This window comes from Delphinapterus leucas, chromosome 5 (assembly GCF_059928025.1).
Source record: "Delphinapterus leucas isolate spDelLeu-1000000601 "Yukka" chromosome 5, BTC_Dleu_Yukka2, whole genome shotgun sequence".
In the NCBI taxonomy this organism is placed as follows: domain Eukaryota; kingdom Metazoa; phylum Chordata; class Mammalia; order Artiodactyla; family Monodontidae; genus Delphinapterus; species Delphinapterus leucas.
The window spans coordinates 108,220,285-108,292,373 of NC_143133.1; positions in this window are offsets into that span (position 1 = coordinate 108,220,285).

Consider the following 72,089-nt stretch of genomic DNA (forward strand, 5'->3'; position numbering starts at 1 on the left):
ATTTTTGTGTAACAAAAAAAGCAAATTCCATTCTTGGAGAAAACTATTATTAAACTCTTGATAAAACATTTCCACTCTGTTCAATTTAATAGATATGCCGTTGGCAAGAGAATCAGAGAGAATCATTGCCTTGTGAGTTCTAATTGGGGCAAAATGGCTGTAGGACATTGAGTAAGGAACATCTTTGGGCCTGTTTCCTCATGTATAGAGTATTTATGTATTCCTAAAGTGGGAAGGGACCATAAACAATGTCTAACGAGTCACAGAATCACTTTTATGTACACCTGAAACTAATATAATATTGTAAATCAACTATACTTCAATTAAAAAAAATAAAACATACAAAAAAATATACAAATCCCGTGTCCCGACTCTTGAAGGCATAGAAATAAAAGTAAACCCACATTAAACAGAAGGTGGCAGTGTTGTTGAAGAAAAGGCCTGGATTTTAATTCCAGCAAAGGCAGGTGGGTTACTTTGATAAAATTAGTGCTGCAGCAAATTAGTGACAAACCACTAATTTAGCAAGATTAAGATATCCTGTTACAACAGTTACAAGTTTTTTTCTGAGGTTGATAACATCATTACACATGACATTGCTTTACTGTGAAATGAGACAGAATCAAATGTGATCACCTAACGCTCACACAAATATAGGAGTCATGCTAAGCTCAGGGCTTTCAAGTGAATAGTAATTATTGTTACATTGGTTTCAGGTATTTTGAAAGCATTTGCCTGGCTATTATTGACAACTTCCCCATACATATTTGCAATTTGTCATGGATATTTTTAGTGAGGCAAAGTTTTTGTTTTTCCAACTTTTTGAAATGAAGGGGCATTCAAGCATATATATTTTAATGGGCTTTAGCAGCTTATCTTTAACACTAATGGAATTTAATAATTTGGTGTTTGTTCTCTGTCTTAAAATTATTTAATACGAGTTCAATGCCTATAGTGGGATTAAAATATGACATTTATGATTGATTTTTTATCAGAATATACTGGAAGAACAGTGTTCTCTTTACAACTTTGTCAAGCCATTTGTCAAATCAAGGTTTTGTTTAGACTGTTTTAATATATCAATATTTTACTTGGGTCAGGTACAGCTCTCCCCCAGGGTCCCTTAGTTTCCTAGATTAGGTATACTGCTTTTTATTGGAATACCCCTTCTCCCCTCAGCCTTTCTGGGATTGTCTACTATATGAAATAGACAAAGTTACAACCCAAACTGTCATTCTGTCCCTTTGCAAAAATTGTTGGGAAATATTAAACTATCAGAGCAAACAGCACCAGCCATGCCAGAGATGAAGTATGCAGATTACATGTTAACGCTAACACTCACAGAACCCTGTTTTGTTTGGGTTTCTGTCATTTCCACAGGGCTCACAGGCAGTAGTGAGAAACCCATGTGGGAGGGTGGGAAGGCCTCTCCAGGCATGGAAATCAAAGCCTCCAGCCTTTGCAGTGCTGGGCCACCACCTCCTGTGGTTGTTGACTTCTCCCCCGTTGCAGTGACCCTTCCAGGAGGAAGGCTGGAGTCTCGTTTTGTGTGATGCCCTCTTTCTTCCTTCATGAGGCCAGCTCCTCTCTTTGGCTATTATTTTCCCAAAAGAGTCACTCCATATCGTTATACCTTGGTTTCTCCACCCCCAATCCCACCAGCCTAAACCACTTATTCCCCTCTCTGTGGTGACTTGTTGCACTGTGCCAGGAGCAACCCTCCCGCTGCCTCAAATCTCCCTGCAGCAGCAGTCACAGTGACCTCTCTGCCCTTCCTCAATTACCTGTTCCCATCTCAGGATTATTTTTTCTTTTCATAAAATGAAGTGTAGTTGATTTACAATGTTTCAGGTGTACAACAAAGTGATTCAGATATGTGTGTGTGTGTATATATATATATATATATGTATTCTTTTTCAGATTCTTTTCCATTATAAGTTATGACAAGATATTGAATATGGTTCCTTGTGCTATACAGTAGGTCCTTGTTAATTATCTATTTTATATATAGTAGTGTGTGTCTGTTAATCCCAAACTCCTAATTTATCCCTCTCTGCCCCCCCGCTTCCACATTAGTAACCATAAATTTGTTTTCTATGTCTGTGAGTCTATTTCTGTTTTGTAAATAAGTTAATTTGTATCTTTTTTAGATTCCACATATAAGCGATATCACATGATATTTGTCTTTCTCTGTCTGACTTACTTCACTTAGAGATTACCATACGAAGTCCATCTATGTTGCTGCAAATGGCATTATTTCATTCTTTTTAATGGCTGAGTAATATTCCATTGTATATATGTACCACATCTTCTTTATCCATTCCTCTGTTGATGGACATTTAGGTTGCTTCCATGTCTTGGCTATTATAAACAGTGCTGCAATGAACATTGGGGTGCATGTATCCTTTTGGACCATGTTTTACTCTGGATGTATGTCCAGGGGTGGGATTGCAGGATCATATGGTAGCTCTATTTTTAGTTTTTTAAGGAAACTCCATACTGTTTTCCATAGTGGCTGCACCAATTTACATTCCCACCAACAGTGTAGGAAGGTTCCCTTCTCTCCACACCCTTTAAATATTTTTTACTCTTTTTTTAAAAAAATAAATTTATTTTATTTATTTTTGGCTGCATTGGGTCTTCATTGCTGCGTGTGGACTTTCTCTAGTTGTGGTGAGTGAGGACTACTCTTCGTTGCAGTGCGTGAGCTTCTCATTGCAGTGTCTTCTCTTGTTGCAGAGCACAGGCTCTAGGCGCACAGGCTTCAGTAGTTGTGGCACACGGGCTTAGTAGTTGTGGCTCATGGGCTTAGTTGCTCCACGATATTTGGGATCTTCCTGGACCAGGGCTTGAACCCGTGTCCCCTGCATTGGCAGGCAGATTCTTAACCTCTGCGCCACCAGGGAAGCCCCATAAATCTCTTTTATTCTTATGTTGCTTTCTCTCTGAGGATGTCCCTGATCATCCTATTTGGAATTGGTATTCCCTCCATTCCCACTCTGCTTGTCTCCAGCCCCACTCCCCATTTCCCATTTTATTTTTCACCATAGCACATACCACCTTCTAATAACTACATACCTTATTAATTTTGTTTATTTCTTGTCTCCCTACACTAGAATGTGAGCCCCATGAGAGCAAGAATTTTTTGTTTGTTTTGTTCATTGCTGCATTTCGAGAGCCTAGAAAAAGTGTGTGGCAGAAAGGAAGCATGCAATAAATAGTTGTTGAATGAAGATATGATCAAATTTCCTCAATCGAATTTTCCATGTGATTAGAAGATTTTTCTTCTTTTTTCATTTTCTTTGACATAATAGAAGGAACACAAATGCAGTGAGGCAGCATACATGATTTTAAAGCGTGGTAGATGTTTAAAAATACTTTATAAAAATCTTTGTATTCATAATGTAACCAAAGGCAACTTACAGGAAAATATGTAGCAATATAAAAATTAAACTCATATTCTGCTGTATAGGCTTAATAATTGAATCATTTTTAGGTACAGATTAAGGCCAGCTTGCATCTTTTTGCATCGTCTCATAGATAAGCTTATTATTCTTTGCTCAGTGTTTTCTCTAGGAGGCTACAGTGATTCTTTGGCTGCCAGGCCACTAGGTAACATCGCCAGAAGTTGCTGGCCATTTTTATTCCCTTCCTTTCCTTCCCCTCGCCAACCTTGAAAAGCACAAGAAGCATAACATAGTCTACAGATCGCTAGTCAAAGTGTGCTTCCTCTGAGGTGCTTGCCCAAGTTTTGTGCTTAAGAGATATGCAAGTTAAAAATTTGTACTTAAAGAAAAGATATTCTGATAGCACTTTATCAGACACTCTGAACTCTAACCAAACTGGAAAGCCCTCTTTTCTTCATAAATACCATTTATAAGTTAGCCTTATTCCAAGATCCTCCCCCCCATTCTCATGAGCAGAACTTTTCTGGCTTCATACGTTCACATTTTCCTCATTCTTTAAGGCTCAATTCAAATGTTACCCCTTCTTTATTATTGTCTCTGACTTTCTCAGATGGAAAGTGATATCTAACTTCTTTCCACACAAAGCACTTTGACTAGATCTGCATAAATGTTAATCTTGCATTTCAAGGAGTTTACAGGCCAGCAGAAGAGGGAGACATGCATGCTAATAACTCTGACACAAGGTAGAGGCTGATCAGTATATTTTCAGGTAATCAGATAAAGTCGTATGAGTATATAGAGAGGCAGATCAGTGACTTCTGACTGGTTCATGGTGGAGGGGTAGTAAGCCCTTAGGAATGGATACACTTTGGGAGGCAGAGAAGAGGAATGAAAAACTTGCCATGGTAAGTGATAGACAGAGGCATGGGAGCAGGAGTCTTCCAAGAAATAGTAACTGGCTCAATGAATACAGTCCAACAAAGTTTATCAAAGGATGTTTAATGGGATGTAGGACTGGAAAAGTGGGACTGGGCCAAATTATGAAGGGCTTTGAGCACCAGGCCAAGGAATTTAGATTTCTGCTGGGAATGGAGAACCATTGATGTTTTCAACAGAGGAGTGACATGGACAGAGATGTACTTAAGGAATATTAAATAAACCAATGTGTACATAGGATGGCTTAGAGTGGGAAGAGACTGCAGACAAAGAGGTCATTGCAACAGTCAAGTGGAGAGATGACCAAAGCTTGAACGTAATAGCAGCATCGAGAAAAGAAAGACAGGGCTGGTGCATTGGCATGGCTGAGCTAGGAGTGACAGGACCAGGCAACTGACTGGTTGAGTAAAGGGCAGAGGTGTTGTATTTAGGCTGTAGGGAGGAATATATTCATTAACCAAAATAAGTATGTAGGTGTTCGTGTATGCTGAAGGAGAGGCCGGTTTTCCTAGGAAAAGGAAGATGTGTTGAGTCTGAGGTGCTTCCGGGAGGTCATCAAGGAATGAGAATCTAGTAGCCAGTTTGTCTGACCTCATGAACATATTATGGAAGCCACTTAATGTGAAGAACAGTGTCTGAAATCTTTCATTCTCACTTTTCATCTCTCCCAAACCCTAGTACAGTACTGAGCACATTGTAGGTGTGTTTAGGGGTAGATGGTACTGGCCTAACTCTAAAATTGCTGATGAAAAATGCCAAGCCTCTAAAATTTCCTTCCTTGAAATTCCCTACCCTGGAATCCCTGGAGCTACTGCATTGTAGCTGGATATTAACATGTAATTAATGTGTGGGTGGTTGTAATACACTAAGGCATTAAGCCATTATCAGTTCCTTAGAAGATATTGGAGTCCTCAGGGAATAAGAGAAAGGACAGGTATTTTTTGAGGGGAGGAAATGAGAAGGGAAATTGTGAAGTAAGTGTCAATGGTCAGTCCAGTAAAAATGGTGAATTTGGGGCAGATGTGAAGCAGAGGCTGGAGGGAAGGTGGGGAAGACTAGTATTGGGCAGGCAAACACAACAGACGCTTACCATGCTGAATGAATGGGATAATTTAATTCACAGTGTCATCTGTCTTCTGTTAAAAAAATTGAAATTGCAATGTTACAGAGACTACAAGTCTGGGAGTCAGGAGACCTAGCTGCCCTCTCTTAACTGGTTACATCACCTGGGATAATCTTTTAACCTTCCAGTACCTCTTTGTGGAAAGAGTCTCTGGATCCAGAAAAAATATGAATTAAATCTTGGCTTTTTCATTTACTAGCTGTGTGCCATTAGAAAATGTAGTTAACCTTGCTGATCCTTAGTTTTCATCTTTGTAAAATGGAGATATCATTACTTCATACTTTTTAAAAGGATAAATGAAATGACAAATATAAAGTAATTGGCAAATACTGGGATGGAAGTAAATATTATCCTGTTACTCCTCTTTTCTTCATTTTCCAAATCTGTGAAATGATAGAACTGGGCAAGGTATACTGTGCCTCCCCCTCCTCCTGCTTCTTCTTTTTAATGATTCTATGAATTCTTGAAATCCTTCCTCCCACTTTCCTGCCAAAAGTTTCCAAGAATCATAAATTAATCCTGCCAGGAAAATGAGTCAAATAAATGACTTCCTTCTTTTCTCCCCCTCTGGCATGCTGGTGGTCCCCCTGTGACCCTTCTTTTCTTTATCTTCTCTCTCCAGAAGGCTGCATGTTAGGCCTTCCAAAGGGAGACTGCAACTGGGTCTTTCAAAATGGTACTAAATGGTCATCTGTGAAGACAAGGCTACTATTTTTTGTATTGGTCAACAGGCTAACACAGATGTTAGCAGGAGAAAAGAAAACTACGATTGCTTTGGTGATGGTGATTCAGGATTCATGTACTGTTTGCTGGGAAAAAAAATACCTTTGACATACCCTGAGGGGGCAAGGAAATGAGTCCTTAGAGTAATCCACACAGATACAGATGGCTGGGAGCTGCCATCTTGTGGGGACAGTTTCCAAGCAGAGGTGCTCAGAGATTGCCTAGTGCAGTGAATATAAGGCGAGATCTTCACAAGGTTTCTGAGGCCAGACTTTGTTCTTCCAGTATGCCTATCTAAAAAAAAGATGGGGTTTTCTCACTGTCTGATTCTGACTCTTGAATCCCAGCTGTTGGATCCTGGGTTGGAGGTCCCCAGCTCCCCTCCTGACATTTGTTTTCTATTGATCCTGACAAGTTTGCTTCTGGCTCTGATCTTAATTAAGCTTCCCATGTTTTGTTCCTGAAGTATTCTGTAGTGGGTGCTTGTTCTCTTTATTATTCCTTATTCTTACTCTTTGGCTTATTCTGTTCTTATCTGAACAGAATCACAAATGTACTAACTGTCTTTGACTTTCGGTTCACCTCGAGGAAGGCTCTGATGTGTTTCCCTTTTCCAGATGGGAAGGGTTCTGCCCTGCCTTTCGCTCCAAGACTTGCCCATTGGCAATGTTCAGGATTCCTCACCTGGAGCCCAGCTTGGCCTACTCTGTGTTGGATGAAGTTGGTAATGGATCTTTCTTAAAAATTTATTTCTGGGCTTCCCTGGTGGCGCAGTGGTTGAGAGTCCGCCTGCCGATGCAGGGGACACGGGTTCGTGCCCCGGTCCGGGAAGATCCCACATGCCGCAGAGCGGCTGGGCCTGTGAGCCATGGCCGCTGAGCCTGCGCGTCTGGAGCCTGTGCTCCGCAACGGGAGAGGCCACAACAGTGAGAGGCCCGAGTACCGCAAAAAAAAAAAAAATAATAAAAAAAAATTTATTTCTTATTGAACTATAGTAGAGTTACAATGTTGTGTTAATTTACTGCTGTACAGCAAAGTGACTCAGTTATACATATATATACATTCTTTTTCATATTATTTTTCCATTATGGTTTATCATAAGATATTGAATATAGTTCCCTGTGCCGTACAGTAGGAGATTGTTGTTGGTAATGGATCTTAACAAAAGAAAAATACCACTCCATATAAGAGAAAGTAAGCCAGTCTTCCTTCTCTATACGTTAATTTGCTATTTTATTCAAAGAAGAATGCTTTTCAGGTTCATACCACAGAATCAAAAATATGTAACTTTCTGCAGAAACTCATCCAAAAAGGCAGGTAAACTGGATTTAGCTTGATGAGATTTTACATTGGCTGGCTGGAAAGAGAGCCATAAGATCATGCCCCACCTCTCCTACAATCCTGATTCTGGACTCAAACTTTTCATTGAGCAAGACAAAGCTTTTCCTGGACGAAGAAATCATCTGTGCCAAGATTTCCACCAAAAGCTCTAACTCTTGTGGCAGCATCAGAGAATATTTTGAGTATCATACATTTTATTAGTTTGTCATGGAGCAGAATGACATATATTGCTATTATAAGCTATTTTCATGAAATTTAATGGACTTATTTCTGAGAGCAGAACTGATAAGGGTGATTACCCCCAGGGAATAGGAGTAAAGAATTCATATATTAGGATTATTGTTTTTTTGTGTGACTGGTTATTTTAACTAGCGCAATTTCAGTGGAGTGTTGAGGCAGTGAATTGAGTAATGTCCTTGTACTGAGAAGAAGTGGTTAGTAAGGATACAGCAAGCAGCAGATATTAAGGATAGAACTTGCCTTTGAGAAGTTTGGTGATAAAATAGGTGTATGGGGCTTCCCTAGTGGCGCAGTGGTTGAGAGTCTGCCTGCCGATGCAGGGGACACGGGTTCGTGCCCCGGTCCGGGAGGATCCCACATGCCGCCGAGCGGCTGTGCCGTGAGCCATGGCCGCTGAGCCTGCGCGTCCGGAGCCTGTGCTCCGCAACGGGAGAGGCCACAACAGTGAGAGGCCCATGTACCGTAAAAAATTAAAAAAAAAAAGGTGTATGGCAGTAGACAAAGTGAAATGACTGATGAAAGTCATTGCTGGATTCAAGTACCTAAAAAGCCTTAACTATTTCAAAGGGCTGTGAGAGAGTTCGGTAAAGGTAGTCATAGTGAAAATCCACAGGGGACGTGAATTTGATCCTCAGAATGTCTAAATCCATTCATCAGCAAGGTGTATTTTAAAGCAACGCTGCTGTATATTATTTTAAAGAATTAAACATCGTTGTTTTGTTTCCCTTATCCAACTGCAAACATTTCCTTGTTCAATGCAGAGCTGGTCTGTGATGATGGCTCATGACTACACCAGGCACAGGTTTTGAGACCCCCACTTCCAACAGGCTGTTTCCTGGCTCCTTGAGACCCTCTGAGGGTGGGTTTCTCTGCACATGAGGGGTTGACATCTTTAATCCCTTTGGTTGCTCATTTCCTTGACACAGATAGACCCACGGCCTTCTGTGGAATCCCTGCCCTGATCTCTTTAATGAGTGACATGTTAGCTATGACTATGTTCAAGTTATTGTTTTAATAGACCTTTACCATCAGGCTCAAATAAATCATGACTACTTCACACTGGTTGGAAGACAGATTTAGACTTAATGGGAGAGCACAACTAAATCACAGTATAACACATGGAAAATTTCCCTCCTTTTAATGTCATATTTCTTTCTAAATGGCTCTGATGAGTGGGTTTTTTTTAGAAGGCTTATGAAAGTAGTAGAGTATTTTTAAAAGTTAAGACTTTATGACAGGCTTCAAAAATATCTGAAAGTCAGTATATATGCTCAAGCTTAATAGTTTCATATCATAATACCCATAATAGATTTTAAAAACCTTTCTTGGCAATTAAAAAATTAACTAATGTTAAAGAGATATTTAAGAAAACTCATAAAATCAAATGAAATGTGTCAAGATTATTAGGTAGAAGATGAAAATGAATATGTGGGTTGGAGAAGAAGGGCAGACTTTTAATTTAAAGCTATGTAGAGTTTAGACAATGAAATTTTTTTTTTTACTTTTTTTTTAAACATCTTTATTGGAGTATAATTGCTTTACAATGGTGTGTTCGTTTCTGCTTTATAACAGAGTGAATCAGCTATACATATACATATGTTCCCATATCCCCTCCCTCTTGCGTCTCCCTCCCACCCTCCCTAACCCACACCCCTAGGTGGACACAAAGCACCGAGCTGATCTCCCTGTGCTATGCAGCTGCTTCCCACTAGCCATCCATTTTACATTTGGTAGTGTATATATGTCCATGCCACTCTCTCACTTCGTCCCAACTTACTCTTCCCCCTCCCTGTGTTCTCAAGTCCATTCTCTACGTCTGCATCTTTATTCCTGTCCTGACCCCAGGTTCATCAGAACCATTTTTTTAAAATTCCATATATATGTGTTCGTATACAGTATTTGTTTTTCTCTTTCTGACTTACTTCACTCTGTATGACAGACTCTAGGTCCATCCACCTCACTACAAATCACTCAATTTCGTTTCTTTTTAGGGCTGAGTAATATTCCATTAGACAATGAAATTATTAATCAGGATAATTCTCTCCTTCTGCAGCCAAAGGAAATAATTCTTCTCCCAATGGTTAGGGATCTGCCTCCTTGAGTTTATGATAATGTGCATGGGGATAACACTGAATAAAATTTTGGACCAGGTAAAATTTTGTTTTCAGTACTTTCAGGCCCTCCTTTTTGTCCCCTTCTTCAGGGCTCCATCGGATTCTTTCTGGCAGCTTGCCCTGCTCAAACCTCTTTTCAGAAAAGGGTCAGGTAAGGGTAATTTCCAGCTTCAATGGGAATTGTCCATGTTTTACCTCTTTTAAAGGAATTTACATTTAAATTTTTATTTATTGTATGAAAGAATGGCTTTGTTTTCTGTCAGATTTTCAGGTATTATTAGTCAATTGCTGAACAGGTCCTTCCGGGAAAAAAGGAGCTTCCTGGCATCTTTAATATCATACCACACAGATAGCAGCTTACTCTACTCAGGACCAGCATGGATTTAACAAATGGGCTGAAATTGGGACTGTGCTTGCACCGTGTGTAAGATAAGATGCACGTGTATTAGTTTAGAGAGAGCTGAGTCTGCTTACTCACACTTGCTTCAGTTCCTATTTAATCTTCCGCCCACAAAACCCAACTTCTTCCACTCTCCGCTCGCCTCAAAGTCACTAATAGCTCCTTAGCTATCACATCCGGTAGACAGTTTTTTGCCTGTTTTTTTTTTTTTCACATCCTGGCGGTGACACTTGGTACTGGCAACCACTTGCTTCTCCTTGTCTGGTCTCTGACCTTGAGCCTCTCCCTGGGAATTCTACTGCCACCTTCTTGGCCCCTTCTCCTTTCATCTCTACACTCTAGCTGAGCAAACTTATTCGCGCCCATCACTTCTGTTCGCATCACATCCGAAGCTCTGTCTTTAGCCCAAATCTCTCTCCTGACCTCCAGCTCCAACATCTGCACCTGGAAATTCCACAGACAACTCACGTGTCCTCACCTGAAGTCATTAACCTTCTCTTCCTGCCCTCATCTCTCACCTGTTTTAATCAAGATAGAAACTTTGCAGTTATTCTTGTTTCCTGCCTCTTTCTCATGCCTAAATCTAATCAATGATAAATTCTCTAAATTCGTTCCCCTAAATATCTATTTCAGCATGCCCCCATTTCTGTTTACTATGACTCCTGCTTTATTTTAGGTACCCACCATTTCCAGCCTGGGATTCTTGCTCTGCCTCGCTTCTGAACTGGGCTTTGTTCTGTGGCTAGAGTGACCTTTCCAAACTTGAAATCAGTTAGTATTGGTCCCATTTGCAATGCTTCTTTCTGCATCACCTATAAAGTCTGAATTCTGCAGCCAGGTATGATTCGTCTGTGTCCTACCACCCACTCTAGTTTTCTCACCCAGCTCTGACTCTCCATCCATATTTCACCTTTTAGCAATATCAATCTCTTTGCAGCACATCAAACAGGCTCTTTTATGCCTCCAAGTTTGGACAAATGCCATTCCCTTGGCCTGGAGTGCCCACAGATCCTTTCCAGGCTGAGAAAAAATTTTCATTCTTTTCCTTTGTAAATTTTTGCCTGGCACTTCTAGGCAGACACTGGTCGTCTTTCCGTCACACTCCCATTGGACCCCTTACACTTCTAAGATTTCTCGTCATACTGCATTGTAATTGTTGGTTTACATGATTGTCTTCCTATGAAACTATAAGCTCCTTGAGAAGGGACTGTGTATTTACTTATATGTCTATGGTTTCTACAACAGTGCTTAACATTTCCATTAGATATTTATTCAATGAATGGATGTGTGAGTTATGCATTTGAAATGCATAAAATGTGTTTTTCTTTTTTTTCTAAAAGTGTTGGACCCTTCAAAAGAGGCTCAGGCTCTAGGTTCTTTACCCTAATCCCCCTATAACATTCTTAATAAAGACCTCTTCTTTAATAATCATTTGCAGGACCTACCCATTTTATGCTCTTTTAAATCACTCTGGTAGTTTCACAGTTATGGACACTCAGAAAAGAGATAGAAACCACAAAGGATAGAGTGATAAGGAAGAAAAGCAAATCACAAATATGGCTTTGCCTGTTACTGGAAGTGGGGGTTTGTCTATTTGCCCCCCAAAAGCCAATAAAGAGGCAAGCTTAGTGGAAAGGAAAGTTTGCTTTACTTCGGTGGCTGGCAACCTGGGAGGTAGGGTGGACTCCTATCCAAAGGCCGACTTCCCCCTCTGACAGTCAGTGGGCAAGAGCTTTTATAAACAGAGAGAGGGGGCTACATGCGGAAACAGCACAGTCAGCTCTGACAGTCATCTTGAAATTAGTCACACGGTGGTCTGATCAGTGTCATTTTGATTGTTTTAAGTACAGTTAGTCTTTACTTCCAGGGTTGGTTTGTTCACATTTCTTTGAGGCCAGTTCTTGGAATTGTGGCAGCTTGTGTCATGGCTACAGTCAGGTCATCATGTAGTTAACTTCTTTCACCTGGTGGGGATTTCAGTCTCTACAAAACAGCTCCAAGGAAATGGCTCAGAATATTATCTATAGCCCTTGAGGAGGAACTAAAGGTCCTTGACTTTGCTTAATGACTAAACTATTATTATTTGGTCTCCTTTAACTGCTTTCCTTTGTTTCTGCATTTTCTCACTTCTCTGATTAAACTTATTCTTTGGCTACAGGTTTTCTAAGACAAAAGGCAGGCTGAGGATATGGGGGGCAAGGACCATAGGGCCCTATTCTCTTTCGTGACTACCTTTTTTCCTAAAGAAAATAACATTTGATTTTTGTTTACGGCTATAATTGTGATCAGAAGGTACTGATTAAACAATAGCTGATGAACACTCTAATTTATTTGGTCTTTCCAATATGATAGCACAAAATACTTATAAATACTTTTAAAGCAACATTTCATCAGAATTATTTCCTTTTTGGCTCTAATATTTATTTCTTAAGGAAAGCCAACAGAGCACATGTGCACAGTTTTCATATGGTCACAGGTCAGGGAGCTGGGAGGTACTTTAAAGTCTTCTCTTGATGAACATAGAGAATGTTTATTGAGCAGTTACTACAGACAAGTACTGTTTTATCTGCTTTCATGTATTAATTCATTTTTTGAGGTATGCACTGTTAACATCCTTCATTTTACAGGTGAGGAAACTAAGGCATAGGGAAGTTAAATACTTTGTTCAAGATTCTAGAAATTAAATGGAGAGCTAGGATTTGAACCTATCTAGTTCTTTCTGTTCATTTGACATATGGGAAAACTAAGACCCATCAAGGGCACGTGCTTAATTACAAGGGATCCATTCCTACAATTTTGGCTTCGGGCTGTTCATCAGTGCTTTCTGGTTTATTCAGTGTATGTGTTACAAATTGGTAGCAAACTGTTGGAAATGGTGTTTTTCCATAACCAGTGTTAGCCTCCTTCAGTGGCTGTTTATAGCAACAACATAATTTTCTTTTGAAAATTCTCTTCAGTTCAGAATCAGAAAAAAAAAAATCCCAAATAAAACACCTACACACATAAACACACATGCACCCTCTTGCAATGATCATTCTTAATCAGTGAGTCTCTTTGATCATTGTGTGGGTATAGAACAGGCCAGACTATTCTAAGAACACCCATATGAACAGTATAACAAGATGCAGGGGTATGTATGATTGTTACTTAAGATTTGCTCTTAGAATTTCTGAAATTTCACCCTGATACAAAACTATTCCATGTCCACTTTTTCTCTAGTTCTGATGTAAGAGCTTGAATCCCCAAGTTCCTGGCCTCATTCTGAGAAGCAGTCAACCCATATGGAACCGCATGTGTTAAGTTGCTATCATTGTGATTTGCAAGGCTCATGAAGAAAGCGATTTCACTGTTTTCTGTGGGGATTACAGAAATAATTGTCACCCTGGTTTTTGTAAGTTTAAATTAGCAGTTCTTTGCAGTGGCGGGCCATTCTTTTAGCAGCATGTTTCTGCTTATTGAAAAGCTTTGCTGAACACAATATACCCACTTTAGTATGTAAATAAAGACATTATTGTTGGAATAATGAAGTTCATGGGATGCCTCTTCTGGTAGGCCTATCTGTCAATCTGCATTTAGTTGACTTTCTCAGCTAGCCCATAGTAATTACTGCTTTTCAATTTCCTAGAATGGGGATCTGGGAAGGGGATTTGTTACAACTGAGTTATTTAAATGGAATTTTCCAAATATACAGTATCTCCTCCTCAGATCACAAATTCACTCCCCCGTTTTTTCCCACTTGCTTTAGAAGCTCTTGGCAGGCTATTATTATGAACTGAAGGGCAGGTTTCAAGCACCCTCTATTTATGAAATGGTGAGGGCCGGTCGGTAAACTTCATGCTTTGGGGATTATTACTCTTTATTCTAATTTCATTTTCACTTCTGCTGAATTCGACTGTATGAATTCTTTCAGGAAGTAAATTCATAAATGCTGAATATCAGATATGCCGTCAGTCATCTGGCTACGTTAGTGATTAAAATTTGTGCTGACATTTGATTTAATATAAATTATTTGGTGGATGCCCTATTCTAAATATTTTGTGTCTTCAGATAACTTTATATAGCATCTATTTTTTTGGGAAAAGATGTTAACATGTTAAATTAAAAGATGTTAGGATGTTAAAAATGTTAAAATGTTAAATTAAAATATTAAATTGAAAAATTACCTTGAAAGGTGGCTGACCTGTGACATTATTTACGTTGTTTAATAAGGTGATAGGTATCTTTGCAATATCCCTGCCCTTGCCCTCTTGGCCAGTGAGTGACTCAGAATCAGATATCCAAAGGGTACAAGTAACTGCAATATGATCTATGTCACAACAGTACAGATTTCTGTACATATCTTCTTGGATATGGCAGCCTACTGTCTCCTACTGTGACTTATTTATAAAGGAAACACTGGAGGCAAATTTTCTGCTTTATAAAATGGATGGTTCTTTTCTATTAGCTCTCTTCTAAAATGCTGCAAACTTGACATAGCTCATAATCCCTTTAAGTAACCGTCTTATCCTAATATTTTCCTTTCACAGTCTTCCTTTCTCTACCATACTTCTTAAAATCTATTACAGCCTGCAGTTTGCATCACCCACTCATATTGTCAGTTCCTTGTAGACTGGCTTCCATCCCTACACCCCTCTCTGAGTCACTGATGGTCTCCTCATTGGCAAATCCAGTGAACATTTCTCTGTAGGCATGTCTTTTAATGTCTACATCATTTCATGTGATTGATCATTCCCCATGGCCTTTGTATTTCTTTGTAGGAAAAATAATATTAAGATGATTAACAAAATTATTATTAATAATAAATATAATTATAAATTATATAATGTATACTTTATAATATTTATTAGTATTTTAATTCTTAGTGCTGCCAAGTTCTGGTCTTCCTAACTTTCAAGTCAATTTCCTGCATCTTTTTATTTTTTATTATTTATTTATTTATTTATTTTTGCGGTACGCGGGCCTCCCACCGCTGTGGCCTCTCCTGCTGTGGCGCACAGGCTCCGGACGCGCAGGCTCAGCGGCCATGGCTCACGGGCCCAGCCGCTCCGCGGCACGTGGGATCTTCCCAGACCAGGGCACGAACCCGTGTCCCCTGCATTGTCAGGTGGACTCTCAACCACTGCGCCACCAGGGAAGCCCTTATTTTTTATTTTTATTTTTAAAAGGTGTACCCAGTTTATTAATTAAATTAAATTAATTAATTTATTTTTTGTCCCCACTGCACTGCATGGCATGTGGTATCTTAGTTCCCCGACCAGGGATTGAACCTGTGCCCCCTGCAGTGGAAGTGTGGAGTCTTAACCACTGGATCACCAGGGAAATCCCTCCTGCATCTTTTTAAAGGACTCTACTTTTTTCTATAACCTATTCTCAGTAGGCATTTTCCAATTTAATTAGCCTGGAAATTTTAGAGTTACTTTGACTCCTTACTCTCTCTCTTCCTCTCATGATTAGTCAGTTAACAAATCTTTTGAATCTTCCTGTGTGGTGTCTTTCACACTCACCCTTTCCTTCTTGTTACCACCCTCTAATCTATGCGTTCATCACCTCACTTCCAGAGGATAGAGATCATCTTTTTCTCCCAGTAGTGCAATTAGAACTCTTCATTCAAACAAACTCTTAACTGGTTGCCCATATGTAAGGCAGATAAAAATAGAACTGCTCACATGGAAGACCAGCTGTTTGACCTCCCGCTCATCCCACTCCATCTCTGGCCAGTAGGCAAACCATAATACTGCACTGCACATGGTAGGGAAGGAGTAGGGGTGGGGGAAAAGGGGGAGGAGATTATTGAGCATCTCTTTTGTGCTAGGCACACACAGGTTTAGGCACTTTTCATGAATGATTTATTATTATAATGATCCTGGGGAAGATAATTGGAATCAGTAATTTCTCTTTTCTAACATGTTAAAAATTATTGCCAGGCAAATGCTTCCAAAAGCATTTAAAAATCCTCCATTCTACTTGGAACTGGCCTATATGCTTCCAAATCACAAATAAATAAACAAACATAGAGATGTGAAACCTCTCAAACAAAACTGGTTGCTAGAAAATTTTGACCACAGGAATGTAGCATACTGGCGTATGCTTTTCAGAAAATTTCTCCTGAAAATACAGATGTTCCAGGTAACTATTGGTGATAACCCCTATGAAGGATTATTTTGCCAGATTCTTTTAACACAACTGTCAAATTCATTCTATCTCTCTCTTTTTTATTTTTAAGGGCCAAAAATGACATATCATAAATGGTTCTGAGCTATGTGTTTTGCTTAATTTTCAAAAAAATGTGTTTTTTTTGCTTGATCTCTCTAGAGGACTTTGAAAACTAAACAACATTGAGAAATTTGTTTGGCAACTTTCGATAAGTGAGCTGTTTATCATCCTGGTATATATTAAAAATTTAACAAACTTTTGTGGGGTATACTAATAAAAATCTGTATTATGCTTAGAGTAGTACTATAATTTACTTGGCTTTGCATTGCTTTGCTTCATCAGAATGCAGTAGAAAAGTTTTAAAATGAAAATTCCTCAAAGAATTAGACTCACTTCATGTGTTAAGTTTTTTTAAGAATTATAATTTTAAGTCCTCTCTTTAAATGAATTAATTTGCTTTATAGTTTGTCTCTCCTTTGTGAATGGTTACTTAGTCTTTTATGGATTTCTTTATAAAAATTGTGTTTATAATTTTTATCAGAACAATATATTATGTCTTTGTAAGATTTTATGATGTAAAATAAGTCATAAACAGAGCTTCATTGTAAATATACTTCATGCTTAGAGACTACAATGCATATAAATTGATGTACAGGTACCTAGTTAAAGATTTAGATTTTTTTTTTTTTTTTTTTTTTTTTTTGCGGTACGCGGGCCTCTCACTGCTGTGGCCTCTCCCGCTGCAGAGCACAGGCTCCGGATGCACAGGCTCAGCGGCCATGGCTCACGGGCCCAGCCGCTCTGCACCATGTGGGATCTTCCCGGACCGGGGCATGAACCTGTGTCGCCTGCATCGGCAGACGGACTCCCAACCACTGCGCCACCAGGGAAGCCCAAAGATTTAGATTTTAAATTTCTAAATTAACATTTCAAAATGCAGCTTTTAGAATTTCCATATCTGAAGAAATGCCCTTCTTCTGTGCGAGGCAGAAGTGAATTTTTCATATGAAAATTTAATTATTCACATCTTGATGGATGTTTTGGAAATAACATCTTTTCCATAGTAAAAAAATACAAATTATAAGCCCACAATGGTACATACAATAGCTTTAGGGCTATCTAATCAGAGCAGCCAAGGACCTTGGAATTTTTTTCTTCCCAGTGAGATAGTTAATGGACTGCTTTTGCTGTCTTCATCGCTAGGTTGATTGTGGACTGAATTAGGAAGACTTTTGAGCTTTCACCATTTAATTTAATGAGATAATGATTTTCTAGTCAGGAGTTCCCTGGAGATAGCAAATTTATTGACACTGTAAATCAATCTCTAGATGCGATTTCATGATGTTCATTTCGTTGTTGGTGGACAGAGAGGCCACACAGAGTATGGAACAAATCTTAATTTTGCCAAATATTAAGTCCTTAGGGGTCTAAGCCTATCTTGAAAAAAATGGTGAAAAGTTTGGGATAGGAGGCCAAATGCATGATGTCGTGCTAAGGATCAAGACTATTCAGACATTTGCTAAACACGGACAAAGAATGCCCTGCATTTCATATATTTAAATATGTTAAGATAGTGGATAGCCAGAACTTTCTCAGTCCAAACTACAGTTCTAGAAATAAGAGTATTTGTACCTGGAAGATAATGGGTTACAGTAATTTTCCCCTTTGGTGTTGGAATTTAGTGTTTCTCACCCATATGGTGACTTGTGAAGTCTAATCTGGGCTTTGCTCCTTTGTATCTTTGGAAATCTTTTTAGATATTGACACCACAAAGCTAAGAGTAGTTCTCTTTTCAGTGTTTTCAAACATTTTTTTAACATCAGAACCTTCTTTTCACTTAAAAAATTTCAAAGAACATCAATATATAAAAGTTATTTTATTAGAAAACATTTCTTTTTTGAGTTCAAATTTAAGGATGTTTACTTATAAAAGAATTCAGTGAGAATGATGAGGCTACATTGACAAATTTTTATTTATTTATTTATTTATTCTTCCACTTGTATTGAGTTATAATTGACGTATAGCACTGTACAAGTTTAAGGTGTACAGCATAATGATTTGACATAGATACACCATGAACTGATTATTAGGGAACATCCGTCATCTCATATAGACACAAAATTAAAGAAATAGAATTTTTTTTGTGGTGAGAATTCTTAAGATTTACTCTCTTAACAATTTTCATATATAACATAGAGCAGTGCTAGTTATATTTATCATGTTGTACATGACATCCTTACTACTTATTTTTCTTATAACTGGAAGTTTGTAGCACCTTTTGACTGCTTTCATTCCCCCACCCCCTGTCTCTGGTAACCATAAATCTGATATCTTTTTTTAGGAGGACAAACAGAAAATTTTAAGTTGGACATTATAGACAAAAGCTACAGTTTATCAGCAACAAATTAATTTCTGTTTTTTCATTGCACAGTACTGAGAAAATAATGGCACACAAAGAAGTAGTTACAAATAATAAAATGGTAAGTACTCATTTTGCTTTAAGCACTTGTCTTACAATCTCTGAATATTCTTCATCCAGGAGAACCAGATATTTGAAAGAGAACAATAGAGACTATCATTTGTAGCAGCAAAAGAGTAACTGGACAAAATATATGAAACAATGGTTTTCAGACATTGGACATGAGGCAGTTTAGGACAGTGATCCCTGAGAGACAAGAAACACCCATGATAAGACTACAATTAACCCAGTTTACTGTCTGGAGAGAATTTCCAAGCTTCCACGTTCTGGGAAGGGGGAATCCATAAGGCGTCCAGCAGTCTTTGAGTTGACATAGCTGAGAGTCAGAAAAAGCCATCAAGGCTTTACAGAATACAGAGTTTTCTGAATACAGAGTAACCTCAGAAAACAGAATATAGAGAGCTGCACTGAGAGATAGCTTCAGAGATATTCAGTGGGCCTCCCTGAGCCTTCAGCTGAGTGCTATCAGAATATGCCTGTGAGAAAACCATGCAAGGCCAGGGAAAGAACAAGCCAAAACGAGCAGAGAAAACAACCTGAACGTATTGTACAGCCAGGAATAGTTCATACCAGCCAGGATAGAAGACCTTGCAATTCTTGTAATTCATTAGCATATTGCCTCAAGAATGGAGTCTGATTATCCCTAGACTAGGGACTGGCAAACTTTTTCTACAAAAAGCCAGATAGTTAATATTTTAGACTTTATATATGACATATGTCTTCTGTTGATTCTCCTTCCTCCTCTTCCTCCTGCTCTTCTTCCTCCTCCTCCATGTTTTTTTCTTCCTTTCACAACCCTTTAAAAACTGTTCTCAGATCATGGGTCATACAAAACATCCTGTGGGCTGAATTTGTCCTAAGGGCCATAATCTGCCAACTCCTGTTCTAGAGTAATGTCTATTATGGTCCTCCTTAATAAAACTTAAAATCAAGCCTTGAAGAATCAGTTCCCCATCAATTCAACTGCATTCTAAACAAAACTCATGTTTATTTAAAGGAATGCAAAAATATACAGCATCCAAGATGGTAAAATTCACAATGTCTGTTACCCAGTTTAAAATTTCTAGGTATAAAGAAGGAGGAAAATACAACCCATAATAAGGAGAAAAATCAATTAATCAAAACTGACTCAGAAATGAGACAGATGATAGAATTAGTAGACAAGCACATTAAAACAGTTATTATACTGCATAGATTCAAGGAGCAAATAAAGATTGAGCTTGCTAGGGAGAAATATGAAAGATATAAAAAAAGACTCAAATTGAATTCCCAGACATGAAATATAAAATGTCTGGAAAATAGACTGTGGAATATACAGCAGATTAGAATCTGCTGAAGAAAAGATTAGTTAACTTGAAGACATAGCAATAGAAACTATCTAAGATGAACCACAGAGAGGAAAAAGACAGTCTTTTTCTCCAAATCCCTGCCCCCAAACTCACCAACAAGAAAGAAAAAAACAGCATTACTGAACTGCAGACAATTTTAAGCAGCTGAATGTAACTGAAATTGGACTGTAATAAGAGGACACAAAAATATTTGAAGAAATAATGGCCACATTTTCCCAATTTTGATAAAAAGTATAAATCCATAGAACCAAGTTCAATGACCCCCAACATCAAGAAAGACAAAGAAAATTATACCAATGCATAGCATCACCACATTGCTTAAAACCTGTGGTAAGGAGAAAATCTCAAAAGCTGTCTAAGGAACAAAGAAAAGAATAACTATGCAAGTCAGAAGGCAGTGGAGCAATACCTTCAAAGCACTGAAAAGAAAAAATAATTCAGCCTAGAATTAAAGAAATTATAAATGTTAGAGCAGAAATCAATGAAACAGAAAGCAGAAAAGCAATAGAGGAAAATCAGTGATACTAAAAATTAGCTCTTTGAGAAGATCAATAAAATTAATAAGCTAAGATCATCTGGAAGAAAAGAGAGGAGATGCAAATATCAGGAATGAGAGTTGTGATATCACTACCATTCCTATATGTATTAAAAGGATAATAAGAGAATATTATGAAAAACTTTATGAACTTAAATTCAATGATTTAGAAGAAATTGAGAAAATTTTTGAAACAAACTACCAAGTACACTCAAGAAGAATTATATGTCTTGAATAACCCTATATCTATTAAAAAATTGAACTTGTAGATAAAAACCTTTCCCCACAAAGAAAACTACAGACCTTCATAGCTTTGCATGTGAATTCTACCAAACTTTTAAAGAAGAAATGATACTATTTATACATAAACTATTCTAGATCATTAAAAAAGAGGGAAAAGCTCCCAATTCATTCTAAGCCAGCATTACACTGATGCTAAAATCAGACAAAGACATTCTAAGCAAAAAAACTGCAGATTAATATGAATTAGTATTAGATTATAAACATAGATGCAAAAATACTTTTTTGCGTGTATGCAAAAGTATTTGGTAGAGTGAATCCAACAACATAAAAGGATAATACAATAAAAAGAATAATACTTCATGACCAGCTAGGTTTACCTCTGGAATGTAAAGTTGGAAAAAAATCAATCAATGTGATTGACCATATGAGGAGAACCACCTCCCCACAAAATGATCATCTCAATAGATGTAGAAAAAGCTTTTGACAAAGTCCAACATATATTCCTGATAAAAACTCTCAGAAAACTTGGTAAATAAAGGAACTTCCTGAAACTGATAAACAGCATCTATGAAAAACCATGGCCAATATCATACTTATTGATAAAAATTGAATGTTTTCCTTTTGATCAGGAACCAAGCAAGGATGTCCATTCTCATCAGTTCTCTGATATTTCAGTACTTTCCAGCACTACAGAACTATTCAATATTTTCATTCAACATTTTCTAGTCAGTGCTAGGAAAGTCGTTTAGCAAAGATACAAGATTCAAGAGCAATGAACAAAAATCAATTATATTTCTCTGTATTGGTAAAAACATTGAGAAATTGAAAAGAAAAAACTACCATTTCTAATATCATAAAAAACATGAAATAATTAGGGATAAATGTGACAAAAATGTGGAAGACCTGTACAATGAATCTGTAAGACATTCCTGAGAGAAATAAAGGGAGAACCAAATCAATGGAGAAATATATTTAATTTATGTATCTAATGACCCAAAATTATTAAGATGCCAATTCTCCCCAAATTTATAGATTCAGTGCAGTCCTATTCAAAATTCTAATAGTATCTTTTTTATACAAATTGGTAAGCAGACTCTAAATTTTATGTAGAAATTTTACCTAGAACAACCAAAACAACTCTGAAAAAGTTCAAAATTGGGGGACAGACCCATCATAAATCTACAGTAATCAAGACCATATAATGACATGGAGACAAATAGATCGTTAGCATAGATTGGACCATTCATAAATAGACCCACACATATATGGTCAATTGATTTTCCACAGTTTCCAAGGCAATTTAATGGGGGAAAGGACAGTCTTTTCAACAAATGGTAGTGGAACAATTGGATTAGCCATGTACAAACAAAACAACAAAAAAACAAAGATCATTTGACCTTAACTGCAACATATTAAAACATTAATTGAAGTTAGCGTAAGAAGTAAAACTCTAAAATCTCTGAAAGAAAACATTAGAGAAAATACTAGTGGCTGTGAGTTTTAGGAAGATTATTTTAAAGGGAAAATTCAATACACTGGACATCATCAAAATTAAAAACTTTTACTCCTCAGAAAATATTGATGAAAATGTAAATAAAAGTGACAGACTAAAAGGAAATAGTTGTAAAGATATATCCAACAAAGACTTGATTCTAGAATACAGAAAGAATTCTTAGAACTCATCAATAAGAAGTCAATGCCATAAAAGTAGGTAAAGATTCTTACTATAGACGATATATGGATGGCATATTAACCCATGAAAATATGATCAAATCATTTTTTGGGGGGGTAGGGAATTCAAAGTGAGATCACACTATACACTCATCAGAATGGCCATAATTAATAAAAGCCTTACCATACCAAGTGTTAGTGGGTTGTGTAGCCACTGGAGCTTCCATTTACTGTTGGTGGGAATGGAAAATGGTGAAAATCAATTTTATGACTTTCTTAAAATGTTAAAAATAAAAGTCCTGTGTGATGGAGTTATTCCACTCCTAGGTATCTACCAAATTAAAACATACATTCACTAAAATATTTGCACACAAACCTTCATAACAGCTTTATTTATGATAGCCCCAAACTGAAAACAACCAAATGTCCATTAACAAGTGCATGGATAAACAAGTTGTGGTATATACATACAATGAACATATATCAGCAATTAAAAGGAAAATGTGGAGAGTGGGAGAAATGGGTGAAGGGGGTCAAAAAGTACAAACTTGCAGTTTCAAAATAAATAAATCCTAGGGATATAATGTACAGCATAGTGACTATAGTTAATAATACTATATTGCATATTTGCAAGTTGCTAAAAGAGTAGATCTTAAGAGTTCTTATCACAAGAAAGAAAAGAAATTTAACTACATAAGGTGATATAAACTTATTGTGGTGATCATTTTACAATGTATACAAATATTGAATCATTATGTTGCATACCTAAAACTAATGTTATATATCGATTTTACCTCAATGAGAAATAAACTTTAAAAAATAGTAAAAGGAACGAAATATTGATATGTGTAATGACATGGATGAATTTTAAAATAATTATGCTGTGAAAAATTTCAGAGAGAAGAGTATGTACGTATGACTTTATTTATATAAAACTGTAGAAAATGCAAGCTATTGTCTAGTGACAAGAAGCAAATCAGTGGTTGCCTGGGCACTGTGTGGAGGCACCAGAGGAGGATGACACAGGGACATAATCACAATTTTGGTAGTGATGGATATGTTCATTGTCCTGCTTGTGGTGCTGGATTCATGAGTGTATGCATATGTCAAAATTATCAAATGTTGTACTTTAAATACATAGAGTTTATTGCAGAGATTACACTCAATAGAGCTGTTAAAAAGAAGAAATAATTGTGAATTTTTTGAGGTTGAATCAGTAGCACTATTAACTAAATATCCCCTTCCTTAACACAAGCATAAGTCAGGTATGAAGCAGCTGAAATCTATAAAGCTCCATCTTAACGCATTCACTTGTTGTTGCAAAATTCCATATTATACACTGATGAGAGCAGATGCACCCGTATTATTGTGGAGTTCTTGTACAAAAATTGTTACAAGTGTAGACGTGGATAGGACTGTATTTTTAGAAAAAGCATTGTACTTACTCAAGGAAAATCAAAACATATGCCCACTCCAAGACTCATACTCAAATATTCATAGATGCTCTATTTATAATAGCTCCAACTGTTGAATGGATAAGCTACCAGTGATATATCCAGACAATGAAATACTATTCAGCATTAAAATAAATGTGTTGATACACACAACAACAGGCATGAATCTCAAAAACATTTTGTTAAGTGGAAGAAGTTAGACACAAGATACTACATTCTGTATAATTCCATGTATATGAAATTCCAGAAAAGGCTAACCAGTAGTGATAAAAAGCAAATTAGTGCTTAGTAAGGGCCAGAGGGCAGGAGTAGGGGTTCACTGCTGATGACCACATGGGAACTTTGGAAGGTGGTAGAAACATTCTATATCATGATCGCTGTGGAGGTAACATGACTGCATACATTTGCCAAAATGTATCAAATTGTTCAGTTAAAAATGGTGAAATTAACTGTATATAAGTAAGACCTCAAGGAAGCTTAGCTCTTAAACAAAATGAATGAACCAGGCAGCAGAAGTTAGTTCATCAATCAGAGGTCTTCAAGTGTTAAAAATTCTATTTGATACATTCAAGTGCCCATGTGGCTTAGATTATGATTTTAAAAATAGTTACATATGTTTTCAGAAAGGAATTAAAATGTATGTAGAAACCCTGGAGTACCATGGAATGCAGCTCCTGGTTAGTACTCTGTGTGTATGCTGGTTCACCTTTTGTTTTGTCACTGTAGTTGAGTAACTCATAGTTGGGTTAGTGAGAATACTTTTTACCCCAGTGGAGGAATGTTGAAGAACTGCTTGTTTCTTTCCTATTTATCACTCCCTACTCTAGTGCATCTTTGGGCAGTGAGGGTGCTGTTCATTTGACAAGAATCTGTACAAAAAGGAGGGAGTGCATGGCCACTTGATGATAAGTCCACTATGGTATTGAATTCACCTTCCACCTTGGATCTGAGAAGCTCTGTATGCAAAATGACTACTTGGGAAGAGTATTGGAGAGTTTGATTTCAGACAATCTAATTTTTAGGATTAATATGCTTTGATTCTATGTTGAAGCACAAAAATTTGAGATTCTTAATCAGAATTATGCTATGATCCTTAAATCTTGTAAGACTCAACATATACCATAATAAAGTCCTTCAGCTTTATTTCAATGAACGCTAGAATATATAATAAACTCACAGGACTATTGAAGGTACAATCTTAGCACCACGATCAATCCAACTCAGAGATATAAATTTCACAAGTAGCCTTAGCAGCCTGGTGAGGAGAATTCTTCATATATTTAGGAGATGTATCATCTGAATTGAGTGCCATTTTAGACATTCTTTGGACAAATCCAAAGATTAGAAGCTGAAAAGTTGAATAAGCAATTTCTCTATTAATGAAATTAAGGGACCAGATATAGGCATTTTGCATTCAAGCATTCAAGGTGGATAGCGTTTTTTTTTTAGTCTTTTTTTTTTAAGCGTTCCTTTCTTTTTTGGTACGCGGGCCTCTCACTGTTGTGGCCTCTCCCTGTTGCAGAGCACAGGCTCCGGACGCACAGGCTCAGCGGCCATGGCTCACGGGCCTAGCCGCTCCGCGGCATGTGGGATCTTCCCGGACCGGGGCACGAACCCGTGTCCCCTGCATCGGCAGGCGGACTCTCAACCACTGTGCCACCAGGGAAGCCCAAGCATTTCTTTTTTTAAAATTTTATTTATTTTTTGGCTGCATTGGGTCTTCGTTGCTGTGCACGGGCTTTCTCTGGTGGCAGCGGGCGGGGACTACTCTTCGTCGCGGTGCGCGGGCTTCTCATTGCGGTGGCTTCCCTTGCTGCGGAGCACGGGCTCTAGATGGGCGAGCTTCAGTAGTTGCAGCACGTGGGCTCAGTAGTTGTGGCTCGCATGCTCTAGAGTGCAAGCTTCAGCAGCTGTGGCACGCGGGCTTAATTGCTCTGCAGCATGTGGGATCTTCCCGGACCAGGGATCGAACCCGCATCCCCTGCATTGGCAGGTGGATTCTTAACCACTGTGCCACCAAGGAAGTCCCCAAGGTGGATAGCTTTTTGAGGGTCTTCGCAATAGGATGACCCAGCAGTGCCCGAAATAAAGATGGAGAGGAAGGTTGTAGAAGTCGAGGAAGCCAGAGAAAAGAACTTTAGATGGTGACACAATGGTCCTTTCTAACTCCTGGTCTCACCCAATATGGGTGAGGAAGGCATAGATTGGTACAAAAAGTGGTGAAATATACACAAAGGAGCTAAGAATATGTTGGTCCTTTGGGAGACGTATGGAGGATACTTAAAGGAGAAAAGTGTTGGTTCTACTCTTAAAATAATCTCCTTTACTTCAAAACAACATACATTGTTTTAGTGGCAGAAAGACTAGTGTACCAAAAGGAGGGGTGATAGAAGAGAGAAAGATAGTCAGAGGCCAGACCTTATAATGCCTTTCAGGCCATATAAGGAGTTTGGAATTTTGTCTGAGTTTGATGGAAAGACAGTCTTTGCAAAGTTCATGTTGGCTATTACCTGGAAGCTTGAACAAAAGGGAGTTTTATCTATTAAGAGTGTTTTAAATGCAGCTCAATATCAAAAAAACAAACAATCCAATCCCAAAATGGGCAGAAGACCTAAATAGACATTTCTCCAAAGAAGATACACAGACTGCCAACAAACACATGAAAGATGCTCAACATCACTAATCATTAGAGAAATGCAAATCAAAACTACAATGAGATACCATCTCACACCAGTCAGAATGGCCATCATCAAAAAATCTACAAACAATAAATGCTGGAGAGGGTGGGGAGAAAACGGAACACTCTTGCACTGTTGGTGGGAATGTAAATTGATACAGCCACTATGGAGAACAGTATGGAGTTTCCTTAAAAAACTGAAAATAGAACTACCATACGACCCAGCAATCTCACTACTGGGCATATACCCTGAGAAAACCATAATTTAAAAAGAGTCATGTACCACAATGTTCATTGCAGATCTACTTACAGTAGCCAGGACATGGAAGCAACCTAAGTGTCCATCAACAGATGAATGGATAAAGAAGATGTGGCACATGTGTACAATGGAATATTACTCAGTCATAAAAAGAAACAAAATTGAGTTATTTGTAGTGAGGTGGATGGACATAGAGTCTGTCCTACAGAGTGAAGTAAGTCAGAAAGAGAAAAACAAATACTGTATGCTAACACATATATATGGTATCTAAAAAATTAAAAAAGGTTCTGAAGAACCTAGGGGCAGGATAGGAATAAAGACGCAGACGTAGAAAATGGACTTGAGGACACGGGGAGGGGGAAGCATAAGCTGGGATGAAGTGAGAGTAGCCTTGCCATATACACACTATCAAATGTAAAATAGATAGCTAGTGGGAAGCAGCCACATAGCACAGGGAGATCAGCTCAGTGCTATGTGAGCACCTAGAGGGGTGGGACAGGGAGGGTGGGAGGGAGACTCAAGAGGGAGGAGATATGGCGATATATGTATATGTGTAGCTGATTCACTTTGTTATAAAGCAGGAACTAACACACCATTGTAAAGCAATTATACTCCAATAAAGATGTTAACAAAAAAAAAAGAGTGTTTTTCAGCTGAAAATAGCAGAGAACCCTACAAACAGTGCCCAAAACAAGCCAGGGTTTTATTTGTCTCACACAATTAGAACCGTGAGACTTGGCTGTCCGTCCTAGTCATCAAGGATCCAGGCTTCCTCTACTTTCCTGTGCACAGTCCTGTGACTGTTATCTCTTGGTTGCAGTACAGCTGTTTCACTTTTGAATATAATGACCACATTCCTGGAAGGAAATAGAAGGAGAGCAAAGTGTGGTTATTAGTCTGTTCTTTCTGAAGAGCTCTTTTGGAAGCTCTACTCGAGATTACTCTGAGCATTTCTCTTTGGCTAGAACTGGGTCAAATGGCTATCTTTAGCTACAAGAGGAGCACAGAAGGTGCTTATTGAGCTGCTTATTTTGTATCCCTGAACAAGATCAGAAGTCCATTAGTAAGAAAGAAAGGCAGAATTGTTATTGCAGACAACTAGCATTGTCTACCTCAGGGGGAAAGATTGAAGCAAGGGGTCATCTTTGCAGGCTATTTAAGGAACTACAGTAAGAGATGATGGATCTTGGACTAGGGTGATAGAGATAGTGGTAGTGAAAAGTGGTCAGATTTATGATGTGTAGAAAAAGAAAAGAACCAACAAGACCTTGATAATGGATTTAATGTGAGATGAAGAGGTAGTGAGTAGTCAAAGATGACTTCCACATATATTCCACGTATTCTGCTTAACAGGTGGAAAGTGATGTCATTTACTGAGAGAGTGAAGACCAGGGGAGGAGCAGACGTGGGCGGAAAAAAATCTAGAATTTTCTCTAACTTAGGCAGAGATGTCACCATGGCTAATTCAGAGGTAGACGTGCTTCCACTGACTACTTAGCAAATCTGTTGTAGAAGATATTTAGAGAGAAGGCTGGTGATGGACATGATTGATGAACGTTTCAATCTCCCTAAACGTATCGCTCCGTACAAAGCAGCAGCCAGCTGCAGCAAAGAGGTCAGTCTTTGATACTCTGGGGACCCTGAGTCAAATGAATTCTCTGACATCATTATGGTTTTTGTGTAACTGTAAGAAATATCCTGTGGGGCTTGGGAGCTGGGTGATTCTTCTTGAAATTAGGTAGACCACTATGTTTCTACAAAAAGAATAAGTAAGAATATGATGGGGGAATATGCATGGGCACTATAGCTATGGAAATGGAATTAAGAGTGAGTAATTAAAATGTGGAATAGTGGAACGAAACTCTGATGTTCATGCTGTTGGATGCTGCTTCCACCATGTTATTATGACACCTCAGTGCCCTTAGGGTGATTCGTACATAATCCCGAATCAAATCTCAACTTCTTGCCCTGCTTTTCAAAATCCTCTAGGATATGGCCCCCTCTAACAATATTTCTTACTTTGTGCTTTTAGAGACTGTGAGTTTCTTCTCCTGGCCCTCTGTTCTCCAACCCCTGTGGATGTATTCATCAGTGGGACCCAAGGCTGTCCTACTTACTATACAGACCTGATGTGGCCAGTAGGTGTCTGATCAGCTTCAGCACCACCATCAGATTTTAGAATTAAGTCTTATTGCATGTATCAAATCACCCTTTAGATATTTTACAATTTTATTTGTCAATTGTCCCTTAATAAAGCTGAAATTTTAAAGAATTAAGTCTTGTTGTCTACCAGACCCCAAGATCTGGGGCACCTAGACAAGTCCTCTAAACTTCCTTAATGACCCTTGGGTCACAACACTGCACCTTGGACTGGGCTTCTACCTCGACCCCATACCATACACCAGCCAGTTATTTTGCATGACATCATTTTCTCCTTTGAGGATTGGGGATGCTGCTCTGATCTCCAGTCCATATATCTCTTTTCACTCCTGTTTACCTTGGAGAGTTGTACTTTGCCTCCTTTAGTCTCACTTACAGGCTTTAACATTTTTTCCTGTTGTAAATGTACAGGTTCCCAGAACAACACGCAATTCCCACTGACTCTCGTGTAAGTAACAGAGACTCTTCTCACTATGACCTGACCTATGTATTAATTCTGGTTCTGAAGTCTGCCTGAACAATACTTGAGTTTTTTTGTTCTTGTGCTCTGTGTTGCAAACTCTTTTTAGGCTTTGTAGTATCTTTTTTTTACATCTTTATTGGAGTATAATTGCTTTACAATGGTGTGCTAGTTTCTGCTTCATAACAAAGTGAATCAGTCACACACACACATATGTTCCTATATCCCTTCCCCTCATGTCTCCCTCCCTCCCACTATCCCACCCCTCTAGGTGGTCACAAAGCACTGAGCTGATCTCCCCGTGCTATGTGGCAGCTTCCCTCCCACTAGCTATCTATTTTACGTTTGGTAGCGTATATATGTCCATGCCACTCTCTCACTTTGTCACAGCTTACCCTTCCCCCTCCCCGTAGTATCTTTCTTCTTCCACCTCCTGGTTTAGTATTGCTGTTCCAACCTGGCTGGTCGTCTCACCTGATATGCCCATTCTCTCTCCTCTGTGATTTTTTTTTCTTGCTAAAGGGCTTCCTTTTCCTTTCTATACTCTAGATCCTATATACTTGACAAGGTGCAGCTCAAGTTTCAGTTTTTTAAACCTTTATCAATTTCTAGCCCCAAATTATTTCCACTTCCATCTGACCTCTTCTAATAGCTGAGCACTTTAATCATGGATACATTTTTTGGCCTTTTTTCCAAGAGCACCACTAAAATTCCCAGGCAGGGATGTGACATGCTTGGTATTCATATTGAACAGATCACTAGCTGTTGTGAGACCAGACTGGGGAGAGTGGATGGATCACTTAGGAGGCTACTGTAGTTGTCCGGGTGAGAGGTGAGGGTATCATGGCATTCTAGGGCTGTGGTGGAGATGGGAAAGGAGTGGCCACATTTTTAAGACCTTTAGGAGATTAAGTAGGCATGATTCTGTGAAGGATTCAGGGAGAGAGGAAAGTATTCAAGATGATTCTGAGGGATCTGACTTTTACCACTGGATAAGTTAAGGTAGGATTCAGTGACATAGGGAATATTGGAAATTAAATCTAGATTTTCAGAGGGGGGGCGTTGAGCTAATTTTGGACATACTGAATTTGAGGTGCTTTTAAGACTTCCAAAAGATAGCAGTCAAGGAAAGATGCTGGTCAAATAGGAAGCTGGATATGTAAGTCTAGAATTTATAGGAGAGGTGAGGGCTGGACATATAAGGGGCTTGATAAACTGACGCCTTGGTGTATTTTTGCCTACCAAGAGAGTAGCGTGAGGAGAGGAGACAACCTAAGACTGAGACTTGAGGAACTCTAAGATTTAATGGCCAGAGAGAAGGTAGAAAATAAATGGTTATAAAAGTAGAGGAGAAAACAGGAGACCCTTTCATCATAGAAGCCAGGGAGAGCCTGCTGAGTGGTAAACATGGTAAACAAGACCACTGGTTGGAGAAAAACTCATTTGTATCCAGTGATGTGAACAATACTGATGATCTTATTTAGGGCTTTTTTGTTGGAAGGATGAGAGCGGGGACAGATGAGAGATTTGAAGAATGAGCAGTGGTTGAGGGAGTATATGAACTCTCTTGAGAACTTTATCCATTTATGGGAAGAGAGAGACAGGGCTTCAGATAAAGGGTGAATGAGGGCTTTTTATCTTTCTTTTTTTATTGAGGGAGAGAGCATGGACATAGCTCTGTGGAACAGCTAATGAAATACAGACAGAAAGAAAGGTATCAGAAATATGAAGGATGGTTTATGTGGTTGTTAAAATGAATAAATCAGATGTATATGTCCTGAAAGGAAACAATCTCTAAGATATATTCTTAAGAAAAACATTAATATATAAACAGTATTATATAATAGATATTATCATTTACATATGAATTTGTATTTGCCTATGTCTGGATGGGTGGACATTTAGATTGCTCCCAAATCTTTTTTTTTTTAACTATAAACAATTTTGCAGTGAAAACCCTTGTCCATATCTTTGCAAACTTAGGTGTGCATAATAGTAACAAAGATTCCTAGATGTGAAATTGGTGTAATGGATGTTCATTTAAAATTTGATACATGTCGGTTTTTCCTCCAGAGAAATTATTTTGGTTGCGTCTGCATAAGAGTAATGTGAGATTCCACATATATGCCTATTTGCAAAGCAGAAATAGAGACACAGTTGTAGAGAACAAACGTTATGGGCACCAAGGGTGGAAAGGGGGCGTGGGATGAACTGGGAGATTGGGATTGACATATATACACTATGTATAAAAAAGATAACTAATGAGAACCTGCTGTATAGCACAGGGAACTCTACTCAGTACTCTGGTGACATAAATGGGAAGGAAATCTAAAAAAGATGGGAAATATGTATACATATAGCTGATTCACTTTGCTGTACGGCAGAAACTAACACAACATTGTAAAGCAACTATACCACCAACCCCCCCCCCAAAAAAGAAGAATAATGTGAGAGTGTCTGTTTCTCTACATACTGGCAGACACAATGTGTTGTCAATAGTACCAAACCAAGGAATAAGAAATAAGCTGTCAGTGCTGTATTTATTTCTTTAATTTTGATTGAGTTGAGACATTTTTTATGTGTGTAAATGATATTTGTATTTATTTTAAAATAAACTACTTATTCATGACTTTTGTCATTTTTACACTATTGGATTGTTGATATTTTTTCTTTTTTAAAATTATTATTTATTTATTTATTTGTTTGCACCAGGTCTTAGTTGCTGTATGTGGGCTCTTTTAGTTATGGCATTCAGACTCTTAGTTGCGGCATGCATTCAGGATCTAGTTCCCTGACCAGGGACTGAACCCAGGCCCCCTGCGTTGGGAACGTGGAGTCTTAACCACTGTACTACCAGGGAAGTCCCTGTTGATATTTTTTTCTTAATGATTAGTAAGAGCTTACATATTAAGGAAATGCACCCTACTAGCTGTCATATTTACTTGCAAATTTCTTTTTTAATTGGTCACTTTTTGTTTGACATGGCCTGAGGGGAATTATTTTTGTTGTGTTGAAATTTTAAAGCTTAGTTTATAATGTTTATGGGTTTTGTATATTACCTTCATCTGAAATAATTTTAGAAATATATTTCCTTCTGGTAACTTTACTTTTGTGTTTCAACTGTTGATCAATTATAACATTTTAGCATAAAGAGTGAGGTAGGGATACAACATTTTTTTTTCCACACGACTCACCGGTTTTACCAATATCATTTATTGAATAATCCTTCTTTTTCTACTAATTTTGAATGCCACTTTATTGAATAATAAGCAACTGATGCATATAGGCCTGTTTCTGGCCTATATGTACATTTCCACTGTCAAACCATTTTAAATTAATTTGCTTTATGTTTTTCTATCTGGTGGCTTTAAATTCTGTGATGATTTTTTCTTTTCTATTTCTTTCCTGATTTTTTTCAGCTCATTAAGAAAAAAAATTCTTTTGTCTTCTTATTTCTTCTTTGAATCATGTTTTCATCTCTTATTTCATAGAGGCCATTTTTGATATTTGAATTTGCTAAAGGGTAGCTTGCCAGGATGTTCACCTGTTCCATGGGAAAATTTTTCTAGTGTCCCTTCTTAGTCTACCTTCTATTAATGCATGTTTCTTTCCTTTCATATTTTCCACATAGATTTTCTGTGTTCCTTCTCAGCACCTTTTTGTATACTGGTTCAAGTTTTCCTGCAACACTTCTTCAAATGTACTGTGGTTTGTCCTGTCTATTTCTGTTTCTCATTCTTTGTTGTTTTCAGGTGGTTTCAGAAGGAGACAGAGACATTTATGTCTTTGTTCTGCCATCTTAAAGCTCCGAGCCCTCTGACTTTTATCTTCTGATGCTACTTTTGGCTCCCCTTGAGACTTATAGATTTAAGGACTTATCTGGGAAGGTTTTCAGGAACTTATGCTGATCTACATGGAGTTGTCACTGGGCAAGTACTGGAGTAGCTGTAGGATTATGGAGGAAGAGTTTGCTGTTTCACATATTTTCAGGTCTAATACTAATAAATATTTTAAAAAACGATTACTGTAAAATATGTCTATATCAAGTCCTTCATATGGGGGTTGTTTAGAGTTCACAGTCAAATTCCAGGTCCTCCGTGAAAAAATATGGGACAGATGTGAATGGCATTTAGGATCTAGGGATATCTCCCAGGTAGGGATGACACAGGAATATCATAAGGAAACAGCCTAGAGAATTTTATTCTACTCTTATTTTTTTTAACATCTTTATTGGAGTATAATTGCTTTACAATGGTGTTAGTTTCTGCTTTATAAAAAAGTGAATCAGTTACACATATACATATGTTCCCATATCTCTTCCCTCTTGTGTCTCCCTCCCTCCCACCCTCCCTATCACACCCCTCTAGGTGGTCACAAACCACGGAGCTGATCTCCCTGTGCCATGTGGCTGCTTCCCACTAGCTATCTATTCTACTCTTATTTATTTATTTATTTATTTTTTTGCAGTACGCGGGCCTCTCAGTGTTGTGGCCTCTCCCGTCGCGGAGCACAGGCTCCGGACGCGCAGGCTCAGCGGCCATGGCTCACGGGCCTAGCCGCTTCGCGGCATGTGGGATCTTCCCGGACCGGGGCATGAACCCGTGTCCCCTGCATCGGCAGGCGGACTCTCAACCACTGCGCCACCAGGAAAGCCCAACTACTCTTATTTTTAATGTAACACTTTTGGAGTCTTATCAAAGGTAAGAGGTGATTCAACATTTCTTTGGGTTTAATTATTTTGGAAATTATTTTCCCAAGGTCTATTTCCTGTGCCCCATAGTTTCAGTATTAGACAATCTGAGACCCATACAAAATGGACACTGAGATTCTTAATCTTATCAGGAAGAAGAAAATAAACCAGGAACTTAATAGGTGACTAAGAGATGTGGGCACACATTTGGGATCTTTCATTAACAACTCTTCCTAGTTATATAATTTTGAAGAAATCATCCTTTAAGGTTGATGAGGGAGTGCTAAGAAAATATTGCAACTCCACCTCTACCTGGTTGCCCCAGGGTCAGAATTTATGTTCCACAGTTGTTTATATATATCCAAAATTTTTTATTAGTAAAAGTGACTATTCAAATAATTTAATGTGAATTGGCTAAAAAGAAACAAAGATCTTTACCAAATATATTAGAGACAAATATATAATATGTAAGAGTTTGTAAGTATAAACCTTAGTAAAATAGTAAAATGAAAGAAAGTAGTTAAATTTTTTCCCTGAGGAATTGGTTGTATAACACCATGGTAAAAATGCTAAGTATCTGAGGAGACTCACTGCTTATATTCTAGGAATTTTAAATTGGTTCATGAAAATCGACTTTTGATTATTTTTTAAAATGCAAAAATTTAGTTGATAGACATTTTGTAGGTATTATTTCTTATTGTTTAAGTCTGTATATTAAAAGTAGTACAAAAACAGCAATGACTATATCCAGACAAGAAAACATTTGTGTCTCAACACAGGAGTAAATACAAGAATCTTTTTTCTGCTCCAAAGTGCATTGAGCATCTGCTTTCAACAGAGCTTGTTTTACAGAACCAAGTTTTCACTTTGGAGTTTCTCTCCACTTTGTTTAGTAAACTTCACTATACCCAAGGTCAGGTTTAAAAAGTGGTTTTTTGTTTGTTTGTTTTGTTTGTATTGTTTTGTTGCTTTTAAAAATGTGCGGTTTGTTCATCTTTCTTTCATTTTTGTTGCATGGTCACGGTTGAGAGATGTAACCTTTTCGATGTTCACTTTTGGTAATCGGCAAATCGTATGGCTTAACAGAAATTTTCCATTTCTTCATGATCATTTTAATCCAATTTCCTTTAAAGGGCTCTGTCAGTTCATATAAAATAAGTAGATCCAAGATGTTTATGTCCAGGATTTTTCTGGAATTTATGTACTGTTCTCTATAAGATGACTTGACTTTTCTAATAACTAGAGCTGCCAAGCTGTTAAAGGGTGACCAGCTGCTGTAACTTATTTGTCATCGCACCATAAATGACTCTGGCCCTAGTCAAAGCACTGAAAACTAAGCAGTGTTATAATTTGGTTTTCTCTGATTCAGAGCTGGTGGTTCATTGCTGATGATTGTTCTCACCCTGACACACATTATATGAAATGGCTCTAAGGTTGTTTTTTTTTTGCGGTCCTCGGACCTCTCACTGTTGTGGCCTCTCCGGTCGCGGAGCACAGGCTCCGGACGCGCAGGCTCAGCGGCCATGGCTCACGGGCCCAGCCGCTCCGCGGCATGTGGGATCTTCCCGGACCGGGGCACGAACCCATGTCCCCTGCATCGGCAGGCGGACTCTCAACCACTGCGCCACCAGGGAAGCCCGGCTCTAAGTTTTAATTACTATATTGATTCCAATGTACTAGCCATCAGTGATCACCCCATATAGAGCATTCAGTCTAGTGTAAAGGGGGCTTAGGACACTTTATTATATTTTCTTCTAATTAACTGTTTTTATTATTGGAATTAAGGGAAGGAGATTGGAGTCTTGTATCATCTAAATCAGAGATCCCTGTAAAGTGATTTAAATTGGTATTAGTAAGTTGTATATCATTTTGTGGTTGGAAGCACATTTATTCATCTCATTCTATTTTACTGTATTGAAAACACCCTGGTTTGTCCTCCCCCTGCTGCAGTGAAGGCTCTGCAGGGTTTCTCCAAATCCTAGCCAGGAGTTAGAAAAGTGACCAAGAGTGAAGGTTCCAGAGGAGAAAATTAATGTCAGGGTATAGATATGAGAGAATCCCTTTACAGAGACAAGATTGAACAAAAAATGGTCAGGCTCCCCTAATATTATGTGGATGGGGAGGGGGAGTGAGAGGATGTGACTTGAGGTAGGGTAATTACTTACTTTCTTCCTGCTCTCCTTTACCGCAGTCAGAACTACATTGATACCTGAGGCACTCTTAGCCTCCTGCAAGTCTCTCAGCAGTGTTTTCTTCACCAGTGTTTCCCCCAGTAAATCTCTTGAATATCTAATCTTGCCTCGGCATGTACTTCTGAAGGTTTTGTCCACATGTGGGCCAGAGCACTTGCAGGTGATATTTATATCCCTGGAATCTATGGTGACAAGAACACTAATAGAAGTAGAAGTGATAGAATTTGCATACAAAGCTCTAGGGGCTATTTGGTTGGTGATCTCTTCACATCTGGACATTTTTCTTACTCCTTCAAGCCTAAAACACTTGAACACAAATGGCTTTTAATTTGTTGCTATTATATTGGTTTCATTTATCCAAAACCAGGCTTCAAATCGAGCTCTATAATACCTGCGTAACTAGGCATACGTCCTTTATTTACTGCATTCTTTAAACTTTATATCTATTTACAGTCATTCACACGAATGCAGATTTTGTTTTTGTTTTGTTTTTTTCAGATTTTGTTTTATATGAGACATGAGGGGTTGAAATGAATGGGTGACGCATGTGGTATGATGTTTGCCCCTATTTCATTGGGTTTGGGCTTTATAGTTCGGGAAGAGAGGTTCAGAAATTTTCAGAACTCTACAAGAGAGACTTTTTTTGAGGTTTGGAGCATAAACAGAGCCGTCTGAGGATGCAGGTGACAAAATGTGACACAGAACTGAACAAGGTGGCATTCTCTTCTCTTCCACAAAAATCCCAGAATAAATCTGAGATCTCAAAGGTTGGAAGTTACTAGGAGACTCTAGGTTGGCATTGTGGGTTGTGATGTGCATATGGATGTGTGTGAGGTCCTGTACATTGTAAGAAAAACCTGTGAGTGGAAAGAGAAGGGTGGTGGGCCATGAAACTCAGGTTTCCAGGTATGCTTTTACTGCAGGTCCTGAAAATATTGGGAGAAGGCCTAAACTTGGGACATTGTCAGTGTCTTTGTGAGAGAATTGGCACATGGAATATGGATGAGGAGTTTCAGAGATCATGTCTGGCTTGATGGGTATCAGCGAATTGAGATATAGCTGGATTTGGAGAGATTTTGTAGGTTGCCTTCAAGCTTCTGGGAAGTAACTACTCGTGAGGGAAGATTTTAAGTTTGCAGCCTTACTAGAATTTTCTAAGCATCATAATTTCCCCATAATTATCCAAGATATATTAGGAAGATGGAGATACAGAGAATGACTTTAATGTTCATATTTAGCCCTGAGGATTTCTAAAAAGACCAACCCTTTGTTGCTTGATGGAGGATGTGTCATATCTTTAGGTATGAGGGCACTCCTAAAGCCCCCAGTAACTTTTCTTCATAAGTGTACAGTAGTAATATCATTACTGTGGTGACTAATGGAATGCAGGCTTGTATTCTATTGTTTCAAAAAATTCTCAGTTTTAATTTTTCATAGATAGATATTAACAAATACTACCCACATAAACAAAAGTCTTTGGGCTATGCAATAATTTTAAAGTGACCAAAAGTTTTGAGAACCACTGGGTTAGACATTACTGTTTCTTATAGTGATATGGACAGGCAAATTACTGCTCAGCTATACACGTGTTTTGCTAACAGCTAAAGGGGACCGAGAGCATTGAGATTTTGGGCCTGCCCCGTAAAGCAGTGGAATGCTACTTTTCTATTACCACTCACCATAAAGACACTGCCCCAAACAATATAAGACACATCAGGGTAAGTCACTAAAATGATTATTGCCAACTGTTGACTGCCTACTCCTGATTTTAGTTTATAGGAATCAGAGCCAGAGAAGAAGGCCCTTACCCAGGTAAGATTTGCTGGGCAATACTCCTGACTCCACAGGAAAGGAGAGGACAGTGAGGTAGTGTTTCAGGGGATGAAGATGGGACCATTGGCATCTCATACTGGAAAGTTGGCCTGTGTATTTTTGCAAGTCTTATCCAGTGTCTTTTGATTTTGAAGATATGTGAAGGACTTTTCACCTGTAGGAAAAGGAGCTACCACCAAATACAGAAGGAAAATCCTACTCTGAAGAGGACCTTGGGAAATGAATGGAATATTCTAGATGGGGTGAAAGTGGAGAGATTGTGGGAAGAAACAGGGTAAGGTATGGATCTGTTTCCCATCTCATGTTATTCCTGGGGGGCTAGGTATGAAAGCCGTACAGAGCAACATATTGATGGTGACTCTGTTTCTTAGGTCCCACCCTTGAAAAAGTACATAGGTATATCAACAGCTGAACCATTGTGTTCTCCCTCAGCCTCTACACAATAATTATTAGAAATGGCAGTGATCTTTATGAAGGAATATAAAGAGGTTTTCAGAGGAAGGGATATAGGGAACAACTTTCTTTCTTGACTTACTCTATCTTCCTTCCACCATTATGTGTATAGCATAGATACTGTTGTGAAATAATCTGAGATATTTTCAATTCCTCATAATTCTTGCCATCTCAGCCTTTCATGCATTGAAGGGAGGCAGAAATTAGCCAGCAATAACAATGAAAGATAATGATAACAATACACACTTACCTAGTGCTAATTACTATATGCTGGACACTGGTCTGAGAACTTTACAGAAAGTCTCCTGGGTGAGTATTTTACAGGCGGAACACCGCTTGTTTTTTGGTTGTTGTTGTGTAACTTTTTTTTCATTTTATTTAAGAAAGGTGATATTCTTGGGGAATCTTCCAATTTCATTTTGCACTTCTGATTTTAAATGTTAGAAATTAAATAGCATGAGCTGTTTCCTGTTTCCATTCTTTTACAGCACAGTCTCTGTGAGAGCCCTCTAGTTCCTGAACAGTGTGAGGCAGGCAGGTTGAACATGCACCAGCTCTGGAGGCAAAAATAAAAGCCCAGAACAGAAATCTCAAAGGGCTTGAAAGAGGGTACAGTGAAGAGGATCATATTAGTAAATATTCCTTGGTCTGTCTTCTATAAAATGCTTACAAATATAGATTCTACTGATGTCAGGTTTCATAACTGCATACAGTAGGACAAATGAAATCCTATCACATCTTTCTACACATCGAAAAATGGAAATTACGTAATTGGATTATTTGCCTGTTCAAAGAATTAGTCAGTACCAGTGAGCTAGAGTCATATTGGAGAATAAACAGAAAAATAATCATGTTCAAGCCTGAAGCGAAATGATAAATATAAAAACTGTTTGCAATATCAACCAGCAAATGCTTCAAAAGATCATTTGGAGGATTGAGAAGAAATACAAGCCTTTTAGTAGACTTGTGTAAAGTTCTATTCATTAAAATGCAGCTGTGATTGTTTGGATCAACTCAGAGACAAGAAACTTAACACCCCTCTGAATTACTTATGACTTAGCTTTGTATTTGCTACACATGGTCCCGTCATAATGTAAACACATTTAATTTAAATATACTTGGTGTCTCTGAAAAGGAGTAATATTTTTGTTTTTTTTTAGTATGTGAATGATGACAGCGTGAAGAGCTATGGCATGATATCCTCTGAGTTATAGTTTAAAATAAATATGATCTTTCCTTTTTATGTACAAGACATTCAAACTCACATAAATGCACATGAATCAGGGATGTATAAAATTCAGAATTAGTAAACATGTCCATATATTTATTCTGCTTTCATGGTTCTCTTCAAAATAAGCTGCAATAGAATTCTAAAATCAGCTTTTGACATACCATTATTTTAACTTGATAATTCAGATTGATTGGCACACATGACAAAACAATCCCACACCCTAGTTACATGCAAGGAGTAATCCTACATTTAGTAATTAATAATATCTTTCCTTGATATTCTTTTCCTTAAGTAAACTGAGTTAGAAAATGAAACCTGGGATCTAGAAAATGTGCCTACCTAGAGGAGTAAAAACATCTTAGATCTATAAAAGGTGTGATGGACATTTAACCCTGAGAGCATCAACTTACGGTGAGGGTGTAAGAATTGTTCCTGTAACCAATGTGGCACCCTAAATGTAAACATAAATATAACTGCAAACTCTCATGCACACACACTCTCCTGTTGGATAAATTTGTTCACAGTGTCATGTTATTATGCCTCATTTGATAGAGTTTAAACCCATGGTTCTCACACTGTGTACTGAGACACCCTGAAGTACTGGAATGAACCTACGAGGTTACTGAAGGATAGTTACAATATTCAAAGAAACACAGTGATACTTGTCATCTGTCAGAAATCATACAGACTATTAGCCTGAGGTAGCTAACAGTTTCAGTATATGAGACAGTGCTACATTTCTTTTGGTGACACCATACCTTTGCAGAGCTGTGTTTTTGGTGGTTCCTTTGAGAAAAAATATAACAAGTAAAAATCCATATGGATCAGGAAAGGAAGGTGGTGGTGTGCAATCTGATTCTAAGACTGGAGAATCTTCTGTGCCCCAAAGCTCACACATCCCACTAGTAAGTAATTGTTGCTATTTAAGAATAAAATAAAAATATTTTCTTTCCATTCGTGTTTTTCATTTTTTCAAAGACTACTGTTTTCTTAGTGTATAAATCCCTATTCAGTTGAATAGACCTAACTACTTAATAAACAAAACTGTTAGGTATTTCATTTGACCTATAGGTGCTATAAAAAGATTACTGGGATACTAACAGTGCCATGAACAAAGAAAATTTGGATTAAGCATTTATTTTCATAGTTAGAGCAAAAGTCATTTTGTGCTAAACTGAAATTTTAAGTACCATAAATATTTCATGAAAAATGCTCTTTGTGAATGAAAAGAAATTTTTGTTTCATGTCACCTTTTACATCCTGTTTGGGAATGTTCTCAAAAAATGGCAAAAGGTAAACATCGTGGCAAAGAGAATGTGAGGTGAATTCTCAGCCTTTTCTATTGATATTTTCTTCCTTCTACAAGTGGGCACCTGGCATTTAGGGACACTTAGGACGTCCCAGCCCTAACCTCTGTAGGGCTAACACTTAATCAGGTTCTGGGACTGAGTTTATTGATGTGGGAATAGGAGGGCAATGGCAATGGCTGGGGGGAGAGTGGCAGGGAGCGACGAGGAAAGTGATATCAATTCCCCATGGAGATGAGGCTCAGGGTCTCACGAGAGGAGAGACTGGAGAGTGAGAGGACCTAAACTAATGGCCCAGGGTTTTCCAGCTGCCTGCACCATGCTGTTTTCCTTTGCTGAAGCTCCTGAATGCCACCAAACCTAGATAGCATACTCCCCTCTGCCCCCCCTGCCCCCCACCAACTCTGCAACATTTCAGGTCTGACTCCATTATTTTCTGACAGATTTTTCTCTCATTTCTGTTTTAACCCTAGACCAATAACAGATGCCATAGATCATGGTAGCCCCCAGAAGTCTGGCAAATAAATAAATAAATAAGCTTTTAATATGCAAATCTAATTCTGTATTCCCAACTTTTTAAAACTCATTTTCAGGAGACAGCATCCTGCAGAAAGCCTCAGATAAGATTGACACTCACATAGGAAGGGTTAGTGTCCTAATGTAACTGGCTATTGTGGAGTCAGGATATAGTGATTGTGCAGAGGTGTGTTTGTAGCAGGTGGGGTGTGTGAGGTGGGGTTGAGAACATGCCCTGAAAAGTTGGAACCTGGGGTACCTAGAGCAATGAGAAAGGGTGTCTGGCTTCTCCTGGGCTCCCAACTCCTTAATCATGGAAGAGTTGGTCAGTGAGGCAGAGAACAGAGCATCACAGAACTAGAAAGCACCAGTCTGTTACTTGCAACAGTTTCTTTGGTCATCTCTTTATGCATCACCCCAAGGGGTGCCCATGGGAGTTCAGAGTGGGGAAACTGTCCTCCAGTGTGTAGGCAAAAGGGGGAATCCAGAGGTGGAGTTCTGACATTGAGGTGACGCATAGATCTGTGGTTCCTATTTCCAGCAGTTACCAAATTCTTCGCATCCATTTTCTAGTAGTCTTAGGCTATCAGATTAAGAGGCCGCAGGCCTACAAAGACTTTCGAGCTGACCAGGCTACCTCTGAAGTTTGTGAAGCTCTCTGTCCATCATCTTGGTGAACTACAGCTACATCTGAGGTTTGGCAATGGCCATTGCTGGAAGGCCCGTTTGCCTTTGAGAGACACCATTCCGGGGCTTGCCAAAGCTCCTGCAAACAGGAGGCAGTGCCCTCAGGCATTGTCAAGCCCCGGAAGCCTGGGCCGTGGGTGGAGGGTTAAGGCCTAGGAAGCTCTGAACACATATCGCTCTGCTGCCGGGGCAAGAAAGCGGCCGACGCGGCTGAAGGGCGGAGGAGTCGGGCGGGGGAGGGCGCGGGGGGGAGGAGCCGTGCTGGGGGCGGGGCTTGGCCCAACCGGAAGGTGACGGCTCCCGGAAGCTGAGGAGGCCGGACGGGCGAGGAGACTGTGAGGGCGGGAAGACTGGTGAGTAGCGGGCGTGGGGTGGCGTCCGAGGAGGTTTGGGGGGGTGTGGTTGGGAACTTATATTTTGGTTTTTCATACTCAGACTTTGTAGTGTACATATCTCTCAGGCAGTGTTTATGTGGGAAAAATTTATATTTAGGAAAAATTTATATTTACATTCACCAAGCTCCATACATGTAAAAAAAACCGCGATGTGTTTAAAAAGCCTGGAGTTATTACGGAAGGGTGGAGAGTAGGAACTGCGAGCCGCCTTCTCGCAAAGCCAAGATGTTGGGCATCTTAAATGCTGTGGGCTCCAGGGTGGGCCTCACGGGCTTCTGCTCAGTGCCAGCCTCTCTCTGTCATTGTGCTCTGGTTCTGAACATGTTTCCACTATGCCTTTTGTATTGAGGCCTTGTTTTGCCTAAAACTGAACAAGGAGAAAGTGTTGAAGAAAATAGTGACATAGCAGAGCAACCGAGAAAAGCAATTGAATGGAAAAGATGTTACTTCATATAAAGCAGCTGTTTTTTTTTTTCTTTTGCTGTACGCGAGCCTCTCACTGTTGTGGCCTCTCCCGTTGCGGAGCACAGGCTCCGGACGCGCAGGATCAGCGGCCATGGCTCACGGGCCCAGCCGCTCCACGGCATGTGGGATCTTCCCGGACCGGGGCATGAACCCGTGTCCCCTGCATCGGCAGGCAGACTCTCAACCACTGCGCCACCAGGGAAGCCCAAAGCAGCTGTTTTTAATAAACGTATTAATGATGTTTAGTGATGAGAAAGAGATATTTTGAACATCTAAATCCTAAAATGATACTTTAATAATTATAAATAGGCACAGTTTTACTGCTTTAGGTTTTTTTTTTTTTGGAAGGTGACAGCATTGTGCTGAAAGCCCCAGCCAGGACTGGCACACACATAGGAAGGGTTAGTGTTGTATGTAAAGAGTTATTGTGGAGTCAGGAGGTAGTGGTCGTGTAGATGTATGTAAGTAGTGGGTGGGGTGTGTGAGGTGGGGCACACACACATAAGGGATTTTCTTATTTAAAAATAATGCAGTCTGATGAGCATTTGTGCATACAACATTCAGTTTTTAGGAGTGGACTACTGATGTTAAGTAGGAGGTGCTTTTACTTATTTATTTGATCCTTGACTACAGAGAGATTAATTTTCCAAGATAGCTAGTTAATGGTAGAGCCAGGATTTGAACCCAAGAAGCCTAGCTCCAGTGTTTGTGCTCTTAATCAGAACTCTGTATAGTCTCTCAAGAACACTTTCAAAATGGTCTTATTTTAACCCCCTAAAAGAGACAACAACCATGACTGTGGCTTTCAGTGGCAAGAACCCAGTATTTGAAGAAAGGTTTCTTTTCCTTCCATCCCTATAGGATGTGCTTGTTCTCTCTCCTTCACCAGTCTCGTTCCTCCCATGCCCCTTTCAAATCAAAACCCTTTAGGAGAAGAACTTCCCGAAAACCTTTGGGCATGTGAAAGCAGAGGGGACTTGTGCTCTGCTTCTTGATGCATGTTTATTGTCTTTTGTTTTTTCAGGGCAGCAGATCCTTAGAAACAGTAAAGGTCTAGATAGTAAATATTTTAGGCTTTGCAGGCCATATGGTCTATGTGACAAAGGCTCAGCTTTGCTGTTGAAGGGCAAAAACAGCCCTATACAATGCATAAATAAATAGGGCATGGCTGTGTTCCAAGAAAACCATTTATAAAAACAGGTGGCTAGCTGGATTTGGCTTGTGGACCAGGCTGTAGTTTACCAACCATTGGTCTAGACCTTTGAGTATTTCTATATCATTTTTCTGAATAATAGTCAATGCACATTAAGTGCATGCTCCATGTCAGGCATTGGGCAAACATATGAACACGGAGATTCATTTGATACTCATACTAACTCTATGAAGCTAAGTATTTTTAAAATCCTGTTTTACCAACAAGGAAATCAAAATGTATAAAGTTACGGATGTCATAGGCAGAGCTGGGATTTCAGAGACTTTTCCCTTAAATACTACATTTTACTAATAGGTCAAAACAAGTTTACTTGTTTTGTAAGTATACCATTATTGTTTTATTTGGGTTTCAGTACTTGTTCTGATACACTTGGAAACTTCCCTGTTACTTTTTCAGTTATCCATATTGCCTTTTGAGATCAAGTCTGCAGTTTCCACCTATTGGCTTGACATTTCTATCCTGCATCTTTAAATTTAAATAAAAATCCTGATTGCCCATTTTGCCTCTGATGCTTAGCGTGTAGTCATTAATATTTATATAAGGCTTACAAAACCCTATTTGTTTATGGCTCTGAACATAAAAGATCTAATGATTTAGATTAAGAGCCATATCCAAGTACTTGGGGTAAGTGCTTTTGGAACCACTCAACAAAACTATAGTGGGAGATGCAGAGACAAGATCACTTCTTTCTGCAAAAAGGACTGAAGACAAAAGACCATCCTGGGAACTTAAGGTTTTCTTTTTTTCTTTTCAAGTATGCACGTGCCAGCTGAGAAAGTTAGAACAGATGAAATAGAAGGGTATAATTCCAGGGGCATGACTGACATCCTTTGTGAGAATCTTTGGTCTTTTCTTTCACCAAAGCATAGTGGCCCTGGTGAATCTTAGTCACAATGATATCGTTAAGCAAGCAAGCATTAGAAATTATCCAGAAATAATGTTTATTTGCAATAAGATATATATTCTTTTGAGTTAGTACTTTAACAAAAAAATTTGCAGTACAATATAAAATGTACCTAAAAGGAATGGTCATTCGACTTAAAGAATTTGCAGAATACTCATATAGAATATTAGAGTAAAACTGTTTTCATGGTAGCATTTTTTTTAACTGTGGGAAAGTTTAAAGACCTCAAGAAATACGATAAACCTTCATATTTTTGTGCCATTCTTGGTTGTAGCCTTCAGGTGGTATCTCTGTAAAAACAAACAAACAAAAACCAAAAGCCCAGAATATAGAACCCTGCTTAAGGTTCTGTGTTAGACCGGGACAGAGGTACTGACTTAACCTATTTCTTGAATGTTTTTCTGCTTTTTATACAACTGGATTAGACAAATAGCTGATAGAGAAAAATAAGTCATTTTAGGCAGAAGTTTCTGGCTTTTTTTCTCCTTTTAATTTTTTAATTCAATCAGATAAATTATCAACATTATGGGAGTTTGTTGGGAATTGTAATCATTTCAGTTTTTAAATTTATACTGAAATTATATTACCCTGTTTTTTTATAGCCTAAATATATTTCACTACAGAAATTGATATTAGCTAAAGAAGTTACTTTTGTCCACTTGTCATTAGATCACTAAAATGAATACAATTCTTCTGAACATCAAAATAAAGAATCAGAGAATGTTAGAGATGAAAGGGACTTTAGAGATTATCCAGTGCAGGGTTTCGCAGCCTCAGCACTATTGGAATTTTTTGGACTGGATTTTGTTTGTTGGAGTGGTGTGGGTAGTTGTGTGCATCATAGGATGTTTACCAGTATCCCTAGTCTCTATCCAGTAAATGCCAGTAGTATATCCCTTCCCCCACCCCGCTGGGTCCCAGCTGTGAGAATCAAAATTTCTTGGTTTTTGCCAGATGCTACATGGGGGGCAAAATCACCTTCAGTTGAAAACAACTGATCTAGTGCAACCCCTTCATTGTAAAAGAATGTTAATGTCTTATGCATATTTTCTGAATTAAGAGACTTTTCCTCCTTTACCTTGTCAGCATCATAGCTAGGTCTAGTATGCCAGAGGTAAGGGAAAATGGATACAGTTATGGATATAATTTAAGGCCTGACCTTAAATAGAATTGACAGACACAAAGTTTTTATTTAGTAAGCTTCTTCTTACTTTTAAGATCCTTTTTATTATGTTCAATTCTTTTTCTAAGACTTTCAGATTGTGCTGTAAGCAGTGCTATGCAAAGTCACTCAACACATGTTTAATTCAGCTAACTTTTTTTGGGGGGGGTGTGGTGAGACTTTCTCAATGAAGGAAGCAGTGTGTTGATTTACTTTCTAGTGCAAGTTCTATCTCCTCATCCTCCTTTAACAAAGAGTTCACAGACAAGTACCAATCGCAGTCCCCTGTTTGGTAGCACTAATATAGATGAGCAGGGCCTCTAAGGGCGTTCTCCATCCAGGCCTTCATTTCTTACCTTGGGGCTCTGTTCTCTGCTTGGCATATTCACAAAGCAAACCATATTATTAACTTCACTAAGTTCACTACATGCAAATAATTCTTTGTCAGTTCCCTTAAAATTTATATTTGCATCTTCACAAAAATGTCCTAGTAAGGGAGATGTTTTAAGACAGAAGAGTCTTTTGATGGCAACATGAATCCTATCAAACCTTGACATACTCCGTATATATTTATGAAAAAGAGAGATAGAGAAAGATGGATGAGAAGGTGGTAGTCAGGCAAAAAGGGTGGGGATACTAGTAAGAGTGTTTAGGCAGAGAGAAGTGTGTGTGCAGACTCCAAGGCCAGAGGACCATGGTGCCTTCCAGAATGGGAAGAAGTTTACTGAAGCTGAAGCTAGAGTTCAAGGGGAAATGAGGCATTACAGAAATGAGCAGAAGGCAGATGGTACAGTGCTTGTAAGGCAAATTATGTAGTTTTTTTTTTTAAAGATTTGATGAAAGTTCATATTAATGCAATTGACAAGGAAATTTAGTTATTTTGAGACATACATTTTAAAGTAATAACTAGAATTATGACTTATAACATTATACCAGAACATATAAGATTTTTAGAAATTTCATGTAATGTCTGAAACATTTATGTTAACATATTTCCATACAAATAACTCAAAGAAAGTTTAATATTACTTGTTTTTTTTGTTTTTTTATACTGCAGGTTCTTATTAGTCATCAATTTTATACACATCAGTGTATACATGTCAATCCCAATCGCCCAATTCAGCACACCACCATCCCCACTCCACTGCGGTTTTCCCCCCTTGGTGTCCATACGTTTGTTCTCTACATCTGTGTCTCAACTTCTGCCCTGCAAACCGGTTCATCTGTACCATTTTTCTAGGTTCCACATACATGTGTTAATATATGACATTTGTTTTTCTCTTTCTGACTTACTTCACTCTGTATGACAGTCTCTAGATCCATCCACGTCTCAACAAATGACTCAGTTTTGTTCCTTTTTATGGCTGAGTAATATTCCATTGTATATATGTACCACAACTTCTTTATCCATTCATCTGTCGATGGGCATTTAGGTTGCTTCCATGACCTGGCTATTGTAAATAGTGCTGCAGTGAACATTGGGATGCATATGTCTTTTTTTTTTTTTTTTTTTTTGCAGTATGCAGGCCTCTCACTGTTGTGGCCCTGCTGCGGAGCACAGGCTCCAGACGCGCAGGCTCAGTGGCCATGGCTCACGGGCCTAGCCGCCCTGTGGCATGTGGGTTCCTCCAGACTGGGGCACGAACCCGTGTCCCCCGCATCGGCAGGCGGACTCCCAACCACTGCGCCACCAGGGAAGCCCTGTCTTTTTGAATTATGGTTTTCTCTGGGTATATGCCCAGTAGTGGGATTGCTGGATCATATGATAATTCTATTTTTAGTTTTTTAAGGAACCTCCATACTGTTCTCCATAGTGGCTGTATCAATTTACATTCCCACAAACATTGCAAGAGGGTTAGCTTTTCTCCACACATTCTCCAGCATTTGTTGTTTGTAGATTTTCTGATGATGCCCATTCTAACTGGTGTGAGGTGATACCTCATTGTAGTTTTGATTTGCATTTCTCTAATAATTAGTGATGCTGAGGAGTTTTTCATGTGCTTCTTGGCCATCTGTATGTCTTCTTTGGAGAAATGTCCATTTAGGTCTTCTGCCCATTTTTGGATTGGGTTGTTTGTTTATTTAATATTGAGCTGCATGAGCTGTTTATATATTTTGGAGATTAATCCTTTGTTGATTTGTTTGCATATATTTTCTCCCATTCTGAGGGTTGTCTTTTCATGTTGTTTATGGTTTCCTTTGCTGTGCAAAAGCTTTTAAGTTTCCTTAGGTCCCATTTGTTTATTTTTGTTTTTACTTCCATTACTCTAGGAGGTGAATCAAAAAAGACCTTGCCGTGAGTTATGTCAGAGTGTTCTTCCTATGTTCTCTTCTAAGAGTTTTGTAGTGTCCGGTCTTACATTTAGGTCTCGAATCCATTTTGAGTTTATTTTTGTGTATGGTGTTAGGGAGTGTTCTAATTTCATTCTTTTACAAGTAGCTGTCCAGTTTTCCCAGCACCACTTATTGAAGAGACTGTCTTTTCTCCATTGTATATCTTTGCCTCCTTTGTCATAGATTAGTTGACCACAGGTGCGTGGGTTTATCTCTGGGCTTTCTATCTTGTTCCATTGATCTATGTTTCTGTTTTTGTGTCAGTACCATATTGTCTTGATTACTGTAGCTTTGTAGTATAGTCTGAAGTCAGGAAGTCTGATTTCTCCAGCTCCATTTTTTTCCTTCAAGACTGCTTTGGCTATTCGAGGTCTTTTGTGTCTCCATACAAATTTTAAGATATTTTGTTCTAGTTCTGCTAAAAATGCCAGTGGTAATTTGATAGAGATTGCATTGAATCTGTAGATTGCTTTGGGTAGTATAGTCATTTTCACAATATTGATTCTTCCAATCCAAGAACATGGTATATCTCTCCATCTGTTGGTATCATCTTCAATTTCTTTCATCAGTGTCTTAGAGTTTTCTGCATACAGGTCTTTTGTCTCCCTAGGTAGGTTTATTCCTAGGTAATTTATTCTTTTTGTTGCAACGGTAAATGGGAGTGTTTCCATAATTTCTCTTTAGATTTTTCATCATTAGTGTATAGGAATGCAAGAGATATCTGTGCATTAATTTTGTATCCTGCAACTTTACCAAATTGATTGATTAGCTCTAGTAGTTTTCTGGTGGCATTTTTAGGATTCTCTATGTATAGTACCATGTCATCTGCAAACAGTGACAGTTTTACTTCTTTTTTTCCAATTTGTATTCATTTTATTTCTTTTTCTTCTCTGATTGCCATGGCTAGGACTTCCAAAACTATGTTGAATAATAGTGGTGAGAGTGGACATCTTTGTCTCATTCCTGATCTTAGAGGAAATGCTTTCAGTTTCTCACCATTAAGAATGATGTTTGCTGTGGGTTTGTTGTATATGGCCTTTACTATGTTGAGGTAGGTTCCCTCTATGCCCACTTTCTGGTGAGTTTTTATCATAAATGGATGTTGAATTTTGTCAAAAGCTCTTTTGCATCTATTGAGATGACCATATGGTTTTTTTTGTTTGTTTGTTTTTTGTGCTACGCGGGCCTCTCACTGTTGTGGCCTCTCCCGTTGTGGAGCACAGGCTCCGGACGCACAGGCTCAGCAGCCATGGTTCACGGGCCCAGCCACTCCGCGGCATGTGGGATCTTCCCGGACTGGGGCACGAACCCGTGTCCCCTGCATCGGCAGGTGGACTCTCAACCACTGCGCCACCAGCGAAGCCCGATCATATGGTTTTTATTCTTCAATTTGTTAATATGGTGTATCACATTGATTGATTTGCATATATTGAAGAATCCTTGCATCCCTGGGATAAATCCCACTTGATCATGGTGTATGATCCTTTTAATGTGTTGTTGGATTCTGTTTGCTAGTATTTTGTTTAGGATTTTTGTATCTATAGTCATCAGTGATATTGGTCTGTAATTTTCTTTTTTTGTAGTATCTTTGTCTGGTTTTGGTATCAGGGCGATGGTGGCCTCATAGAATGAGTTTGGGAGTGTTCCTTCCTCTGCAATTTTATGGAATAGTTTGAGAAGGATGGGTGTTAGCTGTTCTCTAAATGTTTGATAGTATTCACCTGTGAAGCCATCTGGTCCTGGACTTTTGTTTGTTGGAAGATTTTTAATCAAGGCTTCAATTTCATTACTTGTGATAGGTCTGTTCATATTTTCTGTTTCTTCCTGGTTCAGTCTTAGAAGGTTATACGTTTCTAAGAATTTCTCCATTTCTTCCAGGTTGTCCATTTTATTGGCATAGAGTTGCTTGTAGTCGTCTCTTAGGATGCTTTGTATTTCTGCGGTGTCTGTTGTAACTTCTACTTTTTCATTTCTAACTTTATTGATTTGAGAGTCCTCTCCCTCTTTTTCTTGATGAGCCTGGCTAATGGTTTATCAATTTTGTTTATCTTCTCAAAGAACTAGCTTTTAGTTTTATTGATCTTTGCTATTGTTTTCTTTGTTTCTATTTCATTTATTTCCGCTCTGGTCTTTATGATTTCTTTCCTTCTGCTAACTTTGGGTTTTGGTTGTTCTTCTTTCTCTAGTTCCTTTAGGTGTAAGTTTAGATTGTTTACTTGAGATCTTTTCTATTTCTTGATGTAGGCTTGTATAGCTATAAACTTCCCTCTTAGAACTGCTTTTGCTGCATCCCATAGGTTTTGGATCGTTATGTTTTCAGTGTCTTTTGTCTTTTTGATTTCCTTTTTGATTTCCTTAGTGATCTCTTGGTTATTTAGTAACGTATTGTTTAGCCTCCATGTGTTTGTGTTTTTTACGTTTTTTTCCCTGTAATTCATTTCTAATCTCATAGCGTTGTGGGCAGAAAAGATGCTTCATATGATTTCAATTTTCTTAAACTTACTGAGACTTGATTTGTGACCCAGGATGTGATCTATCCTGGAGAATGTTCCATGCGCACTTGAGAAGAAAGTGTAATCTGCTGTTTGGATGGAATGTCCTATAAATATCAATTGAATCTATCTGGTCTATTGTGTCATTTAAAACTTCTGTTTCCTTATTTATTTTCATTTTGGATGATCTGTCCATTGGTGTAAGTGAGGTGTTAAAGTCCCCCACTATTCTTGTTACTGTGGATTTCCTCTTTTATAGCTTTTAGCAGTTGCCTTATGTATTGAGGTGCTCCTCTGTTGGGTGCATATATATTTATAATTGTTATATCTTCTTCTTGGATTGATCCCTTGATCGTTATGTAGTGTCCTTCCTTGTCTCTTGTAATATTCTTTATTTGAAAGTCTATTTTATCTGATATGAGTATAGCTACTCCAGCTTTTTTTTGATTTCCATTTGCATGGAATATCTTTTTCCATCCCCTCACTTTCAGTCTGTATATGTCCCTAGGTCTGAAGTGGGTCTTTGTAGACAGCATATATATGGGTCTTATTTTTTTATCCATTCAGCAAGCCTGTGTCTTTTGGTTGGAGCATTTAATCCATTCACATTTAAGGTAATTATCGATATGTATGTTCCTATGACCATTTTCTTAATTGTTTTGGGTTTGTTTTTGTAGGTCCTTTTCTTGTCCTGTGTTTCTCACTTAGAGAAGTTCCTTTAGCATTTGTTGTAGAGCTGGTTTGGTGGTACTGAATTCTTTCAGCTTTTGCTTGTCTGTAAAGCTTGTGATTTCTCCGTTGAATCTGAAGGAGATCCTTGCCAGGTAGAGTAATATTGGTTGTAGGTTCTTCCCTTTCATCACTTTAAGTATATCATGCTACTCCCTTGTGGCTTGTAGAGTTTCTGCTGAGAAATCAGCTGTTAACCTTATGGGAGTTCCCTTGTATGTTATTTTTAATTTTTCCCTTTCTGCTTTCAGTAAGTTTTCTTTGTCTTTAATTTTTGCCAATTTGATTACTATGTGTCTCAGCATGTTTCTCCCTGGGTTTATCCTGTATGGGACTCACTGCGCTTCCTGGACTTGGTTGGCTATTTCCTTTCCCACGTTGGGGAAGGTTTTGACTATAATCTCTTCAAATATTTTCTCTGGTCGTTTCTCTCTCTCTTCTCCTTCTGGGACTCCTATAATGCGAATGTTGTTGCGTTTAATGTTGTTCCAGAGGTCTCTTAGGCTGTCTTCATTTCTTTTCATTCTTTTTTCTTTATTCCCTTCCACAGCAGTGAATTCCGTCATTCTGTCTTCCGGGTCACTTATCCATTCTTCTGCCTCAGTTATTCTGCTATTGATTCCTTCTAGTATAGTTTTCATTTTAGTTATTGTATTGTTCATCTCTGTTTGTTTGTCCTTTAATTCTTCTAGGTCTTTGTTAAACATTTCTTGCATCTTCTCGATCTTTGCCTCCATTCTTTTTCCAAGGTCCTGGATCATCTTCACTATCATTATTCTGAATTCCTTTTCTGGAAGGTTGCCTATCTCCACTTCATTTAGTTGTTTTCCTGGGGTTTTATCTTGATCCTTCATCTGGTACATAACCTTATGCCTTTTCATCTTGTCTGTCTCTCTGTGAATGTGGTTTTTGTTCCACAGGCTGCAGAATTGTAGTTCTTCTTGCTTCTGCTGTCTGCACTCTGGTGGATGAGGCTATCTAAGAGGCTTGATGAGAGGGACTGATGGTGGGTAGAGCTGACTGTTGCTCTGGTGTGCAGAGTTCAGTAACACTTTAATCCACTTGACTGTTGATGTGTGGGGCTGAGTTCCCTCCCTATTGGTTGTTTGGCCTCAGGCAACCCAACACTGGAGCCTACGTAGGCTCTTTGGTGGGGCTAATGACAGACTCTGGGAGGGCTCTCGCCAAGGAGTACTTCCCAGAACTTCTGCTGCCAGTGTCCTTGTCCCCCAGTGAGCCACAGCCTCCCCCACTTCCCCACCTCTGCAGGAGAACCTCTAACACTAGCAGACAGGTCTGGTTCAGTCTCCCCTGGGGTCACTGCTCCTTCCCTGGGTCCCGATGCACACACTACTTTGTGTGTGCCCTCCAAGAGTGGAGTCTCTGTTTCCCCCAGTCCTGTTAAAATCTTGCAATCAATTCCCACTAGGCTTCAAAGTCTGATTCTCTAGGAATTCCTCCTCCCGTTGCTGGACCCCCAGGTTGGGAAGCCTGATGTGGGGCTCAGAACCTTCACTCCAGTGGGTGGACTTCTGTGGTATAAGTGTTCTCCAGTCTGTGAGTCACCCACCCACCCAGCAGTTATGGGATTTGATTTTACTGTAATTGTGCCCCTCCTACTGTCTCACTGTGGCTTCTCCTTTGTCTTTGGATGTCGGGTATCTTTTTTGGTGAGTTCCAGTGTCTTCCTGTTGATGATTGTCCAGCAGCTAGTTTTGATTCTGGTGTTCTCGCAAGAGGGAGCGAGAGCACGTCCTTCTACTCTGCCATCTTGGTTCCTCTCCAAATTATGTAGTTTTGATTTCATTTCAAGGACATTGGAAAGCCAGGGATGATATAACAGAGATTTAACAGAGAATATCTACCAGAAAGCTATTTCCATGATCCGAGGGTTTCCAGTCTTTTCGTTACCTTTGTCATAGATTGGTCTTAAAAGTGATCCAGTAGAGAAGAAGTAAATTGTAATTAAAAGGATATGGAGGAAATGTTATTTTCTAAATGTATGAGTGTTTGTGGAATGATGCCAAGATAAACAGAGTGATCAACATCAGATCACAATTTCGCACAGATACAAAAGGATATTTGGTTCAGAGCCTATCAATGAGGAAAATAATGTAGGAAGATGACCAGATCTTTTAGGCAGAAGAGAAAAGAACAGTTTCTAAATTCAGCTTAGAGAGCTAGTGACCACAATAACTTCTATTAGCATTTGAATAAATAACTTTAGCCCTGACTAGAGCATGCACATTTGGAAAACAGTTACAATTTTGGAGAAAGCTGCTGATGGTTCAATTTTTGTTCTGCTGATGGAACAATCTGTTCCTGTTATGGTGCCCTGTTACCTCGATGAAATAGAGAGATTGCAAGCTGTACAGTTGGGAAACCAACAGAGTCAAGCTGTCCTGACTTTACTAGTTTAGCCTTTGAATTGTCAGCTTAGCTATAAACTGGGACATGTTTAACACAGGAGGAGGCCCATATTGCTACCCCCAAAATGTGGAATGCTTATTACTTTTCCCAGATTTAATTGGACATATGATTGTTCTATGCAACGTGAAAAACATGGGGGCCAGTAAATCAGAGGATGACTAAAATAAAACCATGGTGGTCTTTGCTGTAAAACCAGAGTTTGTGTAACAGAGTGGGATCTTGCAGTAACTCCTGTCATTTTTCAACTTTTTGAAGAGTGAGTCCTAACATTTGACTCCATCCTACTGTATGTCACATAGATGACCAAGACAATGAGGAAATTATTAATAGTAAATTCTAGTTAGTACTTTCCCCTGAAGCTGTTGGACATAATTCTTTTCATATCATGAGCGAATAAACAGGAACCTAGTATTTTATGATTGTAACCGATCAGACTTTGAAAAGCAGGAAGATTTTTATTGTAAGTTAGAAAAAATGTTCTTTTCAGGATTGTTTTTGGACATGTATATGGTAAAAGTACTACTTAAAATGTTTTAAAATAAATGTTAAGTATTTGGCACAATATTTTGAGGAGCTTAGTTAAAGGCAAAGGATTTCTGTGAGTTTTCACATTAAAATGTCAAATTCTTTTCAAATGAGGCTTGGGGGAAAATTATCTTGATTGTATTGGCTTTGGTTATAATTCCATTCATTCAATGTGCTTTATTCCTTGCCTTTTAAAATAACTAATTTTGATTCTGAGAAAATGAGGAATTCTAGTGTGATAAAGGCAATTTTTCTTTTATGCAAAAAATGAGAAGTCTTAGTAATTTTCACCTTAGTTTTGCATTCCAGGTATGGGTTTGCATTCAAAACCTGTATATTTTGTTTTTCTTTTTTTGTGTGGGGGAAGGTGTGGTTATTAACACCATTATTGGAACTTTCAGCAGCACTGTAGTTCTTTCTACTTGATTCTTGAAAACAATAGGGAAAATTTCGGCAATTGGAACAGAAGTAAGATATTGTAAGTATAAAAGTTGCAGGGTGAAAATATTATAATACCACATTTAAGAACTATGTTAAAATAAGAGTGGAAGAATTGACCATGGTAGAGATGTGTCTTCCAAGACTGACAAATGGCTTGGAAGAGAAAACTGGGGCTAAGAAAGACTTCTTTGATGGACAGTGAGTGTCTAGAACTTGCTGCCTTTTCTGAGGAAAGAGGAATAAGGGTTGTAAATGAAGGGGATTTGATTTACCGGTTCATGTTTATTCACTCTCACCTTCATATATGATCTCCATATGATATTAGCTGTTTGCTTTTAGGAGGAAAATGTCTAATTATTACTTTTTTGGCTCCATCATGATGATGAACACTAAATATTAAGCAGTTTAGGCAAACTGATAGTAATTAGGTTATCCAGTGAGTAGTCTTCCCAAACTGAGATATTTTGGCAGTCTTCTTTAGATTTCTGTGATTGCAAAGAACTAGTAATATTGATTCTCAGTCTCTACCATTATTTAAACTTACCCATACAGTCAAATCTAAATACTTAAAAAAAATTCTTATTCTGCTTTTTTCTCCTTGGGTACTTATTATTTTCCACAATAAATATTTTAACATTTTTTTCTTCCTCATTCAGTTCTCTCCCAATTTCTCAAGCTTCTCACGTTTTTTAATGTGTAGTATGTGCAATGAGTGCGGAACTAGCTGCCTCTGTAACTTGAGCATGACCTTTACCTTCTCCAGGCACTACTTTATTCATCTGGAAAATGAGGGGATGGACTAAAGCAGTGTGGCTCAGTGAGGATTGTCATAAATCGAGTTCTGTGGAAACAGACTCTGAGAGAGAGAACTGAGTGCAGAAGTTTTACTGGTATATATGTGTTCACAGGAGATAACTCCTGTGATGAAGTTAGGAAGACAAAATTGGGCAGAGGGAGAAGCTGACCTGAAGTTAGGATAGCAACTGAGGCCTCTCAGCCAGTCTTCAAGAAAACTATAGGGATATGAAGGTTTTGTTCTAAATTGAAGCAAAGGAGTCAGACCTTAGTATCCTTATCAGCCAGGCATCACTTAGGGGTTCTTCCTGGGAAGGAGAACAACTTTGGGCAAGGCAGTTCTCTGCAGCAGAGGCAATGCTCAATGAAGGACATAGCTGTGAAATATAAGCAAATGATATTCCCTGCAACTTAAGGGTGAGTGCGTTGGTCTTGAAGAGGAGACCTGGGCGGAGCACCAGTTTCTATTACTGGTGATTTTGAGCATGGTAATTCTTTGTTATGTGGAAATAATCCAGGCATTGCAGGCATGTAGCATCCCTCGTCCCACCTAATAAGACCGTCAAACGCTCTCCCATATTTCTAAAGAACTCCTGGGACCCTGGTTGAGAATCATTGGAGATCATTAGGCTGAAGGATTGCTCAGTGTCTGTGGCTCTAACACTGTTGTTTCTGGATGAGAGTACAACCTGATCGAAGTTAAAAAGATCCAGCAAAAGAGTGAGTCTGTTGTGACTCAAATAATGTTGTGCTGAACCTAGTTGAATATAAATAGTTCTGGGGAATTACTGGATCAAAGGGCATGAAGATTTTAAAGAGCATTGCCACAAATTGCCCTGTAGAGTGGTTGGGTCAATTTATATTCTCACTAGCAATCTAGCAATCATATGAATTTACTTTTTCTTATTAACTTGAATCTCTGTAAAGTTAATTGATATTGTGGATGGAGTCCAGGAAAGTAGGGAAGGAGGTGAGGGTTGGGTACCACAAGCTATGCTGCTGTGCCTGTTTTCATCCAGGTTTCACTAATGCTTCCAAGCACTGCTCTGACGACATCAAGAAAGAGCTAGGCATAAAGGAGCGGGAGAATTGCTAGGCACTTTACTGTTGATGTTCAAGAAAAACCAGAACCCTTAAAAGAGGTAAGGGATTTATAGGGAAGAGAATGGATATGTTTGAAATTTTTACTGCACAATTCAAACTCTCGTGATTGTAACCCTTTATTCCAACTTAACAGGTTTAGATTAGTTCAACTCTGTCCTTTTAATCTCTATTAACAATTCAAAAGGAAATATCTACTGTTAGCCTAGACTTGTTCTCAAGGGGCCAGCAGGTGCTGGTTTGGCAGCTTCTTTGGAGAAAGACTCAACGAGTGTGGAGACTAAAATAACAAACTTGTTTTGAGATAGAGTGCTTCCTGAATATGATTTGAGACTTTAAAAACTAATTGCAGAAGTAACCAACTATCATTTATGAACAGAAGAAACTCTTGTCTTTCAATTTACGCAGAATTCTTGATTTGGTCAACTTCAGGATTCTTTATTTCCCCCTGTTTATTTTCTTTTTCTGTAATTACAATTTACCCAGTAAATAGTCTGTCATCATGTTATAGTGTGTCAGTGGACATCATGACATTTTTCTGGATTGGTAGAAAATGAGCCAGCCAATCAACAGCATGTGTTGGATGCCAACACTGAATCACGCCCATGTCACTTTAAAAACAAATTGACTTGTGAAGAGACATAATTTTAGTTTGGAAAGGCTAAAATTATAAGGGCTCATCAAGTATTCTGTATTAGCTGTGTCCTTTGATTTTATATGTTTAGAAGCAACTAATCAATGATCCTAAATATGAAAAAAATAATACTAGGAAGGTTGGTGTATTTTGCCATAATAGCAAAAAACAGTATTCTGTGAAAACAGATTGGTTTTCTGTTTATGGGTCTGTAAAATTAATGTTTATGTGTCTATTAAAAAGATGGATATTTTAATCTAGATTCTTTGATTGTAAGAAATTTAAATAATCATTAGAAGGGCAAAACACATTTATTAAGGAAAAATCAATAATTATAGAAACAAAAGGAAGGAAAAAAGTATTCATAGTCCAACCATTCATGGACAACCATGTTTATATATAAATATTTGTTTATATTTTTCTAAGTTCTTTTCTTTTCTTTTTTTTGGTTATACCTTTCTAGACTTAAAAAATGCATTTAGTTTCATAAATTGCACCCCGGTATTAATAATTATTTTCAAGCTTACTTTAATCAAGTTGTAGTATGTCACGAAGAACTTTCTAAATATCAATTCACTTTATTTTCCTAAACAAATGAATAACATTTCATAGTATGGAAGCACCATAATTTGACCAGTAAATTGAGGGACATCTACATTGTTTTAAATATGTTTTGTGCAGCATGGTGACTATAATTAACAATAGTGTATTATGTACTTGAAAGTTTTTAAGAGAGTAGGTCTTAAATGTTATCACCACACACACATAATAATTGTAATTATGTGAAGGGATAGGAGATGTTAACTAAGTTTATTGTGGTAATCATTTTGCAATATATACATATATCTAGTCATCACGTATATATGTTACATGTCAGTATATGTACATATGCACATATGTTACATGTCAATAATATCTCAAAGGTGAGAAAAAAAATGTAAAAAGTCATTGTTTTAAGTATTTCTTTCCAGAAATGCCTTTGTATATAATTCATTGAATGCTTGTTAGATTAGTTCCTTAGAAACATTCCTAGTGGCAGAAGTGCCATGTTTGAAGGCAGGCATATTTTAGATTTGATATAGATTGCTACATTCCTTTCCAGGAAAGTTGTACTGATTTACACTTCCATCAGCAGTGAATTGAGTCCCTAACTTAAATCCTCCCCACCCCTAAACACTGGGAATTAACAACCAATCATATTATTTTTTAATAGATGATTATCAGATTGTTGTTATAATTGTAATCTTTTAATCATTAGTGAGATTGAACATCTTTTTCTTGTAGCTATTGGCCATTTGCATTTCTTTTATGAATTTTAAAATATCTTTTGATTTTTTAAAAACTGAGGTGTTCATCTTTTTAAGTTGTTTTAAAAGTACTCCCTATTGAATAAAAATATTAACCCTTTGTCATGTATACTACAACTATTTTTCTCAATAATTTCTCTGTCTTTTAATTTTGTTTATGGTATATTTTCTTGAACAAAAGTTACAGTTTTTACATGTAAGAATCTTTTAATATTTTCCTTTATGATTTCTTGGTTTCAGTTCATGCTTAGAAAGAACAATCTCAAGGTAAAAATATTTTAATTTTTAAAGTGTATTATTTGATCTTTATATATAAACCTTTATTGCTTTTGGAATTTATTTTTTGTTTGTTGTGGTGTGAGGGAAAATTTCTTTTGTCCTAAATAAAAGGTAATTGTCTCAATCATATTTATTTTATAATTCATTATTTCCCATTTATTTAAAAATTATCCTTTTATCTTCTACTTATCTTGCTATCTGTAGATGTATCTGAATTTTCTATTCTCCTCTTTTAATATGTGTTTATAATAGACGAAGGGAAGATTTAATAACTTCCTTCTCTTATGAGAATGAGTCTAGTATTTCATCGTTAAGGATATTTGCTTTGGTCTATTTGAAAAGTATTTTGATCATGTTAAAGGAATTCCTTTTTATCCCTGCTTTACTAAAAGCTTTAAAAAAATATATCATCGTGGATACCCATTTTTTTCAGATGCATTTTTCAGGATCTATTGGAATGATCCAACTGTTGCTCTCATTTTTTCCCTTACTGTAATGACTTCCATTAATACATAGCCTAGTGTTGAACCTGTCTTGCACTCTTTGTATAAAGACTCCATGTTTTCATTGTTATTTTTAAGTAACACACTGGATATGAATTTTTAATATTTTACACAGGATGCCTGCAATTATATTTCTAAGCAAAATTGACCCATTGTTTCCTGCTTGTGTCATCTTTTTGTCAGGTTTTGGTACCAAGTTTATGCTGGACTCAGAAAATAAATTTACATAACTTTTTCTTCTATTTTTTTCCCTATGCTCTGAAATTTTTGAGATAATATTTTAATTATATATTCCTTGAAATTTTGAAATAATTAATGTAGAAAGCACTAGATCTGGCAGTTTTTTGAGGGTAGGTCTGTGACAACTTCCTAATTTTTTCCCCATGGTTTTAGTTTAGTTTTTCTCTCCTTTACATGGTTGATTTTAGTAGTATGTATTTTCCTGTAAGCATTATCCCTAGGTTTTCAAAATTTTTAGCCTCTTACACTCTTTTCAATTTCTTTGTGTTCCTGGTTCCTTCCCTTTTGGGACAGGACATAAGTTAGTAGATGAGAGCATGGCCTTTGGGGCCACACTGCCTGGATTTGAATCCTAGCTCCACTATTTACAAGTTGTGTGGCCTTGGGTAAATTACTTTATTTCTCCTGCCTCCCCACCTATAAAATGGAGAAAAAGGTAATTGCTACTCTATAAGGTTGTGGTCAAAATGAAATGAGACAATATTTATGAAAGGTGCTTAGAACAGTGACTGACATATATAAATATTCTATAAGTGTTTATATTATTATTACTTGTCCGTAATTTTGTGGATGTTCCTTAAAATATTAGGCTGGCTGGTAATTTATATATTCCATTTGTTTTGTCTTATTATTGTCTCCCAATTTACCCTCTGCTCTGATTTCCTCTCTTTTTTTGCCATATATATTTAAAAAAATTACCTCAAATGTAATAAAGCATTTGATAATAAATGCTTTAAAATACTTAAAAATTTGATAATAAATGCTTTATTGTATTTAAGGATATTTATAAAGTCATATAAGGTATATCTTTGCAGCAGGTATAAACAAGCAAAATGTATACTTAGGAGATCATAGAAAGGCCAGTATTCTCTTCCAGAATCACATATGCCAGCCTTCAGGCCCATCAGGTAGACCTCTGGCTGGGCAATTTCAAGGAGGTTGAGTTCTCCTTGACCTGACAAAGTTTATCCATCTCCTGTTGCTGCCAAGTCTGCCACTTTTTTAGGTGCCATTCTGCTTAGTGGAGAGGCTCTCCAGGCCACTCAGTAGGAGGCCAAGGTGAGGCGAGGCCAAGGAAGTCTTCTGATGTCACTCATCCATGTGCATTCTTTCCACCTAGATTTTCTGCAGACTGAGAGACATCAAGCCTGGGTTCTGATGGCATTTGCAGTGCTCTTGAGGACAATTCATGGTCATCAGATCCATAAGAGCTCTGTGTTTGTATTCCTCCTTCAGTCACACATAGCTTTTGTCACACCAGTTTCCCTCATAGTTGTCCTAATAGAATTGCCTATCCAAGGACTTGGCAATCTTGAGAAGGTATTCCCTCTCTAGGAAAGATTCTACCGTATTGAGATAAAATAGCACTCCAAATTCTACTTTATTGCAATATTACAAAAATTGCAGTGTTACAAAAGAAGCCAAAATGATTTCCTCTTTTTCATTCTGTAGTCAGTTCAGTGCTTAGCGGTGTACAAACACTAACCATACTGGGCCTGATTCTGATGGCATTTGCAGTGATATTGAGTCACCCAGAGATGTGTGCCTTCCTCTGGGACAAGGTAGGTGATGGTGGGGTTTCCTTTGCCTTTTGACTGAGGTTTTGCAGACCTGACAGGGCTACCATACCAATGGGTGGGGATATCTGGTAAAGTAGGAGTTAATGTCTCTTTTATAACTTTTCTTTTTTTAAAAAAAATTTTTAATTTAACTTATTTTTTTATACAGCAGGTTCTTATTAGTCATCCATTTTATACACATCAGTGTATACATGTCAATCCCAATCTCCCAATTCATCACACCCCCCCCACCCCACCCCCCGCCCACTGCTTTTCCTGCTTGGTGTCCATACCTTTATTCTCTACATCTGTGTCTCATTTTCTGCCCTGCAAACCGGTTCATCTGTACCATTTACCAGCTGCAATTATGGGCTCTTGGGACATCCAGACACAAAGTTCTTATCTCATTTGAGACACTGTAGAATTAGAAAGTGGGGAGCATAAGACAGGGAAAGAAAACCAATATAAGGGTGTGTTATTGGCATTGGGGGCACTATTCCATCTGAACTGCTGAGAACTGTGCGGAGGGCTTCTCAGAATTGTCTGCCCTAAGAACAGGAGGCTGAAACACAAATCCATGGGCTTCTGTTACCTACTGGTTATGGGTTGACCCCCAGGGTATTGACTCTGCTCCACTCATTATTGTGTCTGAATGCCCCTGTTCAAGGCAAAATGTCTGGACCCTTTTGCTTTCTTTCTGCTTTTGCTCCTGATTTTCTAATTTATTCCTGAGTATATTTAGTTCCTAATTTCTTGGCTTTGCCTGCTCTTTCCAGACCTTGTGCTTACCCTTTCTGCTGATGTCAAAATTGGCTTCTTCAGTTTTAACCTTTGCATTTTCTCAGATATTTTATGGCAAAAACCAAAAACAATCTTGTATATTGTCTCAGTGTTGTACTTGTTTCTGGCCATCCCACTCATTCAAGCTTGACTGTCCTGGAACCCAATCCTGCTGTTCATCTTTTCTTTTTTGTTAAAACTTTGGTCTTCTCCCAAATCCCTGCTGGAACATCAGATCCTGGTCCATTGAGGGAAGGTAGGGTGCTAAAGGAAAGGTGTGTCTAGAAGAATGGTTAGCCCCAGCTGCAAGCGCAAAAGGGACACCCTGGTGGGAAGCCAGCATCCAGGACTCATCATGGACTGAACCCTCTCTGTATTAATTGCCACCTGCTCTTGGGCTTGCTTTTGGTCCTAGTACATCTCGAGGCCCCATGCCTCCCATTTGCTACCTGTAACCTGGGTAAGTTCCTTGATTTCTTTGACCTTTGGGTCCTGCAGCTATAGAATAATACTAATAGAAAATGTTAGAACCACCTCAATTGGATTGTTGTGTCTGGCATATTAGCTACTATAATTGTTAGAATCTTGAGTTTTCCAACAGACTTACTTCCCAACCAGCAGTCAAAAAATCTCCATAGTGGTTGCTCTGTGGGCCATCTTCAGAATCAGGGCTGGCAAGGTGTGTGAGATCCAGTATTCTGGCTTCTCTCCACCCTCTGTCTTTGCTCTTTGTGTTCTGACATAGAGACCTCATAACCTACTTTGTCAGAGAGTTAATAATCAATGTCATACACTTTCTTACATAATACATGCTTCAGGCCCTTTACATACATTAGCCCATATAATCCTTCTGGAAGATAGATTTTACAATCTCTGTTTTTCAGCTTAAAACTAAAATCAGAACCAACACCAAAGCAAAACAAAGAAAAACAAAAAACAGCAAAAACCAGAGGCTCTGAGTGATTACATAACTAGCCTGAAGTTATACATCCAGTAAGGATTGCTATCAAGATCAAGATTCCAATTGCTTACAGTTGCTTTCAATTGTAAGCAATTCTTCCAATGGTGCACTTCCTCAGCATTTTATCCTGTAGCTACTTGGCCTATTTTCCTAAGACAAAAAAAAAAATCTACTTAAATATTTAAAAAAATCTCATCATTTCTATTCTCTCTCATTCATAACTTGGGAGCCAGTGTCCGAGTTTGGTAAACATACCTTGACTTGTTGCCCCATTGTTGCAACAGTTTATTCCCTGTTCCCTCCATCTTGTGTTCTTGAAAGGATTTGCCCTACTTTCTATTAATCTCTGAAAAGCCTAGAAAGATATCAGCATCTCTTAACTACTTTCCCCCTCTTTGAAACATTTGTGGCAGCCAGGCCTTTCTCTACTTGTGGAGATCAAAATAAAAGAAATTACAGAATGGAATGCTTGAAAGCTTCTCTGACTTTATTTCAACCTTGATGACATTCCTGCTTACTTTATTACCAGTTTGGTGTGGGGAATTCAACTAAAAGGAATTGCCAGATGTAAGAGATACAATAATTGCTGAAAAGGTGAAATTTTGGAGCCTTCTGCATTTGGACCAACTGAAGCTTCTAACCAGCTTTGAGTTTTCAGAAAATTTCTGGACATTTAAGTCCTGCTTTTCTTCAGTTTTCTTATCCACTGTCCTATTATTCATGTATTAGATGTTTATAGTTTTTATACTGAGTTCTAATGTAAAAATAGATATCACCAAATGAACACATATGTTCATTCAGAAGTCCAAAAATCATGAAATCTTCTTTAGAGTATGCCCAGTGTGACATAATAGGGAGAAGTTACAAGTTGGTGTTGTTGATGAATTATGACCAAGGTCATGGGAAACACATTTCTTTTTCTAGTGGTTGCATGATTATCAGGCCTCTGATGATAAATCTGCACCCACCGGAAATGCAGTTAACTTACCTTGGTGATTTTGATTTATTAGCCTTGCAATGGACAAGGTTGCCCATTTGTTATTGCTTGCTTTATGTTTGAATAGCTTGGAAGCATATAAATTTAAGGCATAGCTTAAAGTTTGTTAGTTAGCTATTTCATATTTCATAGAAAGCATCTATCAGAGAACTTCAACTTCAGTTATTTCTGTTGTGACACTATTCAGTTTTTAATACAGTGAGGACATCTGATTTGCATTTTAGAGCATCTCTCTTTGTGATCAGTCCTGAAATTTCAAAGAACTGTCAGAACTGTAATAAAAACATGAAAATTACAGGTAAACAATTGGCTTCATTTGGGGAGTAAAAGTTAAATGGTTTAAAGGGAGGATATTGAAGAACTAGTGATTGATTAGATGTATTTTATTTAGCTTCTCTTTGAGCTTTTGTTCAAAATAGACATGACCCTGAGGGCTTTTATTAAAAATTGTACTTAATTTTAATTATACAGAGGAATCTTCCAGCATTGGCCTGGAATGGCATAAATAAGATTTTTGAATGAATGAAAGGATGTGACTAGAATGAGAGCTTAATGAATATGGGCTTTGAGTGCCCAAATGTGCAATGAATTCCAGGGTTAAACTGACCGTAGAAGCAGTTATGAACTGTCAGCCTGAGTTCTCCTTTCTCCTTCCTTAATTCAAGCTGAGGCAATCTGAAGCGCAGCCCCTGAGGTTCCTTATGGCAACCTGAAGGCATAGCACATTAGTAGGAGCTTTTGAGTGTTAGTCCTTGTAACAGTCTCTAAACCTGCACAGTATTGTCATTGGGGGCTGGATAATTCTTCGTTGTGGTGGGTAGGGGGGGTGTCCTGTGCATTGTAGGTAGCTAGATGCCAGTAGCACTACTCCCAGTTGTGACAATCAAAAATGTGTCTAGACATTGCCAAATGTCCCCAGGGGAATAAAAATCACCCCTACTGAGGTCCACTATTTGACACTGATGATGCAAGAAAGAGAAGAATGACCAATGTCAAGGAATACATCTTGAAGACATCACTGTGTGTGTATTAAAATAAGGTGCCAATCACAGTATTTAGTCCATTTGCCACTAAGCCCATTCAAGCTGAGCTAAGTCTTAGAAGTTTAAACCTTTCAGAGATGGCTGCAGTGTTATTTCAATATCCTAGATTTGGCAAGTGGGCAACATTTGATAGTTTTGCATTTGTTGTTGCATTTGAATCCAGCATTGAGAATGATCAAGTCTTTGATGTAATTTAATACTTGGCATTTATAAGTACTGAAGTTTTAATCATCATGGACAAATGTAATTTTATACTGTTCCAATAATGTTAAATATTTTAAGAAGCGAAAACTAAGGAATATTTATCCTTCAGTCAACTTTTATTGATTCTTTTAAATCTTACATGTTAAAAGTAGAGACTCTTCTGTGAGGCATTTTATATTTTCTGTCGTCAGTTTTGGTGTTCTTCACAAAGGAGCTTAGCTTGTACTCTTGTCTGAAGTAGAAAAGCTCACCTTGATATAAGTAATGTGATGGTAACAACCAATGATCACCATCTAGTACATCACAAGGAAATATTCTGATTCTAGAATTCTTTTGGTGTTTGACAAAGACAGGCATATCTTTGAGAAGGAGGAAATGATCACAGGGTTGCCATGATCTAGAAAACTATTTCAATTATTTGTTACTTATTTAGTATTGGTTTAAAAAATTTAAAACAATGTATAATTGGATAACTAAAGATCCAAAAAGAATAAAAGGAGAATACAGGAATTAGGTATTATTAAGCAACTAAGATCATTATAACTTTGGGGCAGTGAATTCATTTCTGGAAGTTCTGTTGGAGCTAAGCCAAAAAGGTAAGTGATTAAGTATCAGTAGTATCAATTGAGTTTAGTATTCATTATATGTTTTTCAGAAAAGCTTTTAAGTTATTCTACAAGGCACATTTTTTTTACATAGAATATGTCCAAAGAAGTAAATTTTAGGATTTGACAAAATTTATAGCTTTTTGCCTAGAGATCTTGAGATATATAGTCAACAATGAATGTTTTACAAGACAGGAGAATGTTGTCAGTTAGCTCTGAGTTCTGTGTCTCATAGGAAGGAAAGCAGATGGACTCAGAAGGAAAAATTTTAAGGTGGAGGTTACTACTATGCTACATTGTGTATAAAAAGCGCTTAACGCCCCCTGGCCAATGTCTGATTTTAGGTAGTATGGCATCCTCATGCAACCTCAGTTATAAACTATATCCCATGTAGCTTTGTGAGTAGATTTACTTTCTTGGGCTACTTAAAAATTTCCATTTAAAAGCTGAAGAATTTTGCCAAATTAAATACATTTAGCATTAATGTTGAGCTGTTATGACTGTTGTCAACAGAGATCAGTGCTGCTTTGAGAGGCTTCTAACAAACAGAAAATAAAATCATGCCATCTTCAAAGAGTAGGACACTCTTGTTTTTGTTGCTTTCTTTTAAAAAATCAACTCTATTGCTGAATCATGTTGTTCAAGTATGGATTTTTAAAATGTACTTGGACAAAAACTTATTTAATCTCTTGAAATATTCATATTGAATGAGGCATGAGAAAAATCCCAGATTTTAACTGTAGTAATATTATTCAGATTCCAAAGTGGTAATATATAGGATTTATGTGAGCATTATACATTTTTACTATTGATGGTCTCTGTCCATTGGGTCAAATGCTAATGATAGTCCTAAGAAATAATTCAGAGAAATTATTCTTAACTATTGCTAAGTGAGATGGAACAGTGGTAAATAGTGATTTTTGGAATAATCTTTCTGGACACCTGGTTGATATTTGTGATTTGTTATGAAAAAAACTGTCATGGAGTTCTGGAGACATACTAAAAAATATTATCTGTCTATTCTTTTGGAGTGGTTAAGTGTAAAAACATCACTTTGTCCATCTTGAGTAATTATAGTATAGACTCAATTAAGGTAATTAGCTTGGTAAAGACTGGATTGTTCTTTCAGAACAGCTTATGAATACAGTTCTGGTGATAAGAGATCATTTTCTAGAGCTGTTTCCAGAATAGTATAGCTAATTATTTGTTTTCAAGGGGAGGAGGTTACAGGCTTCGAACATGATTTCTAATATGGAAATATCAGCATAAATTCTCATTTTGGTGTGAAATGACTTGATCAGTATCTGACAGAAATTTGCACTTCAGTATCACCTCTTGGAATGTCTTGCAATTTTTAAACATAATTTTATATATTTGAGAATTTGGATAGTGTGCAAGAGGTTTTCTGATGAGTATTGAAGAACACAGGATCTAGGCTCTGTTTGATTTTCTGTATCTTTAGCTCATCAGGAGAGTCTCCTGTTTATTTTTAGTAATGTAAAGGAATTTAGAAGATTCTTTCCAACTGCCTCCTGCCATTCAGGCAACTCCTTCGTGAAGCCCTGGATCCCAGCTTGTTCCTAATGAAGTACAGATTTCCAGTTCTTGGGAGGTTTGTAATGAAGCTTTGGGATTCTAAATGGGTCAGAACTTACTTTGTACTTTGTCAGATTGTGAGAAAATCCAACAGGCAATCTGTGCTAAAGACATTGGAATAATAATTTTGGCACTTGCTTGTTTCTTTGTTTTTCTAAGGAAGGAAGAACATTATTGAGGACTAACCAGTGAAAGAGTTCTTTCAAAAGTATTCCTTATTGAGAGATCCATCACTTTGCTCCAGCTCAGTAAAAAGGTGATTCAAAAATAGTCATTTAAGTAAAACATCATCTATTTGGCTTTAGGGATTTGGTACTATCTAGATTTGTTTTCTATTTAAAATTGAACATGTGGAGAAACTGCACCAAAGGGGAGCCAGTTTAATTGTTCCTCAGATTTCAATTGGTATGGTTAGAGAGCTGAAAAAATATTCTTGAACTATTTGATGATTTTCTCTCTCCTGTTTTCTCTTCCTGGAAACCCTGTTTTACAGTTGTTGGACCTCCTAGACTGTTCACCTCCTTTCATATCTTTCCTTTTCTTCTTTAAAAAAAATCTCTTTGTCCTTTTGGTCTATTTTCTGAGAGATTTCTCCAATTTTATCTTTTAACCCTTATATTGATTTTTAAATTTCTTCTTTTTTTAAAAATTTATTTTATTTTTGACTGCATTGGGTCTTCATTGCTGCACGCGGGCTCTTCTCTAGTTGTGGTGAGAGGGGGCTACTCTTCATTGCAGCACACGGGCTTCTCATTGCGGCAGCTTCTCTTGCTGTGGAGCACAGGCTCTAGCGTGAGCCTCAGCAGCTGTGGCACTTGGGTTCAGTAGTTGTGGCTCGTGGGCTCTAGAGCTCAGGCTTAGCAGTTGTGGTGCATGGGCCTAGTTGCTCCACGGCATGTGGGATCCTCCCGGACCAGGGCTAGAACCCGCATCCCCTGTATTGGCAGGCGGATTCTTAACCACTGCGCCACCAAGGAAGCCCTAAGTTTCTTCTATTATGCTTTTTGTTTTCTAAAAGTTCTTTTTGTGGTTGTTCTTTGAATGTTCCTTATTTGTGGCATTTTGATCTCTTGTCATCATTAATGAGATATCTTCATGTATTGCTCTGATTTTTTTGAAAAAGTATTTTTTTCTCCATGAATAGTCTCTATGTTCTACAAGTTGCATTTTAAATAAGTAATTGGTTTTGGCCTATCTCCCCTAAGTAGGGAACTAAAAAGCTGCTTGGGAGCTCTGAGCATTTTAGCAATGTCAAATTTGAGCTTTACTGTGAGTGATCTAGGTGGGACATTAATTGGGTATTCAAACTCCCTAGATAAATGTGTTCTACTCTTCCTGGAGGGGAAAGTTGTAACCTCCAGTCTTCTGGCACTAGGAAATGGGCTGTGGGGGTGGAAAGAGGATGTCTCAGTATCTTGCCTCCTTCCTATATGTGCAGTTACTTAATCCCCTTGCTTTCAGTAGTTTTACCATGTCCTCAGTTGCTTGGGATCCTCCCAATTCAAAGACTCTCTGTTTTACCCTTTCCAGACTTCAGTGGGAGTGATGGAGAGGGAACAGGGGCAGTGGTGAGGAGCATCGCTCCGCAAAGTGGGGTACGGGAAGATGTGTAGGTATCTAACCACTTCTCAAATAGCTTTTATCCAGTTCTCCTTATTTTAGGTTCTTACTGCCTACCCACCTTTGTCCCGATTCTAGAGGAACAGGCGCTACCAGTTGTAGAGCATTTTGGGGAATCTGTTGTGTAACTAGTTAGTTCTTGGCTTTTCCCCCTGCCCACTTAAGATTGAGCTTTCTTGGGTCTGGTAAGTCAATTACTACTTGTGCACCTGCTTTCCATCTTCCAAAATTTAGTTGCCATTGTCTCCTCTCTTGTTCTTTTTGTTCTTGTAGGTTCATGTCTTTAAAAAAAAGGCCAAATTAGATGCTTTTGTTCAATACACTGTCTAGCCCTGGAACACCCTATTCAAAATGTACCTTTGAATGGGAAGCTTTGAGAAGACAGATCTTAAACTAATAGTGCTCCAGGGTCTGATGTAGAAAGTTTACTTAGCTGTGAAGAAGGATTTATTTTTTGAGTTAAAAGGAAAAAAATATCAATTAAAATTTTGTATTTGGGGTATAGATACTGCAACTATGTCTTTCTTGTGTGGTAGTTTTCTATCCAGCCACCCATGTGAATTTTGAAAATTAAGACAAAGTATAATGCAGTGAAAAGGATGACCAAGGGGTAAGTATCTATTTTAATGCAGTGAAAAAGTTCATCAGGGGATAAGTATAGCCTGACAATTTCTGCAGAAAGATGCTCAGAACTCTGAGATATTAATGCAGTTGTTTCATAACCAGGGTCAAGTTGTTAATTTCTACAACTATTACAATAAAGTAAAATGCTAGAGGCTTTTATCATGACCAGAGAGGCCTGCGTTGTCACTTTGTTGTAGGGGAGGGCGACATTTATAATTAGCCAGAGTAGAAGGTCTTTTTTCAATTTACATCACTCAAACTGGAGGCAAAGTGTAAACAGTTCCTTCTCTTTGCATTTTATACCTGGGATAAGACAGAAAAAAGTACATTGTCAGTCAAAGGTAAAAGGAAGTTGTTATTACTTCTAACCTATTTGTGAACAATAGAGATATGTCAGCAGTTTAATTATCAATGTTATTACAAAATGTTTATATGAAATGTAGCTAAATTTTAAGACGATGCACTGTAAATAATATTTGGGGAATAGGAGTTTTTACTGTCACTTAAAGGGTTTGTGTTTAGATGATCTGGAAGGTAGGATAGATGAGATGAGAGGCTGAATTTTACCATAAAGTTTGTAGAGGCTCCTCTACCATTATATTCTCATTTGCATCTTTGCAGTATGGGGTTATAATCATATACTTCTGGTGCTCATTCCTATTCTCCAATTAAAAGTTAAAAACATGTAGTCAAACTAAAAAGACTATCTGTAGGGTCATTTCCACATGACAAAGGATTTGATCTTTGTCATAGTGATATTTGGTGTTTAAGGATAGCTCTTGGGAATTTGATTCTAGGTTAAAAGAAGGATTTGTATTTCTCAGTTCACCCAGAGGAGTAATAAACCATACTTCAACTTCTGAAGTCTGTTTCAAAGTCAAATGTTCTCCTTTGAGAGTACTTTGCTGTTCACCTATGAAACTGGAAAAGGGCATTTCAGTCAACGCTTTATTCTCCAAGTCAGGAACTGAGGCTGAATAGGTGGCCACCAACAGGAATAATTTAAAGGACCCTCACAAGGCCCTTCTATGAAAACATATCTCCCTGAAAGAAGCCTATATATTTCTCCCTACTTTTTAGAACTGTTTCAAATTCTGCCTACTACAGATTTACTTAGATTACAGTGTCCTCTTTTAAAATAAAAATATCCCAGGGAAGGTTAAGTAGTCTATTAATCAATCATTCATAATTTAATGTGGCTTAGTTTAATTAAATTGCTTTTCTCTAGTTAATGGGAGTTTTGATGGGGGTCAGGAAGGGAGCAAAGGGAAGTAATTTAGTCCCTGGGGTTCTTAAGTATAAGGCAAGTCTTGAGCAGAGGGCACTAAAGTGGGCTTACTTCTGACATCCAAAGGGCAGCATGAGGGCACTGGATATTTGGCATTGGGAAGATGAGACTCAGAAGCTAGGAGATGCGTGAGGAAAGAGGAGTGGGAAAATGGCAAAGACAAATTTTCAACTTTGGAATATTGTGGGCCAGTTCTTTTTCTATGATAAAGGCCTTTATGTTAATAGTAT